The sequence below is a fragment of the Pollicipes pollicipes genome, unplaced genomic scaffold, assembly GCF_011947565.3.
Source record: "Pollicipes pollicipes isolate AB1234 unplaced genomic scaffold, Ppol_2.1 Scaffold_6052;HRSCAF=7182_pilon_pilon_pilon, whole genome shotgun sequence".
In the NCBI taxonomy this organism is placed as follows: Eukaryota; Metazoa; Arthropoda; class Thecostraca; order Pollicipedomorpha; family Pollicipedidae; genus Pollicipes; species Pollicipes pollicipes.
In genome coordinates, this window is record NW_023596805.1 from 182,288 (window position 1) to 254,376 (window position 72,089).

Below are 72,089 nucleotides of genomic sequence, written 5' to 3' on the forward strand. Positions count from 1 at the left end.
GCACGCCGTCGCTCTCCGGTTGCAGTGGCTGTGCGGATGTATCACTCGAGTGACGTCACGGGACTATATCACTGAGTGACGTCACGCGGTGAAGCGGACACTGCTCGCACTGCGTCTGTTCACATATTAATTGTAACGGTCGCCGGGAAAGCGATTGATGGCTGACAGCCAATCACGAGCGGAACTGGTCAGCGGCGTCTTTAATTGGCCGACCATCGGTGAGGATTCTGGACCGCGCACCAATCAGGGGAAGGTCTGTATTGGACGCCGATTCTGTAGTGTACTTGTTACCATAGAAGCGATACATCTGATTCTGCTAGCCGTTTGTATGGTCTTGCCGCTAGCCGCTTATTATGGCTTGTAGGGTCTTGTCATGTCTCCGACACTGGACAGCAGGGGCGAGGCCAAGATTTCATCGAGGTTACAGCTACAGCTAGCTGCTCGTCGTAGGGTCTCGTCATGGCTCCGACACTGGACAGCAGGGGCGAGGCCAAGATTTCATCGAGGCTACAGTCACAATCAGCCGCTCGTCGTAGGGTCTCGTCATGTCTCCGACACTGGACAGCAGGGGCGAGGCCAAGATTTCATCGAGGTTACATTTACAATTACAGTCACAGTTCAATTATTCACGGAAAGCTTTAACTTTTTGTCAAGAGCTGTCTACGCTACAAGGTAAAAGTGCGTTGCCCAGCGTTACACAGCGCCACGTAAAAAAAAAGAGTGGACCGGACTGAAGACGGATCGTCACTCCTTCACTCACCCCGGCACGCTCACACTCATCATCACAACATCACAGATAAATCGAACATAAAATCAGAACATCACAGACAAGCCGAAGAAGCATGAGCTGCCGTAGTGCTGCACAATGATCCGCCCCAATCAGATCCAAAGACCGATCCGTATCGCACACACAGAAACCAAACGGGAAGCAGAAGAAGTGGACGGCGGGGAGGGCCGCGATGTGACTGGCATACATGTAAAATGATTTCGAATACAACTGCGACTAAGACGCCGTGGACATAAAACACAAAACGAGACGCTGTCTCGCACTATGACGAAAACCGGGAGACAACGCCATGTAAATTGCGCGGTCTTGAAAGCCGGGCCTCGGGCCTGAGCAATTGCCATATAAAGGACGCGATTTTGAGCGACTTGGCGATTTTGAGGGATTTGGCGGAATTCCAGAAAATCACTTGAAATACGGCGAGAAAGATGAGAGGCAAGTAAAGAATCTGACCGATGCTTCCAACAGAAAACTAGGCAGAGAGAACCAAGCGCAACAACATCAAATTCGGGGACAACGGGAGTCCTTCCGAATTAAGTGGGGAGGCCATAGCCATTTTGGGATTAATTTCGACACAGTATCCATCGAGTCAATGCTGAACTTTCAGAACATTGGGGCTCAGCCCCGTCCCTTTTTTCGGATCCTGAGTCCCTGACCACAGCCGAGGGAAAATCCGACTGTTTCTACGGCAGCAGCACGGCTTACAAAGCGAGACTCAAAACACAAGCACCCCGCAAAAAAGACAACAGACCCAACCCTGGTTACGGCAAGGCGGTCTTGGAGTCAGCGGTGAGTCAGCCCTGGACGCGGGCTAGCCGGTTAGCCGACTTTGCAGCTGGCTTATGGCTAACAACTAATGCAGGGCCCCGAATGGGCGTCACTTTCGGGTGAGGGCTGGAAAATACATGCGAGACCGTTGTAAATTTAGTCTGATCCAGCTGACTATACCCCAATATTTCAAGAAAAACTCGATTTCGTAAGATCTTGGCACTTCACACCCGCTGTTGTGCCATCAAGGAAATGTAGTCGGGCAGGGGTTTATTCCCACGGAGGCGATGAGGGCGACTGTGCGCTTACAGTTGGATACAAATGCAGCATAACCTCGCTCACCGCTCGCTAGCCAATAGCATAGTTTGAGCGCCCCGTGGAATCCCTGGCTCGTTCGGCCGACCGACGCCTCAGGGAACGCGGCATCTGGCGGCCGCCGGCGGGCCCCGGCAGGTCGGTCGACCTGGCGGCTGAAGGCGGGCCCCGGCAGGTCGACCTGGCGGCTGAAGGCGGGCCCCGGCAGGTCGACCTGGCGGCTGTCGGAGGGCCCCGGCAGGTCGACCTGACGGCTGCCGGCGCGTTCCGGTGGGTCAACCTGGCAGTAACAAGTCATCCCGGACCTTGGAAAATTACCCAAGGTCCTAAAGGTCAAGGTCAAGGGTCAAACTGTCGTTTTCAAAAACTAAAAACTTAATTAGTTCCCCTCCCCAAAGACTGCCTAAATTTTGTGTTAGTCTAGCCTACTTTTAGCAAAATTCAAAAAATATGGGGTTATATGGGTTAAAGTAGGTCCACACCTGTATGGGGTTTTGAATTCAAAAGGCCATTTTGAAAATCATTCCCTGCAGTTCACAGCCCTGTCTTTCTTATTATTTAAAAACCCTCTGAGCTATACGGCCGCGAAGATGTGCGAGCTTCTCCGCGCCGACTTCCAATGCCATTCAGGTCCCAATCACATTCAAATCCTGCCACCCCATTGGTCATGCGACGTCAAAGCCGAGAAGAATCTTATGGACGAGCCGTTCAGAGCTGGCGGCCGTGAACACGATTCCTAAGCATAGTGGACCTTAGTTGGCTCTCAATGAATGTTGAGCAAACACAGGTATGCATCTTAAATTCGCGGTTAAATATGCAAGCACACCACGATGAAGGGCCAAAACACTAGCACATAACGATATTCAGCTCAGAAAACACCTCCAGAACCTCCACCGCCACCTCCCGGCGATTTTTTTTTTTTGCTTTGTTTCAACTTCGTTATTCGCCATGAAAGGAAAGCGGGCTAACAAATCTCGCATAAGCTAATTCCTGAGTAATCTTGCACAAAAACGGCTCATCCTATGTAAGTCCAGGGGCTACTTTAGAGAGAAAGCACAGGAAAACCACACAAATGCAATTTTGCTTTGATAGGATGGGCAATACGGAAAATATGGTCAGCAAGGACCATCATTCAAGATCACAATTTATCGCATATATGTGGGGTAAAGCCCGCGAGTGAAAGCTGGGCTACGTTGCGTGCCGGTCCGTCACCTTCTTCCGACATTATTCATGCGCACCACGGGGCTAGGTGGTGAATCAGATTCCGTTAGATCTTCGTGCCCCATAGCGATTTAATCACGAAGTCCAGGTCAACATCGGATCGGGATCGGACAGAATCGCTGTCGCCTAGCAGCGTTCGGAGGGTGTGGGGGAGGCGGTGTGTTAACGAGTGACTCGTGACATAGCGACGTTCCCGAGTAAGAGCAGCGTCTCCAATCAATACGTGTCAAAATTCAATACAAATCAATAATCAATCCAATCAATACGTAAGTCAGACATGACAAGCCTTGCAGGCCGGTGGCGCAAAGCGACTGAATATGTAACTATGGATGAGACGAATGTTTCCGTGACATTTCCCGCAACGTCTCAAACACACCAAAATCACTTCTCTTTGCCTGTTCTGATGACACGTTGCCCGTGGTTGGAGTAAAGGTTTGATTCGATACATGTGTCTAGCATGCAAGAGATCCTACTGGTTCTGCAAATACGAAGCAAAACGGATTTAAATGAAATGAACATCACCTAGTGCCAGAAACAGTGCTAGAGGCGTTGGTAGACAGACACCTTCGTTCTCAAGGGTGTCGGCGAGGACATTTCCGCAATGCTATAATGCCACGATATCCACAGAAAGGTCACATGTTGGTCGGTAGGTAGCGAAAGTATTATATTATGGATGTCATGCACTCCCGGGTGGTTTAAGCACTACGAGCGATTACTAGAGTGGCAATTCAGCGCGGCTAGTTTTGCAGCACGTCGACGTCATACAAAAGTTGCACGACGCAATCAAACAATGACGTGTTAGGGAGCACATTTACCAAACCGAAAAAATGTGTGGTCTAGAGCATTCTCTTTTACATAACACGCGCCTGGGTGGCCGGCTAGATACTCTTTGCTCAGGCGGGGGGTCAGTTCGACCCCCTGAGATCTCAGGAACTGAGAAAGCTAGGGACACCAAATTCAGGCGGTGTATTAACCTGTACGTGAAATCATTTAGATCAAAGTGTGAGGTTTCTACGTCATGACATTCGGGTCAAATAAGGTCAAAAAAGGTCAAGTTCCAGGTTGGTCTCCAAAGGGCCCCTAGAACCTAGATAGCTGTTCAAAGCAAAAGTTCACGTGCACATTTAAGGTCAGTGACCTTGCTTAATTTCTTTAAAGCCATGGTTACCAAAATAATACAAGGCTGCTTTGAGTTTTTCACTTAAATAAGTGATACAAATTAAGCTAGAAAGCATGGTCCTAAAACAAAAATGTTGACCTGGCTCATTTTAAGTAAGTGGCCTATTTTGTCCTTCAAGAAGTACACGGAAGGTGTATAATGCAGTTCCTGTTAGTAATAAATTTAAAATGAGCACCAAAGGGCACCCATACAACAAGTCCTAGAGTAATAAAACAAATTGATTTTGACCTCGGTCTGACCTTTATACCTGGCCCTGAGTCAATGCAATTTGCTCTTTTAGTTGGTATGTTGCATAAAAAAGTATCCCAGAGATGTATGCCTTGGTCTAACACTCAGCTGTCAGATCAGATTGAACGATTCCCTAGAAATTGCCTTCGCCGAAACCAAGGCCTCAATTTGACCTCCCATAGGTCAGCGACCTTACAAAGTACACTTAATTTTGTGATGTCATACGACCCGCCATTCAATTTTTCTACAGCTATGCCAAATTCGGCGCGGCTACGCCCCGCTCGGAAACCATTCTGGAAAAACCTTCGGGATCAATTTGACCCCCACCCGAGCGCGTGTTAAAGGGAGTGTTCCGCATCTGAATGGAAACTTGAAGTGAAACAGTCATCTTGAAGATCATTCAGTGCAGTTCACAGCCCTGTCCTTCCGAAGACATGAACCCTTCTATTTTCACAAAGTCAGAGCCAGTCACCCGGCTTTGTGGCTAGCTTATGGCTAATAACTAATGCACGGTCTCGAATTAGTGTTTCTTTCGGGTGTGGATGGGAAGATGCATTCAACACGTCTGTAATTTCAACCTGATAAAGCTAAGCTTATCCCATGACTTTAAGAAAAGTCGATTTCGCAACATTTTAGTACCTTTCGTTTCATCCACTGTTGTGTCATCAAGGGAAAACCGTTGAACAGATGTTTATTCCCACGGAGGCGATGAGGGCAGTTGTGCCCTTACAAGTCGACACAAACGCAACATGACCTCGCTCACCGCTCGCTAGCCAATAGCAGCATTTGGGCGCCCTGTGGTATCCCTGGCTCGTTCGGTCGATTGACGCCTCAGGCAGGCTAATATGCGTAGTTTATCAGTTGGTTGGAATCTGTCTGCAGCCGGCCTCCGCCCGTACGGCACCAAATGTGGCCAGCACCTGCCAAATGGCCCCAGTACCGACGTGTCCTCCACCGCTAACCCCACAACGCGGCTGCGCTCATGCTTCAGCACAGTCGCATGTAATTCTGCGTTCCAAGTCCTCCGCGGCATGTAATTCCATGTTCCGAGTCCTCTGCGGCACTCGCGGGTCACTCTGCATAGTTAAAGTATATATATATATATATATATATATATATATATATAACTGCATAGTTAAGTATGTAAGTTGTTAAGTGCATCCGTAAGGCACATTTGTAGATAGATAAGGCAGTAGTAATAGCCTTATTCCTCGGAGAAAAACCACTAGAACGGAAAAATAGATGCGTTAATGTTTGGCAACATGCCTTTATCGGAACGAAAAGCAGTAGTGAAATATTGCCTTCCGATGATCCCACTAGATTTGTGAGCTTTTTTTAACAGTGAGCTACAGTTTTTGCAGGACACTGACATTCAGGGGATTATACAAGGGGCAATTCCCAGCCATTGCTACGATGCAGTGCACATCTAACCAGGAATTAGAACATGTCAAATATACGTGTGCATGCAAACGAATTCAAGTAAGCAGACACCAGGCATCACGATTCATTCAAATGTGCAATTAAGTTCGAATAAACAGGCACCACACATCACACATGTGGTGTTCACATGCGATGCGTGATGCCTGCTTACTTAAATTCGTTTGCAACTACACGTATTTTTCGCGTACCTTTTCTTATTCAGATGTGCACTGTATCGTAGAAATGGTTGGGAATTGCTCTTTGTATAATGCCCTGAATGTTGGCGTTCTGTAAAAACTGTGGTTTGCTGTTAAAAAACAACTAAAAATCGAGAAGAATCATCGGCAGACAATTTTAAATTCACTTATTTTGTTCTTCGCGATAAAGGCGTATTACCGAAATATCAACGCACCTATGTCTGCATTCTCCTGGTTTTCCTCCGCGGAATAAGGCTATTACCCCTGTCTTATCTTTCTAACCGCATAGTATCACGTTGTTTCATTGCTTTGGGGGACGATTTCCACTGCCGCACAGCGCAACTATGCAAGCTGAAACCACTTTGCTGATTGACGTCGTGTTACTCGGTTGGAAAACCGCACGTAAAACACGACCGGAACTGCTGGTTCCTTCCCTACGGGATTCATTTATCGGCCTACACAATGTACGCGCCCGAAGGGCGAATCACATAAGGCACCGTTGCGAGCGAGGACGGAGCGTTGAGTGGAAGCTTATTTGTACTCCACCCCGTTTGACCCGGCGTTGTGGGTCCAATACAGGCTCGTCGCCGCTGCACTCAGCTCGAAGGGCGCCTGGCGTGCCGCTCAGTTCTTCGGCGTGATGTCAGGAAGCTCGCGCAAATTGGTGGAAACACATACAAACATATCGGCAATGTCCCATTATATAAATCATACCATTATATCATATATATATATATATATATATATATATATATATATATACCACTATATCGTCATATCAATATAATCATTTGAAAGAAGGAAAGGCACAGAAAGCTTACTTTACACGATTGGCATGCTACTAAAGAGTACGCTGCACTTTTGTATGAGGTTTTGAACTGAACTGGGCATTTTGAATCGGAGCTGCCACTCTTAAAGTGAATTTCCCACCCTCAAAGCATATTTCAGAAGGTAATCACGCGGACTCACAACGTGTCATTGACATAAATAACAATGGGGTGCGGAATGGCAACGCCAAAAGAACGTCACGCGTTCCTTTATTTTATTTATTTGGAGTCCAAAGTATGCGGTCGACATTCTAGACCATCGCTGGATTTTCTTTTAATCCCCATGTCATACCGTGCATGAACGGTGTGTATTTCCAATGCCTTGGACTATTCTGGCGCACACGAAACGACTACGATTGAGACGTCTATTGTCCTTTTAGATAGCAGTCTATTTTGCATATCGTATGTGAATTGCGAATGAAGAATATTAATGTGTTATAACAGCCCTCTTCAACATGCAATGTTTTTTTCCAAAAAAGTTGCATGGTATTGATGTCGGAACGACATTGTAGCTCGCTTCAGAAGCACCAAAATCTGAAGCTGTGATTGTTTATCCACAAACCCCATTGGTGACATGTAAAAAGTGTCGGTGCAAAATGAGCTGTCTTGTACCCGTCATGTCTCATCGGTATCATTGAAATGCAAAATGGGTTCTTCTACGCTGTGTTTCCCTAGAACAGGAAGCAAAAAGCTGGAGAGGTGTAGTTAAGGCGTCAAACAGCCAAGATTGCAAATCATAGATAAAGGAATTGAAAAATTATTGTGCTATGCTCTTGGCATCATAGCAAACTAAAAAAGGGTTTTCTAGATTGAGCTCTATGGACTTCTGTTGCTATTTCATCTATTTTTGTTGCAAGCGCAGGTGGAAATGGCTAAATGCTAAATGCAATGTACTGTATGCTGCTAAGAGTATTTCCTAGGAACAGAATACCCATACAGAAGACAAAAGTATTGGCCGTGTTCCAAGTATATTAGCCAAGAGAATGAAGAGATAGGTGTATTAATAGCTCTGTATATATATATATATATATATATATATATATATATATGTTTCATATATGTACGTGCATTTTTTATCCATATATGCATTGAAGTTTTATTCTATTTATTTTGACTTCATCAAGGTGAAGACATGCAGTTGCTCACTCCATTCTCCAGCCGTGCTCCTGACATGGCTTGTACCAAAAATCATGCGCAGTAAAAATTAGTGGACTTGCGCTAAACGTGTGGGGGCTGGAAATAGGGTAGCATGTTTACAAGACGTTCACAGAGTTCTACTTTCCTCTCCAGCTCTACTCAAGATGCCATGGCTGGTTCTAAAAAAACGCGGAACATTTGCAAAGCAATATCCACAGCCCGTGTTGAAACAGCTGGTCAAAAGCAATAATCATAGATGGCCATTTGACATAAACGTCAACCAGTGGTGGCGTCCAATTGGTAAATATAATTCCTCGTTTTCTGTGCATTATGCATATCCTTTGCCAGTAAAATGTTCCATCCTCCTTTGATTTGTGTGTACCTCTGCGAAAAAAACTGTAGAGCTTCAGCTGAGACCGTTAAGCACAGCATGCATCTCGCACAACGTCCTTTAACATTCCAAACACCATTGTGCTGCGCTTTTGCCAGTACGGCAAATCTAGCGATGGCTGTCTGAAACTACTGCTTGGATGCTTTGATGGGTTGATATTTGTGTTGAATATCATCCTCTGATATATACATTGGCACAATGGTAACACCTGATATAAGCACTGCCATGGTGACAACCTCTGATATAACGTTGTCATGGCAAACTGATTGCTATTTTTGACGAGCTGTTTCAACATAGGGTGCAGATGTTCCTATGTCATTGCTATACATTATTCTGAGAAAACCAGCAGTGACATCTTGAACAGAATACTGTGTGCGCCGTGGAAAACATCCTACACAATTTCGAAATTCCACACTTGTGGCTCACAAGTACTGATAACCACTCAGGGCAACTATTGGTAGCACAAACCACACCACATTCCTCGTGGAAAACGGGGAGCGTGGGGAGAGCGGCTGCATGCCTTCACCTCGATAATGTCAAAATAGATGGTATAAAAAGTCAGTACATAAATAAATATATGACATGTATTTATATATATATATATATATATATATATATATATATATATATATAATTTGGCCATATCACATATCATATTTATGTATAATTATTATCACATAATTATACTATATATATATATATATATATATATATATATATATATATATATATATATATATATATATTAATTCACCTATCTCTCCATTCTCTCGGTTATTCTACGCGGAATACGGCTAATAGTACTGTCTTCTTTATATGCATAATGTTCTTAGGCAATGCTCTTACCAACTTACAGCACAATCTTTGGTGCATTTAGCCATTTCCATGTGTGTTTGCAACACAAATAGATGGAATAGCAACATACGTCGAAAGAGCTTAATCTAGGAAAACATTTTTTAGTTTTTTGATAGTTTATAAACTAGTAATATAAACTTAGCAATATTTTTTCAATTACTTTATCCATGAGTTATAATCTTAGCTGTTTGACGCCTTAACTATACGTCTCCAGCTTTTTGCTTCCTGCTTTAGAGAAACAAAGCGTAGAAGCAAGCATTGTGCACTTCATTGATACCGATGAGACATAACGGTTGCAAAACAGCTTATTCTACATCTTTGCTTTTTACATGCCACCAATGGCTTACGTTTATAAACAATCACAACTTCAGATTTTGGTGCTTCTGAAACGACCTCCAATGTCGTTCCGCCATCAAAGTTATGCAACTTTTTGGGAAAGAAGGCATCCTATGTTGAACAGGGGTGCCTCAACATATTTCAATCCTTTATCTGCAATGCACATACGGTGCGCAAAATACGATTATCATCTTAAAAGACTACGAACTTCGCCATCGTGAACGCCGTTTTGCCAGCGCTAGAATAGTTCAACGCCTTAGAAATACGCCTCGCTCATGTACGACACGACGTATGGAGAGTATAAAAGGTGCAGCGATTGTCTAAAACGTTCACCTCATAACTTGGACTCGAAATAATTGAAATGAAGTAGCACATAATACCATTTTAGTGATACCGTTCCGCTGTCCATTGCTATTAACATTAATAACGGGTCCTGAGAGTTCACCTAATCACTGTTTGTAAGCTGTTTTAAAGGTGGAAAACTGCTTTTGAGGAGGGCTGTTCCGAATAATCTTCAAAATGACCATTTAGTTTAAGACTCATACTAATATGAAACACACACTGTAGTACCATATGTAACAAAGTTATTTTCCTCGGCAGTAAATGTCTCCAGAAAATATAAACCTCCAGATGTTAAAGGACATTGGTCATCTAGAATCCTCAAAAGTATCTAGAACTAGAAAAGCACTAGAGGGCGTCCAAACCTCCTGGGAAAGAGGTCGCTGACCGCATTCCATCTGTTCCATCGCAACCTAAAGTATGCGTGGCTTCCGAAATATTATCCCATACTTCCTTTAAAAAGTCGCCTTCGGCGTCTCACCATCTGTCAGTTGCATCAGACAGCTCTGGGATCGCAAGGTGATCCCTACTTTTTGAATGCTTTAGACAACCATCAGACGCCGTCGCATTCGTCCGTCATTGGTTAACTATCACGTCATTTTTGGGCCCCACGACCATGAATCATTCCCTACGCGCACAGTACACTCGCCGTGCCATTGGTGACCACGTATGCTCTCACTTTTTCTGGGCTCTAAGACGCACGTCCGCTGTTGGTTTTGTGTGTGGACGTTTTGATGTGAGTGTTGGTACATGTAAGCGACCAGAAAATAGAAGCTGTGTGTGACAAGACCTCTTTTTGTTGGACTCGCAAGAAAAACTGGCACGTGCTAGGTCTGCACTAGTATTAACTATTAGGCAAGCAGTCAAAAATCTGCTACAAATTAGCGCCAAGTGACCCGGACCCACAAACATCCGTCTGCAAGTCGTCAGTCTTCAAGTTCTCTTCATGAGTGTTTGGAATCGTGATCCAAACCATCCTTGACCTATTCTTGGACGCTTGAGCCTGTATCAGTGTTTGACAGTGTTATTCGTATTTGTCGTGTTGCTTCGCACTGACGAATACGACTACACCTGCACACGCAATTGCTGAGAAACAGCTGATTGCACAAGCCAGGCAGGAAACCGTGCGCGAGGATAGAGTTAAAGGGCGTATACAACACGGCAGAACATTCAGGGGGGAGAATTTGCCGAAATTGCACGATTGGGCAAGGGATATGGCAACATCTTTTGCACAACGGACGACGAACGCATGCGACTTTTCGCACCCGCATTTTTGGTTGACATGCAGGGAAGTTTGTCTGTAGGCTTGTTAATAAAAATCCCCAACTCGGATGGGAAGATCTCCGTAGATCTACGTGAGCGATACAGTAAGCCGCAGGATCCGTATTGTGCTCAAATGAAGTGGTGTCAATTCAAACAGCATTCTGGGGAACTTGGGCAAATTTTTTTGGAGAGGCTTCAGGCGATAGCATCCGAGGCTTCTCCTGATGTGTCTTGTCCCGAGGTTCAGCGTTTTCTGATGGAAGTGTTCCAAAAAGAGTGATGGATGGTAGTAAAGCGCGCGGTATGATCCGTGAAAATTTGTGTACGGTTCAGTAAGCCGTTGATTTCGCGTGTGCCGACAACAAGCGGACCGCACATTTGAAATGTGCAGAAGAACAATAGGTCCCACCGAAGAACCCATGGATATTGACATAGTCTGTAACGTACCTGGTGCTGGAAAATTTGAAGACTTAGAGGAGTCACTTAAAGAGCTAAGTTCAAAGTTGGACGAAGCTTCGAAACGAGTATCAGTTTCAAAACAGAATACACCTCCCTTGCTACCAAAGGGTCAATATCATCTGCAAAGTCGAGGCTAAGTGCCTTGAAATGGGGAGTCGCGTAGAGAAACAGTAAAATTTGCTCAATCACGTTAGTTCCAGCCGTCTCAACGACCTGGAAGTAAAAGCTTCCGGCAAAGGAATTTCCAAAATTTCCGTCCACCTTCGTTTTACTCTCCTTGTCAACCTCCAAGCTTGCAGCAAAACAGGCAATATCATGCACGTTCACGTTATCAATGGACAAACGATGGTCGTCCCATATGCACTATTTGCCCGAAAATAGACCACGCTCAACGTAATTATCGTGTTCAAAACAATTCCCAAGGCTGTAACTCCCAAAACATCCGCCAGGGAGGCTATATCGGTCCGCTGTTCTTGGAGCCGAGCAAAAGGAAAGCCAATGTGAAAACGGTTCCCCAGGTAAAATTGCGCGAGCCCTTATAGATCCAGACACTCCGATGCGCTAGATATCCTCTGGCAATCGCAAAACGTATCCTTTTGTAAAGACAAGTGCCGACATTTCCCTCACTTCCCGCGAAGCTTTTGACAAAATCTCGCGCAAAAATGCAGATGAGTTTTCAACCAAGGAACAAACAAGCCGCTTTCAGACCCCTTTCAGCCCCTTTCCCTTTCGGGCCCCTTTCAGCAAGCCCCTTTCAACAAACCCCCTTTAATCCGTCTCTGGAGGTAGACTTAAAACTTTTGGAATTGCTTTTCCTCCGAGAGCGGTCTCCAAGTTTGATAAAACATTCAAGTTTCGGGCTGCTGTAGCTAAAAAGCCACCTTATTTTGTGAGTTGATTTTCTCAGTTGCTTCTGTGCAAAATCAGATTTTGGCAAGAATACTCTGACCATTCATAGCAACGTCATTCTTCTACACCCTCAACATCTGACATGTCAGTCAGTGACATATCTAGTGCGGTCCTCTCAGAAAGCTGCAATCCCCGCGCAGGCGTACTTGTCAGCTGACAGAATTGTCAGCTTTTATAAAACGTGCACAGCGTATAGCGCGAACATGTTTAATCGAACCGATGAGTACCGCTCTGTATCCTAGTGAACAAACAGATCTTTTTCGGGTGAGTACAGTAGGGTGTCCGAATAGAAATGGACGCAACCCAACCATCTTAGTTAATACCACAACCAGAGACCGTACTTTGCCAGCCCGACATGTCATAGGCATTGCTGAAATATTAGAAGAAGCCGAAATCCGAGGCGTAGAAATAGATGAGGACTCAGAAGATCAAAAGACAGCTCTGGATGCTACTTCTAAAATTCAAAAGGCTGAGTTTTCTCACATCCCTTCCTATCAAATGCAGCAAATTGAAAGTTTGTTGGATAAACATCCAGACATGTTTGTCACACGCCATCTGGATGCTTGTCGTACAGACCCAGAAACGTTGTAGGTGGGTATAAAGGAGCTTTCCCCTGTAAAGCAAAATCCTTACAGGCGTCCTTTCAGTCAGAGACAGGTGGCAGAAGGCCACATAACTGAACTGCTAAAAGCTGGAATCATTTAACCTAGTCAAAGCCCGTGGTCTAGCCCGCTGGTCACTATTGACAAGGAAGATGGATGAAAAAGATACTGTGTAGATTACAGTAAATTGAGCCAAGTGCCTGTGAAACACTGCCATGCGCCCCCACACATCGATGACATCTTCGCCTCACTTGGAGAATCAAATTCTTCCACCTGTTTGGATCTTAAAAGTGGTTAGTGGCAAGCTGCTATGAATCCTGATCCTACCTACAAAATTGCTTTCACTTGCGTTTTAGGTTCATATTTCTTTTTTGTCCTTTCATTTAGTCCGTGCAATGCCGTGAGACTATTATTTTTACTTATGAACAAAGTTTCGGCAGGCGTACAACATAAATTTCCAATTGTGTGCATTGGTGGTGTCATAATTTTCTCAGACACATTCGAAGAATACCTCCGTCACATCGAAACGCCCGCATAGCGCAGCTTTGAAGCTCAAAAAGTCAAGCTGCGAATTTCTGAAACGGGGAAATTAAATGCTTAGACCGCATGGCTTCACCAAGTCAGATCAAGCCAGGTCCTGGTAAAGCAGAAGTCATGAGAGACCTGACTCGTCCCTCTGATGTAAAAGGCGTTCGTTAATTCATTGGTATGTGCGCATAGTACCGCCGATGTTGTTGAAATTTTGCAAAAATATTCAAATATTGCAAAAATTTCAAAACCCCGCACGCAACTAACGAAGAAAAAACTGGCACTTGTATTGGAATGAAAAATATCAAAAAGCGTTTGAAAGTCTTCGTGAAGCGTCATTGAAGTCATTGTCATTGAACCCCTCGTGCTGGCTTTCGCAGATAACTCAAAGCCATAACAAATTTCAAGTGCATCAATTTCTTGACATAAAGTAACGAGTCCCGGCCAAGGACGTAGTCATCAAATCAATTTGCAGCCGTGCGATTTGTAATCACGAGCGTAAATCAGCATCCTTGAATAATTCACGCTCCTAATCGTCGCTAAAGACGAACAACTCGTTTTGACGATGGTGCATATTTTTCCGGACTCTGACCGGCGTCTGGTATCATTTGCTAGGTCTCGACATTGCCGACAATCTGCCTTATGGCGTCCGCATATGTAATCGCTGCATGTATTCTAAGTGGCACAAAGGTTCGAACAAGAAGATAGCTCCGCTGATAGTATCCAAGCATACGCCTTGATGGTGGTCGGTGGTCTACATGGCATTGGACAATAAGAGAGTGCATCATGGCGCGCTGCATCGGTAGTGAGACGACAAAGGGCATCTGATAAGAGTAGAAGCCTCGCCATGCAATGTGTGTTTTTTTAATTAGGAACATGCACGTCAACCCCCGCAAGGGCCGTGGCAACAGCCAACTGCACTCCTTAGCTTCCAGCACTGTAACGGCCACCGGCAAGTGACCGGTAGCCCATAAGATGCTAGAGTGACTCACACGTTACCGCACCCCAGGGAGCACCATGGGAGCTGCAGCGTGCACCCGAGGGAGCAACATCGTGACTCCAACGTGCACCTCAGGGAGCACCAACGGGGTGCTCCTTTTGCGTGATATGCACGTTGGACCACCAACGGTCCAGTGCGTAAACCGCCCAACTGTACCAATGAACGCTCTTGCGCCGCTCCAAAGGAAACATCACCACACGCGTGCGCATATATTTCGGCGGTGGTGAGCGACACGCCCTTGGATGTCAGGCAGTCTGTAGCGAAAAGCGGGGATCACCGAAAGTGCGACGAGAGAGAGAGGGCACGCTGTCGGCGATTAACCAAGCCGTCACTTCTCATGCAAACCTCGACACAGTAACCTTGCTCTGCCTGCGGCCGTTTTGCCCCAGGCAGCCCCGCTGTGTGGATGCACCATTTTCCACCAATTGTTCTACACGACCAATTAATAGCGGGGCCGCTACGCTCCTTCCTGTTTCGTGCTGCTGTGTTCATATCACGCAAAAGGAGACGGCGCCGGAAAAGCAGAGGCTGTCTGCGGCGTCATCAGGGAATGGTCGCGACGACAGGCACAGGACTGATCCCCTGACTAATCGCCGAGACATGCGGGACAGTATGCTGGGACAGTCGGGACAGTATGCTGGGACAGTTGGGACAGCACACCGGGACAGTCGGGACAGTCGGGACAATATGCTGGGCAGCCAGCGATTACGAAAATCGGTCACTGTCACCGACCAAGCACAAATGCGCTCCCGCAATGAGGAAACGGCGCAGCTGGGGGTGTGGCAGCCTAGACTTGCGCAGATGGTGCAGTCACTACTCTGACACGTGGGCGGTGCAGTCGCCACTCCAACACGCGAGCGGTGCAGTCACCACTCCTATACATTAGCAGTGCAGTCACCACTCTGGCACGTGGGTGGTGCAGTCACCACTCCTTTACATGAGCGGTGCAGTCACCATCCCGACACATGAGCGGTGCATTCACCACTCCTATACATGAGCGGTGCAGTCACCATTCCTATACATGAGCAGTGCAGTCACCACTCTGACACGTGGGTGGTGCAGTCACCGCTCTGACACGTGGGTGGTGCAGTCACCACTCTGACACGTGGGTGGTGCAGTCACCGCTCTGACACGTGGGTGGTGCAGTCACCACTCTGACACGTGGGTGGTGCAGTCACCGCTCTGACACGTGGGTGGTGCAGTCACCGCTCTGACACGTGGCCGGTGCAATGGCCACTCCGACTTTTGGGCGAATGTGCTGCCACTCCGCAGTTCCGGCAACCGGCACGTGGCCACAGTCCCTACGGGCTGCAAAATCCCGCGGCGAAGCGGCACGTGCATCTAAACGATGCGACTTTGTGCGGAGGCGAAGTATGGTTTCTTTCTGAAACATGCGTAGATTGGACGGCGTGCTTGCCATGGACGATACTCAACGCGTGCCATCGCTTCGAACATGGTGCTTCCGAATGCGAGCCAAAGGTGGCAATCTATCAACCATTAAGCTTACGCACGGATTTTTTCCACCCCCGAATTGACAGCAATAGGCCTCGGCGATGACCCCCCCCCCCCCCTCCCCCCTATTTGGAAGGATGGGCTGGAAGAGGGTGTAACGTGATTTTTCCGAGCTTCTTTGCATGCAGCACGTGCAGGTTCGTGTGCCATTGACTCAAAAACAGGCTAAAGATGGGCTGTCCCCGACCCCACCTTCGTCATCTGCAGGGTGTTGGCTCTTATGTTCCACTTGTCCAGTGCTTGGACCAATGATTCTATGAATGAACGGGTTCGGGCTATTTCGATACTTTGCCCTTCTACTGGTGGGCACTTCTATTTGAAATCGTGTCCACTGTTGTAGATTGCCATTGGCTGGGACTACAGCTCAGACAGTGTCCACTGTCGTTAATGGTCACTAGTCGGGCTGTCACTTTGTCAGTTTGTCAATGTCACTTTGCGTCAGCGGTCTACTGCCCCAATGCCGCTGCAACGCTGCTGCAGTACTGCTGCAGTGCCACCGTAATGCTGCTGCAGTGCTGCTGCAGTGCTGCTGCAACGCTGCTGCAGTGCTGCTGCAATGCCGCTGCAATGCTGCTGCAGTGCTGCTGCAATGCTGCTGCAGTGCTGTTGCAATGCCGCTACAGTGCTGCTGCAATTCCGCAGCCGTGCCGCTGCAGTGCTGCTGCAATGTCGCTGCAGTGCCGCTACAGTGCCACTGCAATGCCGCTGCAGTGCCGCTGCAATGCTGCTGCAGTGCTGCTGCAGTGCCGCTGCAATGCTGCTGCAGTGCAGCTGCAATGTTGCTCTCGTCACCATTATGCGAACTGCAAATCATTCTCTTATATAGTAACCTGCCCACCTAAGCGCCTTCTCGAAGTAGGGAGTGTTCTGCGTGTTGATGAGTGTCATAAAGAACAGCTGGGTCTGCCTGGCTTTCATAGACAGGAGGGCGGTATCGCCAGCAGGCGGGATCCAGGGCAGGCTGACCGAGGGATTGTCCCTGATGAAGTTGCCGATGTCCTCCTCAAAGACAAGGTCAGCTCCGATGGTATACACCTCGCTGGTGAGCGTCTGAGATGTGGGCAGAGAGCCGATGAATCCCCGCCAGTGTTTCGACCACGCTACACCAACAACGGCGACCCTGAAACGTGGACTGGCTCCAGACAAGCGCAGGACGTCAGCTCTTCGCAGAATCGAGTAGTCTTCGTTCGGGCTGTCGATATTCCGTTCAAAAATGTTCTCCCGGTTCCATCCCGAACTTCTGCAAGTCACAAAAAGATGTGAGATTGCGGTAGCCATGGCCACATGGAGTAACAAAAGGAGCACCTCATGCCACTCAAGACGCTCAAGCTCCGATAAAATCAAGGAATATTGATACTAAGGTGATCCATATTGCGCCCAACAAGTTGTAACTACTACCATGCATTTCAAAATGAGTGTTGCCCATTTCTGTGGGTTTTTGAAATGCCATCTCGCATAACCATCTTGAATAGCCATCTTGGAGACATTTTGGTGCAGTTCACAACCCTGCCCTTCATAATGCCAAGTCTCCCTAGCTTCTGATCTATACGCTTGCCAAAATGGGAACATTATCTTCCGAAGAGGATTTGGAAGTCATATTGGCATTCATGATGTCATAACAATGTTATCCAATCCCTGCCATTCTGGGAGCCATGCGGCGATCAATACCAAGACAAATATAACTACTGAAGCATTCGTATCTGGCGTTCGTGAGCACGATTTCCAGATACAACGGCGGCCAACTGGCTCTCAATCAATTTTGTGCGAAGCGTGAAGACGTAATTAAACCGTGACGCATTGAGAACCATATCTACTTTGCAGGGAATTATACTGTCTAGAGCAATCTTTTCGACTTCAAACGTATACTAGCAGTCATAAGTGAATTTGTTTCACCATAGCTGATGCTTGCTTTAATATCTTCAAATGTGAAACATTGCCTTTTAAACCAACTGCCTGTGTTGCCACATACTTCATGCCCTGCATACACCAGGCGTCTTACTGGCACAACTGCGCTCTGTGCCGATGACGTCACGACAAGCTATCTGCCAAACTCGACATGATGCGAGTACTATTCACTGAGAAAAGTGGACGCCTTACAACTGCTCTCGGTGGCGTCTTGGCTAGCACGCTACGGCCGTCGTGTTCAAACACAATAAAACACGAATGCTGGATGTTTGGAAGTGTTTACAAACCCCGACTTGAAGTTGCCGATCTTGGTCCAGCCGGTGATGTCGCTGATGGATCTGCAGAAGAACGTCATCAGCGCCCCGTCGATGGAGCCGTAGAAGGTGCCGTAGGAGGGTGCGCCGAGCGTGTCCACCAGGTCACGGCAGGTTACTGTGCGGTCAGTGGTGCAGACGCGCCCGAAGCATTGGTCGCCGTCCTGCTGGCAGTCGGAGTCGGTCCGGCAGAACTGCTGGTGGCCGGAGCGGCCCGGCATCACGTACAGCTCGACCGTGTCGTTCACTGTCAGCTGGCTGAAGCCGGGCACGGACCGGTATAACCGGCACACCATGTCTTCGGGAGAGAAGCTGAGACTGGCGCAGTCGCTGTGCTGGTGACAAAGGCCGCAGCAGGCGCAGCTGCTGGCTACGGACCGTATCTCGGGCACCACCAGCTGGGTGTCATCCATCGTGCCCCCCTGCAGCACAGTGTGCATGCAGGCCTCTGTCGCGCATCGCAGCAGCAGCAGTGACAGCAGCAGGCGTGGCAGCAGCGGTGTCAGCAGGACCAGCGACTTGCGCACAGTTGGTGGAGCGAACATGACGAGCCTGGCTGCCGGCAAAGCGATATAAAACTTTCCCACTTGGAATTTATTAATCACAAATATACGTCTTAGCATCTAGCATTTCTTCACGACAAATGTTGATGTTTGCGTAATATTCGCTCAGTGTTTCCGCGAAACATGAAAGAACAGGGAAATTATGTCTCATTTTCAAGCTCGCCATTTATGCCACGCATGGCCTTTCATATAAAACAGTCTATGGCATGCTGTAATCTGAAGAGAAGGCTGCCATGGCTTAATAACTGTGTCAGGTCCACCTTGGTGCAATGATCTAACTACACATTGAAAGGTAAAAATCACAGCAGAAGAGAAAAGCCATTCCGAAAAAAACCCAACTTGGGGTCCCATTGACCCAGGGAACTTACTCATTTCTCGCTGGTAAGCACACCTCAAGAAAACACAGACCATTTTGCGAAACTTTACTCCTGGATTTTGCATGTCGCCAAATAAACCATAGGTCACAGTGAACACAAATCATACCCAAATGCACGGTAGTTCGCAGACACATTTGGTGACTGCAACTACATGGGACATGCTCAAATAGCAAACACCACCCAATGCTGGGTTAAATTGGGAGCATGATCCCACATTGAAACTCCAAAACATGGCTGTGAAATCCATAACAGCATACCAATCCGACTTTTTGCCGCTCAGTCCTTATGTGCAAAGTATGCAACTTTTAATAGTAATGTTTTCTGCTGTGTACGTACATTCCTTTGTCATCTCACAAGGAGGGAAACCCAGGAAAACACTGATTACCGACCCATCCCAGCAAAGCTTCAAAGTAAACAAATAGAGGGACGAAGTCAGCGCACAGAAGTCGGTAAGAGGTGGTCAAAGGGAGCATTTCACACTTGTACAGTATTTTAAACTGAAATGGTCACCTTGACGACCTTTCGAGGCAGCTCACAGTTCTGCCCCAATTTCGCATTTCGCATTTATTTCGGCAGTTTGAATTTATTTGGCATTGCTGCTTGTTTCGTTATTTTTTAAAGACATTTCCATCCTTTCCTAATTTTCATATTTTTGAATATTTCGGGAGATCATTTCCAGGTAACCTTAGCGTTCATGTCGGCATAACAACGTTCATTTAAATCCTGCCATTCTACCAGCAATACGGCGATCAAGGCCGATAAAAATACAGTCGTTGAGTCGTTCACATCTTACGCTTGTGAGCACGACTTCCAGACATAACGGCCCTCAAATGGCTCTCAATCAATGTTGTGCAAAATGCTATGACGTAATGAAGCAAAGACGTATCGAGGAGCATATCTACTAAATAGAGAAACTACGTTGTTGTAATCAGTGTTTTCTACTTTAAAGAATACAAATAGTTAAACGTGATCTCGTTTCTTCATATCTGATGCCTGCTTCAGCATCCTCAAATGTGAAACATTTCCTTTGACCAATACGCGGTTAAGATATTGACAAACCAGGTGGCGCAGTGACAGTCTGAACCGTTCAGCTGTTAGCTAAGACTTACCCGAGTCGTGAGCTTAGCTTGAGCCATGCGTGTAAGAAACTAGGTAAGGAGTATGCGCATCAGACCTAGCACTAAGCACTGCCGGTCACTGCAGCGCAGCCCGCCGGAATGCTACGTAGCAATGACTGGCGCTGCCTGCATTGATTACGAAGCGCGGTTTTGTGGGCGTGGTAACTATGGGGTACTCCACACTCATTACAGTGCGATGGCAAAGATAAACAAAAGGCTTGGCGTGTAAGTCACGAGACTGAAATCTGGGCACCTCCTCCAAAAGAAGAAACGGGACAAAAGACAGCCTTTGACATGAAGCAATTTAGGGGAACATCCCACCTTGTGCAGCTTGCACACGTGGTTGGATCACACGGGTACAATTTGATCGGTCATTTCAATTGTCTGGAAATCTTTCGGAAAAGGCTAAAAAATTGACTTGCACTAACCGCTTCAACGGGGGGGAAATGGCATAGCACTCCCTTTTCACCTTAATGAAATCAAAAATTAATATTTGTTTGGCTTCTTCCAACGTATGTATTGTGTGATATCCTCAGTTATCCACTTAACCAAAGCCCTTGCGCAATAAATGGCATGCGAGCCTGAAAATCCTTAATGTAGAAAAATCAACTTATAGGCGGTCTCCACTCGCATTCGACGAATCGTTGCACAGTGGCTGTGATTTCTTCATTACGGCGTTTAGCATAGTGCCCTTTCGAATGGTACAGTGGCTGCGGGAAGCATTGTTTACATGAATGCTTGTTTCGTCCAAGATGGCGTTTATAAAGTAGGTATGCACTAGCGACAAATCTGCTGATTGTGGGACGCGTTTGTTTCATTAAGGCACTGCTCGCCAAATGCGTGCGTCGCTCGCTGAGATAATTACAAGCGTCCATGTTTACTAAAAACTTTGGTACCCTATCAAAGTATGTGCAAGGTATGCAATAATCAGGGTATGCACAAGGAATGTATCAATCAAGGTATGCACAAGGTGTGTAATCAAGGTATCAAGACGTGAAGGTAGCAGGTGTCCGCTACTGCGATCATGGTTGATAGAAGTATCATGCAGTTTGAATGAAGATGTTTGGCTCCACGTCAGCTCTGCCTCACATTACCTTACTCAGTACCCCCTCTCGCCGTTATCACCACATCATTAACTCCTTCTTGCACTCATAATGAGTCTAAAGCGGCTTACTGAACTGAGCAAATAGGTTTTACTGCTATCGTTCACTTGGCTTTGCTAGTGCACAATGTCAGCATGGCGTGTCGCATAAGAATCTGTGCATAAAAATTGTCTGGATGATTATCTGCACTTGATCCACATGTTTGTAGACTGGAAATTGTGTAAATGTTTGTGACGATGTTAGCAAAGTTCCGCTCAATATGCGACGGCTGATTTCCGCAAAAACACTGTGCAATAGTTACAAAACGTCGCCTGTAACTCACGTTGAAATTGCTCGTCAAAGACCGCAGTCAGAGGTTGCCATCCAACGTCAACAACAGTTAGTGAGGACCTGCAGGCGGTAAATGAACAGCCTCATTGTTTTTATCCCTTTGTGTTACTGGAGGCAATACATTGCTTAATGACATTTCTGCCCTGTTTTTTAACTCTGCAGGTGGAAGCGTGGAGAGGTTCAGCAAGACTTGTCAATAATAACGAACGTTCTGCAACACCAGCAAACATCATTTTGCCGTGCTCCTCCCACTATCACACGCCAAAATTGTTTTCTCAATTGGGTTCACTTACCCATTTTGCCTATTTTGTCAATATTTCTTCGCCAGTATATTATGTTGTACGCCCCCACACTTGTGGCTAAATAGCACTAATTTTTATTGTGCACAATTTTTGGTACAAGCCATGCAAGCCATGGCAGAAGTACAGCCAATTATCTGGTGTTGCAAAATGCTTGCTATCATTAATGAGCTCTGCTGAGGCTCTCCAGGTTTCCACCTCCAGAGTTCAACAACTACGCAGGGGAGAAATGCCTATGAACAATTTATGAACTCCAGTAACACAACAGCATAAAAAACAAAGCTTCTGTTTATTTACCGCTTGCAGGTCTTCACTGGTTGATGTTGAAGTTGGATGGTAACTTCTGCCTGTGGTCTTAGGCAAACAATTTCAACGCGACTTGCAGGTGACACTTTGTAACTATTACGCAATATTTTGCGGAAACCAGTCATCGCATGTTGAATGAAACTTTGCTACATCGTGGCAAACGTTTACACCAATTCCACTCTGTAAACATGTGGATCAACTGCAGATAGCCGTCGCAGATAGTTGCAGATATTCGTTAAGCACAGTTTTGTACGCAATGCGCCATGCATTGTGTACTGGCAAAGTCAAGTTGATCATAGCAACAAAAAACATATTTTCTCAATTCAGTAAACCATTTAGTGCTCACGATGAGTGCAAGAGTGGGTTAATGATGTGGCTATAATGGTGAGAGGAAGAAGTGAGTTAAGTAACATAAGGGAAACCTACAGTGGAACAAAACATCTTCATTCAAACTGCATGATACTTGTACCGATCATGATCGCAGTTGTGGACACCTGTTACCTTCGCGTATTGATACCTTGATTGCCTGTTTTGTACACACCTTGAATTTTACCTACCTTGACTAGGTATGAAATTTTTCAGTAAACATGGACACTTGTAACTATTGCAACGAGCGACGTACGCATTTAGTGAGCAGTGCCTTAGTAAAGCATGCTCGTCCCACAATCAGCAGATTTGTCGCTAGTGTACACCTGCTTTATAAACGCAATCTTGGACGCAACAAGCATACATGTAAACAATGATTCCCAAAGCCAAAGTACCATTCGAACAGTCACTATGCTAAACGCCGTAGGGAAGAAATCACAGCCAATGTGTGACGTCTCGTTGAATTGGCGTTAAAACCGCCTCTTATTTGAACATCTTTTTCTCTAAATCAAGGATTTTCAGGCTTTCCTGCCATTTATTACGCAAGGACTTTCGTTAGTAGTTATATTGAGAATATCACATATAAACATGTTGGAAAAACCTAACAAATGGAATGTTTAGCTTCACAAAGGTGAAAAGGGAGTGCATTGCACCTCCTTTTGTTGAAGCGGCTACTTCAAATCAAATTTCTGACATTTTCAGAAGAAATCTCGAGACAATCGGTACGGCCGATCAAACCGTACCCGTGTAGTCTAGCCATGCGTGCAAGCTGCAAAAGGTGGGATGCTCCCTTAGATCGCTTCATGTCAGCGGCTGTCTTTTGTCCGTTTCTTCTTTTGGAGGTGCTCGGATTTCAGTCTCATGACATACGCAATAACTTCTTTGTTTGTTTATCTCCTTTATCGTGCGGTTATGCACGTGAAAGAAACACATGGTGACCACGCCTACAAAACATCGCTTTGTAATCAATACAGACAGTGCAAGTCATTACTGCGTAGCATTCCGGCGGGCCGCGCTACAGCGACCGGCAGTGCTTAGTGCTAAGTCTGATTCGCATACTCCTTAACTAGTTTTTTACACGCGTGGTTCAAGCTAAGCTCACGACTCGGGTAAGTGTTAACTAAGAAATGAACTTTGCGGTTCAGACTGTCACTGCGCAACCTGGTTTGCCAAAATTTTAACCGCACATTGGTCAAAGGAAATGTTTCACATTTGAAGATGCTGAAGCAAGCATCAGATATGAAAAAACAAGCTCACGTTTAACTATTTGTATCCTTTAAGGTAGAAAAGGCTACTCCCAACAACGCAGTTTCTCTATTTAGTAGATATGCTCCTCGATACGTCCTTGTTTCATTACGCCATGGTATTTTGCATAATAGTGATTGAGAGCCATTTGAGGGCCGTTATGTCTGGAAGTCGTACTCTCGCACGTAAGATGTGAACGACTCAACGATTATATTTTGATTGGCCTTGATCGCCATATGGCTGATAGAATGACAATTTGAACGACGTTATTATGCCGACATGAGTGTCAAGGTTACCTGGAAATACTATCCCCGAAATGCTCGAAAATGCAAAAAGCACAAAGTTGTGCTGATATAATTAAAAATACGAAATAAACTCGAAATTCCGACATAAATACGAAACACAAAATAAGGGCAGAACTGTGAACTGCACCCAAAGGTCGTCAAGGTGGACATTTCAGTTTAAAACCCTGTACAAATGTAAAACGCTCCCTTTAACCAGCCTTTGCCAGCTTTGGTGAGCTGACTTCGCCCCTCCATTTGTTTGCTTTGAAGCTTTGCTGGGATGGGTCGGTAACCAACGCTTTTCTGGGCTTCCCTCCTGGCGAGATAACAAAGCAGTTTGCGTATACAGCAAAACGCATTGCTTTTAAAAGTTGCATAAGTTGCACATAAGGACTGAGCGGCAAAAAACTGCATTGGTGTGCTGTTGTGGATTTCACAGCCATGTTTTGGGAGTTTCAATGCCGAATCATGCTCCCAATTCGACCCAGCATTGGGTGGTGTTCGCTGCTTCAGCATGTCCTGTGTAGTTGCAGTCACCAAATGCGTCTGGGAACCACTGTGCGTTTGGATGTGATTTGTGATCACTGTGACCTGTTGTTTATTTGGTGACATGCAAATCCAGGGGTGATGTTTCGCAAAATGGGGGGTGTTTGCTTGGGATGTGCTAACTAGCGAGAAATGAATAAGTTCCCTGGGTTAATGGGACCCGAAGTTGGGGCTTTTTGGGATGCCTTTTCTCTTCTGCTGTGATTTTTTACCTCTCAATGTGTAGTTAGATCATTGCATCAAGCTGGGCCTGACACAGTTGTTAAGCCATGACAGCCTTCTCTTTAGATTACAGCATGCCATGGACTGTTTTGCATGAAAGGCCATGCGTGGCATACATGGTGAACTTGAAAATGACACATGATTTTCCCATTGCATCATGTTTCGCGGAAATACCAACCCGATAAAAGGCAAATATCGGGATTTGTCGTGAACAAATTCTAGGTACTAAGATGCATATTTGTGATTAAGAAATTCCAAGTGGGAAAGTTTTATATCGCTTTGCCGGCAGCCAGGCTCGTCATGTTCGCTCCACCAACTGTGCGCAAGTCGCTGGTCCTGCTGACACCGCTGCTGCCACGCCTGCTGCTGTCACTGCTGCTGCTGCGATGCGCGACAGAGGCCTGCATGCACACTGTGCTGCAGGGGGGCACGATGGATGACACCCAGCTGGTGGTGCCCGAGATACGGTCCGTAGCCAGCAGCTGCGCCTGCTGCGGCCTTTGTCACCAGCACAGCGACTGCGCCAGTCTCAGCTACTCTCCCGAAGACATGGTGTGCCGGTTATACCGGTCCGTGCCCGGCTTCGACCAGCTGACAGTGAACGACGCGGTCGAGCTGTACGTGATGCCGGGCCGCTCCGGCCACCAGCAGTTCTGCCGGACCGACTCCGACTGCCAGCAGGCCGGCGACCAATGCTTCGGGCGCGTCTGCACCACTGACCACACAGTAACCTGCCGTGACCTGGTGGACACGCTCGGCGCACCCTCCTACGGCACCTTCTACGGCTCCATCGACGGGGCGCTGATGACGTTCTTCTGCAGATCCATCAGCGACATCACCGGCTGGACCAAGATCGGCAACTTCAAGTTGGGGTTTGTAAACACTTCCAAGCATCCAGCATTCGTGTTCTGTTGTGTTTGAACACAACGGCCGTACCGTGTTGGCCAAGACGCCGCCGAGAGCAGTGGGAAGGCGTCCCGCTATTTTTAGTGAATAGTACTCGCATCATGTCGAGTTTGGCAGATACCCTGCCGTGACGTCATGAGCCCAGAGTGCAGTTCTGCCAGTAAGACGCCTGATGTATGCAGGGCATGAAGTACGTGACGACACAGGCAGTTGGTTTAAAAGGCAATGTTTCACATTTGAAGATATTAAAGCAAGTATCAGCTATGGTGAAACAAATTCACTTATGACTGCTAGTATACGTTTGAAGTCGAAAAGATTGCTCTAGACAGTATAATTCCCTGCAAAGTAGATATGGTTCTCAATGCGTCACGGTTTAATTACGTCTTCACGCTTCGCACAAAATTGATTGAGAGCCAGTTGGCCGCCGTTGTATCTGGAAAGCGTGCTCACGAACGCCAGATACGAATGCTTCAATAGTTATATTTGTCTTGGTATTGATCGCCGCATGGCTCCCAGAATGGCAGGGATTGGATAACATTATCATGACATCATGAATGCCAACATGACTTTCAAATCCTCTTCGGGAGATAATGTTCCCATTTTGGCAAGCGTGTAGCTCAGAAGCTAGGAAGACTTGGCATTATGAAGGGCAGGGTTGTGAACTGCACCAAAATGTCTCCAAGATGGCTATTCAAGATGGCTATGCAAGATAGCAGTTCAAAAACCCACAGAAATGAGCAACACTTCCTTTAAAATGCATGGTAGTAGGCACAAAGTGTTGGGCGCAATATGGATCACTTTTGTATCAATATTCCTTGATTTTATCGGAGCTTGAGCGTCTTAGTGACATGGAGTGCTCCTTTTGTTATCCCATGTGGCCATGGCTACCGCAATCCCACATCTTTTTGTGACTTGCAGAAGTTCGGGATGGAACCGGGAGAACATTTTTGAACGGAATATCGACACCCCGAACGGAGCCTACTCGATTCTGCGAAGAGCTGACGTCCTGCGCTTGTCTGGAGCCAGTCCACGCTTCAGGGTCGCCGTTGTTGGTGTAGCGTCGTCGAACCCCTGGCAGGGATTCATCGGCTCTTTGCCCACATCTCAGACGCTCACCAGCGAGGTGTATACCATCGGAGCTGACCTTGTCTTTGAGGAGGACATCGGCAACTTCATCAGAGACAATCCCTCGGTCAGCCTGCCCTGGATCCCGCCTGCTGGCGATACTGCACTGCTGTCTATGAAAGCCAGGCAGACCGAGCAGTACTTCATGACACTCATCAACACGCAGAACGCTCCCTACTTCGAGAATGCGCTTAGGTGGGCAGGTTACTATATAAGAGAATGATTTGCAGTTCGCATAATGGTGGCGAGAGCAACATTGCAGCAGCACTGCAGCAGCGTTGCAGCAGCATTGCAGCAGCACTGCAGCAGCGTTGCAGCGGCATTGGGGCAGTAGACCACTGACACAGGGTGACGACTAGTGACCATTAACGACAGTGGACACTGTCTGAGCTGTAGTCCCAGCCAATGGCAATCTACAACAGTGGACACGATTTAAGACAGAAGTGCCCACCAGTAGAAGGGCAAAGTATCGAAATAGCCCGAACCCGGTCATTCAAAGAATCACTGGTCAAAGCGCTGGACAAGTGGAACATAAGAGCCAACACACTGCAGATGACGAAGGTGGGGTCGGGGACAGCCCATCCTCAGCCTGTTTTTGAGACAATGGCACACGAACCTGCACGTGCTGCATACAGAGAAGCTCGGCAAAATCACGTTACACCCTCTTCCAGCCCATCCTTCCAAATAGACGGGGGGGGGGGGGGTCATCGCCTATTTGCCTATTAGCCTATTGCTGTCAATTCGGGGCTGGAAGAAAGTCGTGCGTAGCCGTAATGGTTGATAGATTGTCACTTTCGGCTCGCATTTGGAAACACCAGGCTCGAAGCAATAGCACGCGTGGATTATCGTCCATGGCAAGCACGCCGTGCAATCTATGCATGTTTCAGGAAGAAACCATACTCCGCATCCGCACAAAGTCGCAGCGTTTAAATGCACGTGCCACTTCGCTTCGGGATTTTACCGGCCGTACGGACTGCGGCCACTTGCGGGATGCCGGAGTGGCGAAGGGGCAGCACATTCGCCCAAAAGTCGGAGTGGCCATTTCACCAGCCACGTGTCAGAGTGGTGACTGCACCGCCTACGTGTCAGAGTGGTGACTGCACTGCTCATGTATAGGAGTGGTGACTGCATCGTCCATGTATCGGGATGGTGACTGCATCGCCCACGTGTCAGAGTAGCGACTGCACCATCTGCACAAGTCTAGGCTGCCACACCCCCAGCTGCGTCGTTTCCTCACTGCGGGAGTACATTTGTGCTTGGTCGGTGACAGTGACTGCTTCTCGTAAGGGTCCGCATCCCAGCATGCTGTCCCGACTGTCCTGACTGTCCCGCCATACTGTCTTGACTGTCCCAGCGTGCTGTCCAGGCATACTGTCCCGTCATGCTGACCCAACTGTCTCGGCATACTGTCCCGACCGTCCCGACTGTCCCGACTGTCCCGGCATGCTGTCCCGACTGTCCTGACTGTCCCGCCATACTGTCTTGACTGTCCTAGCGTACTGTCCAGGTATACTGTCCCGTCATACTGACCCGACTGTCCCGGCATTCTGTCACGACTGTCCCGGCATTCTGTCACGACTGTCCCGGCATACTGTCCCGACTGTCCCGGCATTCTGTCACGACTGTCCCGGCATTCTGTCACGACCGTCCCGGCATTCTGTCACGACTGTCCCGGCATTCTGTCACGACTGTCCCGGTATTCTGTCACGACTGTTCCGACATACTGTCCCGTGATCTTTCCCGACTGTCCCGGCATGCTGTCCCGACTGCCCCGATTGTCCCGGCACACTGTCCCGGAATACTGTCCCGACTTTCCCGACATACTGTCCCGCATTTCCCGGCGATTGGTCAGGTGATCAGTCCTGTGGCTGTCGTCGCGACCGTTGCCTGGCGGTGCCGCAGCCAGCCTTAACTGCTCCGGCGCCCTCTTCCTTTGGGCGATATGAACACCGCAGCCCGAAACAGGAAGAAGCGTAGCGGTCGCTGTTGATCGGTCATGTAGAACAATTGCTGGAAAATAGTGCAGCCACACAGCGGGACTGCCTGGGGCAAAACGGCTCGCAGGCAGAGCAAGGTTACTGTGGCGAGGTTTGCATGAGAAGTGACGGCTTGGTTAACCGCCGACAGCGTGCCCTCTCTCTCGTCCCACTTTCGGTGATCCCCGCTTTTCGCTACAGACGGCCTGACATCCACGGGCGTGTCGCTCACCACCGCCGAAATATATGCGCACGCGTGTGGTGATGTTTCCTTTGGAGCGGCGCGAGAGCGGTCATTGATACGGTTGGCCGGTTTACGCGATGTAACCCCGGTGGTGCTCCCCGAGGTGCACGCTGGAGCCACGATGGTGCTCCCTGGGGTGCACGCTGGAGCCACGATGGTTTTTCCTGAAGTACACACTGGAGCCACGATGGTGCTCCCTGGGGTGCACGCTGGAGGCACGGCGGTGCTCCCTAAGGTACACGTGGGAGCCTCGATGGTGCTCCCTGGGGTGCACGCGGGAGCCTCGATGGTGCTCCCTTGGGTGCACGCTGGAGCCTCGATGGTGCTCACTGAGGTGCACGCTGCAGCTCCCATGGTGCTCCCTGGGGTGCACTAACGGGTGACGTCACTCTAGCATCTTATGGGCTACCGGTCACTTGCCGGTGGCCGTTACAGTGCTGGAAGCTAAGGAGTGCAGTTGGCTGCTGCCACGGCCCTTGCGGGGGTTGACGTGGATGTTCCTAATTTAAAAAACACGCATTGCATGGCGAGGCTTCTACTCTTATCAGATGCCCTTTGTCGTCTCACTATCGATACAGCGCAACATGGCGCATTTAGTGATGCACTTTCTTATTCTTCAGTGCAATGCAGCTATATCCCTTGTTTCATTGCGCTTTTTCCCATCAGCGTCGTGGAATGAATGCATGACTACCGGCTACCATCAAGGCGCATGCTTCGATACCATCAGCGGAGCTGTCTTCTTGGTCGAACCATTGTGCCACTTGGAACACGTAAAGTGATTACATATGCGAACGCCATATGGCAGATTGTCGGCAATGCCAAGACCTAGCTAATAATACCAGGCTCCCGTGAGTTCCCGCAAAAATATGCCCCATCGTCGAAATGAAATGCGCGTTTTTAGCGACGATTAGGAGCATGACTTATTCAAGGATGCTGATTTACGCTCGTGATTACAAAGCGCACGGCTGCAAATTAATTGGATGACTGCGTGCTTGGCCAGGAGTGGCCGTTTTATATCAAGAGATCGATGCACTTGAAAAAATGGGCATTATAAAGATCTACTACCAGCTTTTGCTTAGAAGAGACATGTTTCGGAGGCTGCTGTTTGCCAGAGGCCGGGCGACACTCATGCATAACTGTCATGGACTCGAGCTGTTTGTTCAGACCACAATGTAGTGTCCGCAAAACCGGTTTTAAAACCAACGCCACTGACACGTTGTACCTTTTTCAGTCTAGTGCAGTGGTGCCCATTTTGTCCATTGTCAACGATCGTCAGGTAGTGTATGCTAATATATATATATATATATATATATATATATATATATATATATATATGCATATTATGTATCATGTGCACACAACCAAAATGTATGATGCATTCTATATATTACCTATATATTATACTATATATACATATATACAGATAAGAACAGTGTGATAGCGCAGATGTTGGTTTCGGATGGCGCTTCTGTCGGCACGCAGGGTCCTTCCCTTAACACGCCCCTTCCAGTCTGTCTCCAAGTCCAGCATCGCACCTCCTCGCCACTCCTCACTGTTGTTATGGCAAGCACTCTGTGCCCCCTCACCCGCCCGCGTGTTCAGAAGGCAGTTCTTTGTTGGCGACCTGCTTCCTCGAAGTTGTAGTTGGTCACGTCTCAGATGACTGCAGCGCACACAAACTGCTGTGTGCTAGTGTCGCACTAGTATGCACAGTGCACACGGCGTATTGTCGCACTAGTATGCACGGTGCATACGGCGTAGTGTCGCACTAGTATATATGCTGCACACGGCGTAGTGGCGCACTAGTATACATGCTGCACACGGCGTAGTGTCGTACTATAAGTTAGGGTTAGGCTGAGCAGTGACAATTGGCTAAATCTGCCTCCAAGTCACGCCCATACTGTTTTTACCCGGATTTTGCCCGATTTTGGCAAAACTGGGATAAGCCCCAATCCCTTACTGGATACCTGAAAAGGAATGATAACCCCTGAACAGATAACTGAACAGGAAACTACATCCCTAACTGGGACCCTACAGGGCTCGGCAGGGGCGTAGCTGCCTGTCCAGTGCGCATGCGCTGAGGCTGGGTGTCCTGGGAGCCGGGTGCGGCGCGTGCGGATTGGCGCGTGCGGAGCGGCGGGTGCGGCGCGTGCGGATTGGCGCGTGCGGCGCGGCGGGTGCGGCGCGTGCGGATTGGCGCGTGCGGCGCGGCGGGTGCGGCGCGTGCGGATTGGCGCGTGCGGCGCGGCGGGTGCGGCGCGTGAGGAGTCTGGGAACGGCGCTACTGAGCCACGGCCGGGAGATGAATTTAAAAAATTATTGATAACGTGACCCAGACGCTATAATGGCAAGCGCCTGGAATAATGGGCGATTGTCTTCCATTCATATCACGAATTGATGTAATAAATGTATAAATTGAATTCATATAATGAATTTATATAATGAATGGAAGACAGTCGGCCATTTAGGTTAATGCCTCTGAAGCGATACTCCTGACGTTCAGCCACAAAAAAACTTTATAACAGCCAATGCAAAAACCATAAGGCTGACGCACTCACACTGGCGCCAAATACACCAATGCATGCTGGTTATTCCATCTACAGGTCTGAACTATAGCACACACGTGGGGAAATATCGCATCAACGTCAGGAAACGCCTGTCATACCAAAATACTGACCGACGAGTTTACTACTGCCTTATCTTTTTCATCATTTCATCCTCTTTCCTCCAATTTTCGACACGTTAGACGCACTTTTTCCAGCATGCCTCGCAAATATTGGATCCCCGTTTCAATCAGTTTTCGCACACCGATTCCATGGTGCGGAACACACATCAACAACGAGGACGGGCGGGTGCTCCCGGCGTGCTTCCAGGACTGTATCATTGAAGCTCAGCACTACGACGTGAGGCGTTGGCGGCGGCAGCGGCGGCGGCGGCGGTGTGGCGGAAGCTCTTAAAAGAGACCCATGCCTGACGACTGTCTTCAGTCTTGTTTCTCCTTTTCGGAGAGGTACCCTGATTTAAGCCTTGTAGTTCTTGCATCAACTTTGTCTTTCTTTGCCATCGTGCTGTTTAAAGCATTGTGCAAAAAAAAAGCAAATTACAGTGTTACGCTTGCCACGATGTACCTAGAATAGAGCGTGTAGCTTGTCACGCCGCACCTGACACGCAGCTGTGAATTTGACACACCGCACCTGACACAGCTATTAATTTGGCACGGCGCACCTGACCCACAGCTGCAAGTTTGACACGCCGCACCTGACACACAGCTGTTAGTTTGAAACGCCGCACCTGACACACCGCTGTCAGTTTGACACGTCAACTGAACGCTGATCGGGCGCGACTGCCGCCAAAGCAAATGTTCCACCTTTGGAGCAAATTTTAAAAAAATACTCTAGTGAAGCCTCAGGGCCAGGTAGTCTGATAATAGGGCTGGGCATCGCCTCTGTACCACCATCATGACATGATAAATACATCAATCTTAATTACTTCTGAGTCCGAATAACGTTATCAACACTTTGTAACAGCATTAAACTTCTTACCCGCAGTCGCGACCACCGTCATCACTGTCAAGTCCTTGGTTCATTGGCACACACGATCGAACCAATCAAACGATGTATTCATCTCTGGACACGTGCACCCCGTGCCGACTTCGCGCATCCACACTCACAGACAAGGGTGCTGTAATCGGCATATGGAACGGCGGGATGGGCTGCCCACACGTGACGTCACTAAACCCGAGCACGAACACCACACCTCCCCCGGGTCGATCGGAAGGTCCTGACCTTCGGGTCGACCTCTAGCCTCTCCGGGCCCTCCACTGACGGTTGCCTCGACGCGGCGCCAACGTCCTGGGCTGGTCCGCAAATCGCACCTTCTTTGGAGCTGGTCTTGGTGCGACGTCACTGCGTTCGGGGGCCGGATCGCCCTGCGTGGCGTAAACGGGCCGGTACATACGAATGGGTCGCCGGTTCCGCCATATGGTGCGATCGCTGGGGAACTTTACCAGGTAATCCCTCATTTTCCCGATGACCACGACTGTCGGTTGTGCCACGGGCGTGTTGACGTCTTGCGCGATCAGATCGTCCAGCTAATGCTTGATGTCGTCTCGCCATGCATGCGGGATGTGTCTGGCGGCTTTCACAGCGTACGGACGAGCGTCTGGCCGTAGATCGGTCCGCATTGGACCACCTGACATCTCCCTCAACGGTGGCTGGGTGCTGAGCACTATCGGGAACGCCTTCTTCAGCGTGTCCAGGTGCTGGTCCTTCTGGGCTGGCGTCGGGTCCCCGTTGTCTGGTTCCCATCTTGGAAGGGACACGCTGACTTATGTCGGTTGACCGTCCTGAGTCGTCACGGTGTAGACGTCGTCTCTTCAGCAGCAGTCTGTTGCGTCGCTGTTCCTGTGACCCCGTAGATCTGTCTCGGGAAGTCAGGCGAGATTATGCCAACGGCGATGGAGTCATGCCATGACAGGAGGGCTGCGTCCAGGCCTGTCACAACTATCGCGGTGGTCAACGTCTGGCGTCATCCCATGGTCAACTTGCATTGGAACGTGCCGGTACACTCCAGCTGATGTCCTCCAGCGGCCAGGGGACTGTCGGCCGGTTGTGTCAGCTGCGAGGAGTCGATGCCGATCCGCTCGGCTTCTTTGGTGCCGATGACGGAGACTTCGGCACCAGTGTCTGGCGTCCACAGGGGTGATCCTTCACCTCTCTGATGGCTGACCAGGAGAGACACTTGCGGCGTCTTCTTCGCGGTCACGCCTTGAACGCGCACGTCGTTCACATGGAGGTCGTCGGACGTCTGTCGTTCTCCGTAGTCTGACCATGTGTTGCTCCGTCTGGCCCGCTTGCAGACTGATGTGTAGTGTTCTTTGATGCCACAGGCACTACACGTCGTGTTTCTGGCTGGGCAAGGTCAGCTGCTCCTTGGGGTGCCATGGTCTGGCACAGTGGCCGCATCGCCTCTCGCGGCTATGCGACCGGTCGTCTCGTCTGTAGCCGTCGTCTCGCCTGTAGTTGTCGTCTCGCCTGTAGCTGTCGTCTCGCCTGTAGCTGTCGTCTCGCCTGAAGTAGTCGCCTCGTCTGTGGCTGGCGTCCGGTCTTTCCATGCTGGATCGTCTACCACGATTGTCTGGGCTGTCCCGTCTTTGTCGGCTGTCTGGGCTGTCCCGTCTGCCTCTGCTGTCCCGTCTTTGTCGGCTGTCTGGGCTGTCCCGTCTGCCTTTGCTGTCCCGGCTCCGGCCACAGCGGTAGGCGGGGGATTATCGCAGCACCTAACGTTCGTAACCCCTAATGTATCCCAACGCCTAGTGTTCGAAACACCTAATGTATCACAAGGCCTAATGTTCATAACCTCTAATATATCATAACCCCTAATGTATCACAACCCCTAATGTTCGTAACTCCCAACGCCTAGTGTATCCCAACGCCTAGTGAGCAATAGTGCTGGCAGATTTCGGTTGGCTCGTCGTATTTCACGGCATTTCCCGCACACGGGCGACATATTGATAAACGCTTTTCTATAACCTTGGTTCGACTTCGGCATCACAACATTACTACGGGGCGTTGGGGATATCCGCTTTTTGTGTGGGTCATTCTTTGGTATTGTTTGTGCTGGTATTGACTTATCATTCCTGCCTGTGGCAAGCCTTGCAGCATGATCATGCTCACAGAGGTAAGTTTGCGTTTAGTTTGTTTGTTTGCGTTACATTTAGACTCCCATGCCTTTATGTATTCCTTTGGTGTCCGAGCACTGTGTGGCAAAAGCGAATCAGAAATTGGGAATGAGTTTGAAGATATTGCATCTTTTAAGATGCTTCAAAAAGGCCTGCGTTCCGCGGAATTTTCATTAGCGTGACCTGCTATTCGTTTACTATCCATGTCTTTACGGCAGAGTAAGGTTAAACGTGCGAGAAGGAGAAGGGAGCGGGACATAAGCTGGCGAGCTCAGCTGCGATTTGTCCGCGGCCCGAGAAGTCCAGACACACGAAGAAATGCGATCTTAAGCCCCTGGACCGCGTGTATAATAGTCGGGAATGTTTCGCTGCATTTCTGTAAACGGCCGCCACGTCGAAGGCACCGAGGTTTCAGGTGTACTTTGTCCACGACCGCCCATCGCCAGCACTGCGCCTCAACTCCAACCAGACTCGCGGCTGATCAAGACTCGACCTGCACTCCTCGTGGATGCTGATGGGAAAACAACGAAATCTCGGAAATAGGCAGACTAGACCTAGAACTAAACAGATTGAAAACCGACAGAACCGAGACTAAAATTAGCAATACAAAATTAATACGAAAATAGCATGGAATTGACTAACACTAAATTCGACCTCAAGATCACAGCAAACTAAGTGACTTACAAACGAGAAGCGAGCACTAAACCAAACTAGACATGCAAACGATACACCGACTACGTTTTCATCATTTGCACCCAATCTTTGCTCGACAATGTGGGTTTCAGTGGCCTCTGAGCTTTCCTGCTCCAAAGCACCGCGTCTCGTTGTTCTTGAAAGCTATTTGCTGGGCTACAGAAAATGTAAATGTGTTTGCAAAATGATATTTTCGATCTACTTCTCGTCGTCCCTGATATTTCGTAAGGTAAAACATTTCTGCCAGAACATCAATAGCTGGGCCAATTCAGGCAGCACTATTTCTAACAGCGCTGACAGCGCTTGCTAGGAAACACATGTACGAAAAAAAATGTATACGTGCGCTGCAGGCATGCGGCTGCGAGCTTTCTATAAGAGGTGGACAGGTGTGTGGGCACTTTCTATAAGAGGTGGACAAACGTGTGGGCACTTTCTATAAGAGGTGGACAAACGTGTGGGCGCTTCGGATGTCCAGCCGCTGCGGCGGCGACGGCCGGCGGCGGTGGTCCGGCTCTCCGCCTCGGGTGGGCGGGTGAGGGGCTTTTACCAATCGGTGCCCGAGCAGAGATGGCCGCCCGCCGAGGGCGGCCCGAGTGCGAAACGGACGAGTGGAGAGATTCGTCCTCGTTAACAGGCACTTGTGATTGTCAAGTGGTCAGATCAGCGCATCTGCTGATTGGATAATGCACAATGTGAACGAAGTTGAGCGTGTGCTCACAGCGCACCGCGAATGGGACATGTTTGTGACTGTGGTGACGATTTTTGCGCACACATCGGCACGTGATATTCTCGCTTGCAGGTACCATGAGTGCCCGTTAGAATGGGAGCACGGTTTCATTGCTGGTGGGCACCTTTTGATGACTGAACATGCTTAAAAAAGTCTGCGCGTCCGGCAGAGGTTCAACGCGACGTCGCGTAGAACAGCACACTCAGTGTGCGCTGCGAACACGCCCAGACTGCGTTGGCGCGGAACAAAAAAAAAGCGCTGCCTTTTCAGAAGGCGACAGCAGCAGCCGAAAGTCGAGTGGCCAATGGCGTGACAAGTTCAGCCTCCCCCCGATTGTTGGTCATCAAGCGGAATGGCGTATCAACGCGTGCTCAACGCTGAGACGTCATCTCAGCCATGGACAATATGACAACATGCACGGCGAACACGCCGTCGATCTGACTGCTCTGCGTGCAAAGATCACGCGTCAAATCACAGCGGCGACGCAACAGGCCGGCAGGTGAACAGACACAACGCTACGTTGGCACTCAACGAACGCTGAGCACTATGCGGCTTGTGCGTGGTGGGCGCCAGACGGCTGGAAGCGAGTCGTTGTCTTGCGCTTGGGTCACACACTGCTTGGTGCTGCGCAGGCCGTCGGTGAACGGCTCGCCGGTCGTAGTATGATTGTGTCCGGCATCTGCCGGCGCTGGGTGTGGACCGTTTCACGGCTGCACGTGCGGCACGGCTCTGCGAAAGGGCACGGCGGCACGAGGCCAGCCGGCGACCGCTCGACGGCGTCGACCGGACGTCGCGCACGGACGCGCGCCGAGTGCTTCCAGCGGCCGGTTCGGACACCGGCCGAGAGTAAATTGTCGCCGCCACCCAGCGCCATGGTGCGTGCTGTGATTGCCCAAGCCAGAGGCTGTCGGCGCGCGTTCGCAGATGAGCACTAGCCATATTTCTGGCGCGCTCACGGGGCGCCGTGACGTCACGGCCAGACGGTCGCGCGGTACGGTGCAGTGCCTGGCGTGTGCCCAGCACTCTGCGCGTGCAGCCGGCATTCTGTATTCCGCCATGACTGAGACGTCCGCCGCGCCAGCCGCCGCCCCGCCGCCAGGGCGGCCAAGGCCAAGGTGCCTCGGGCCAAACGCGCTCATCCGCCTACCAGCGAGATGGTGCGGGGCGCCATCAAGGGCCTCAAGGAACGCGGCGGGTCGTCGCTGATCGCCATCAAACAATACATCGCCGCCAACCACAAGGTGGACGCCGAGAACCTGGCACCTTTCATCAAGCGCGTTCTTAAGTCCGGCGTGACCAGCGGTGCGCTTGTGCAGACCGAGGGCAAGGGTGCCAGCGGCTCGTTCAAGCTGTCCGCCGCCACCAAGGACAAGCCCGCCAAGAAGTCGTCCAAGTCGCCCAAAAAGAAGGCCGCCGGCCCGGCTAAGGCCAAAAACCGGCTGATAAAAAGAATGCCACCAAGTCACCGGCCAAGGCCAAGAAGGCCAAGCCGCCAGCCAAAAAGCCCAAGGCGCCCAAGTAAAAAAAGTCGCCGGCCAAGAAGGATGCCAAAAAGACGGCTGCCAAGAAATAGGCTGGCGTGTCACCACCTCCATCCGTCGGGGTGCTGCAATGGCTCTTGTGAGAGCCACATGACTCGCTCTTATACTATCAGATCGCAGACTGTCCCGCATAATTGGGCTGACATGCCGTCATTGGGTGTATACTTTTGTCTGTTTCTGCCCGGACGGGAAAGAGGCCTTCAGTTTGACAGCGTCCGGCAGAGCGCGCTAGTTGCTCTTACATTTGAAACAGCTCCTCGTCGTCCGTTCGTGTCACACCCAAGCTCGTACTCCACGCCATTGTCTCTGGTCCTGATAAGGACCTGTTGATGATTTCGCTCTCGGCGTTTAAGCACGCTCGCCACGAATGCGACGCGCCAGCTGGATGTCCTTGGGCATGATGGAGAGACTTAATCTGTTTGCAAAAGCTCTCTAAGGTACCAGAAGAAAATCCGAAAACCGGCCAAATTTTTCAGTTTTGATCCCTAAAATATTTCCAAATCACAATTTCGAGATGTCCAATGCACGCAGAACAACGTTCCGCATAGAATTCACCCCTTTTCGTTAGCAAAGCATTAATGGTAAACTGAATACTGCGGTACAAAAATAGAATACCACTTGTTTTAGAATTTTGTCATGTCATGTTGGTGGGTTCCTTGCTTTCTGTTGGCGTCAAATCCTTGGACGGAGGTCCTTCAAAACATATTGGCAGTTTTTGGAGGTGGTCAAAATTTTTGAAATGCGATATTGAACGATTTTCATTTTTAGCAGTGGTTTAGCGGGTGGCAGCGTTTTAGCGGGGTGTGCTATGGGCTTCAAAATAAGTGCACTTTTAAGTTATGACGTAGCGCATTCCGATCAGTTGGCTAGCTCGGGGTGCGCTATGGTCCTTTTGTTCCCGATATTGTGCATGCTCTAGATTGACCTTGACCTGACCTAGATAAAATTTCCGAAAAGCGAAAATTAGCCTAATCCTTTGACTACTTGCGTCCAGAACCTTAAGTCCGTAGCCGTAATAGTCTCGGAGCTATTAGCTCTGCTGTAGATTCTTACGAGGTGCGCTACGCTGCAATAAATGGTTTGGGATGCGCTATGGTTCCTGTATGGTAACCTAACCTAACCTAACCTAACCTAACCTAACCTAACCTAACCCAACCTAACCTAACCTAGCCTCACCTCACCTCACCTCACCTCACCTCACCTCACCTCACCTCACCTCACCTAGCCTAACCTAACCTGGCAGATCTAGGGGCTAGAGGAAACCCTCCGCATCCACCATACCCCACCCGCAAACGCGTCGTGGGCGTTGTTATGCGTTGCTATGTAGATAACCACGAGCTACCGCACTTACTTCGCGTCTCGGCCAAGTAAGGAATGGGTTTGGGCCGTGACGTCATAGGTAAGTCGGTAGCTACGTCATCCATCGACTGGGCTTAGTCCAAGTAAGGAATGGGCTTCGATTTGGTCATGAAGAACGGGGCCCTGGCTGTAAAGCCCTAGTCATCACGCATTTAAGTTTGCATGCTGACTATGTTGAATGGAACCGTACCTTTCTATAATCTCATGAGCTGGTTATGACGTCGCAGATAATCTATTCTTCCTTTTATATCCGTCTTGTATGAATTTCACGGTGTCACTGGAATACTGAACAACCATGGTTTTTTTTGTTGAAAATATACACCATTGCAGTTTCTTTTTCAAATCTCATCAATTTGTATGACATTTCTAAGCGGGTAAACACAATGCAGACATGCGTGGCGCGGGCTTTTCATGCTTCCTGCATTCAGTTTCGGCTATTTTCAGCTCCCCAAGGTATTCAATAATCTGTTACTGACCTGGTAAATACCAGTCCCAACCAACAGATCAATCTCCGTATGGTAAGCCCATTGCGTTTCGGTCCAGTCCGGTCTCACTGTGCCTCGCGCTGTTGACATCTGTCGCTGGGGCATGTTCAAGGAGGCTTTTATATTTTTCTGTATTACCATACATAGGTCCTGATATATATATATATATATATATATATATATATATATATATATATATCAACCTATCCGTGAATGATCAATGAAACAATTCTCTCGGCGCACCAGCCGCGTGCGGCTCTGTATTCCCGACTGCCAAACAACCCACAGATCCGAAGTGAGTAACCGACCCGAGTTGAAATCAGGCACTCCGCCGCGTAAGTGGCGACACCTCTTGGTTGCGACTGCTAACAGTCAACCCATATTCATATCAGCTCCTCCCCCATGAGACTAACGAGTCCAAGAATAACACACAACTGACAGCGCGTCCGACCATCCGACATGGCGATATAACATTACTGATAGCGAAGACCACACGCTCACGACCCGACCGGCATAGGTCCGCAAAGGGAGAGCAAGGTCGCACGTCTCTGTCAGGAGAGCCGGGACTCGCCCGCTCCGCTGTGGCCGCCGCCGGCGACACAGGACACTCCGGAACGGGAACTGCCATCCCACTATCGACCAACGGGCTGTCCGGCGACCGAGCCAGGTGATCAACGTGTCGCCGGAAGCAGCGGCCGTCCGGCAGCCGGACGTCACGCTGACGGCCCGATGCCGCCACCACCACCGCTGGCTGCCAGGGCCGCTGGTCGACCGCAGACACATACACCGGGTCGCCAGTCTCGAACTTCCACACCGCGGTCGAGTGCCGGTTGTTCGTCAGTGTTTGACGTTCTTGTTTGGTGCGGACACGTTCGAGCAGGGCGGAGTCTGGCCGCAGCCGGGACAGGTGAGTGGTCAGCGGGTGGCCGTGGAGCAGCCCGGCGGGCGACACGTCAGTGGTCGAGTGATGAGTGGTCCGATACTGAAACAGGACCCGACTTAGGCGCGTCTGCAGCGACACAACACTCTGCTTATTCAGACCGGTTTTGATCACTTTGACTGCACTCTCGCCCTGACCATTAGACTTCGGGTGCAGAGGAGGGGAGAGCACCTGTTGCACGCCATTATCGGTGAGAAAGCGACGGAGCTTATCAATGGTGAACACTGCCGCGTTATCGCTCGCCACCACACGTGGGACACCATGCTCTGAGAAGGCTATCCGCAACCGTTCGATCGTAGCCTCTGCTGTAGACGCCGCCGTGGGATACGCCGATATCCACTTGGAGTAGGCGTCCCGCAGGATTCGCTGGTTCGGATTCAGCCGCAGACCAGTATCTAAGAAACCCTTCAGCACCGCTTCGACATTGTGGCCGTGCTCATCATCGTTCCGGCCCGTGATGCACACGTCATCCAGGAAGACGGCAACGTGCGACAGGTCGGCCGGCAGCTGCTCTATCATGCGCTGGAACGCCGCCGGAGCTGACGAGATGCCGTACACGAGCCGAGCAGCGGCCATGAGGCCCCGATGGGTGTTTATCACGGTGTAGCGCCGGCTTGTCTCATCTAGAGGCACCAGCAGATATGCCTCTTTTAGGTCCAGTCTGGTAAACTTCTGACCTCCGGCCAGCCTTGCGAGGAGCTCATCGACTCTCGGTAGTGGATATTGCTCCACTCGGGAGGCTTTGTTAACCGACAGGTCGTAGCTCACGCACATTCTTACTGATCTTTTATCGCTTTTCAGAATGCTGACCACGGGATGCGCCCAACCCGAGGTCTTCGCCGGTCGTAGAATGCCCCGCTCGATTTGCTTCTCCAGTTCCGCATTTACGAGCGGCAGCAGAGCCAGGGGCACGGGCCGAGGCTTGTAAAACTTCGGTGTGACTGATGGATCAGTGTCCAGAGTGACCGCTTGCATGCAGGCGCCTCTGTCGTCCTGGAACAGCGCACCGTATTGCTGCTGCAGGTCGGTCAGCGGCGATGCCATGCTGAAGATGCTTTCCCATGGCAGCCGCAGCTGTGCAAGCCAGTCCCGGCCGAGGAGTGGGGCCCGTCGCCGTGGACCACGAGCAGGGTCAGCGTGGTCTGCTTCGCGCCACACTTCACGCGCGCTGTCAGTCGGCCGCGCACCAGCACCGCACCTCCCGTGTATGTGGTCAGTGATTCCTGGCCCGACTCCAGCGGAACACTCTCCAACTCCGTCCGCCACGTGACCTCGCTGACGATCGTCCGGCTCGCCCCTGCGTCGACTTCAAACACCAGCGGCTTCCCGTTGACCTCCACTGTCGTCTTGTACGGAGAAACACGGTTCGGAGTCATTGTGCTGTTCACATGTAACATGCTGTTTTCTCCATCCGATTTCGCGCTGTCTGCCAGTGCGGCATGCACCGCTCTTCACACATTCCGAAGATGTCCTACTTTTCCACACCCATAGCAGATGGCCCGTCCGTGTGGACATTCCGGTGCTGAGTGACCGCGGCTACCACAGCGTACACATGCTGCTTCACAAGCTGACCCGCCTGGCAGGCTGTCAAAACTTGCCGGCCCAGCCGCCGCCGGCCTGGTCGCAGTTGCCGCCGCCGGCCGGGATGGGCGGGGTCGTCGCCTCAACCTTTCCGGCGGCGGCGCCGCCGGGCCGACTGCGTGCAGCGGCTCCGGACTGGGATTGCGTCCGATTTCGTGTCCATTGGGGGCGTTGATGAGGTCCAAGGACGGAACGTCCAGCGACGCAAAGTCCAGAGTCATAACGTCCAGTGTTCAAGACGTCCAGTATCCGTGGTAACCAAGCTAGTTTGGATTCCTGCCGCTAGATAACACTACAGAAGCAACTTTGAGTACTGCCGCCATTCCCCTCGCATGTCAACAGATGGCACAGTCAACCTGGCATTACACTGGTGATCACGTGATGCGTTAAGTAAAGCACGGTTACTCTAAATTACCTAGACACCTGGCGGCCGTGTCCGGACTGGGCGCGGCCAGGGGGATCGGAACCTAGTCGGGACTAGGCCTGGCAATCCCATGGTGACGTCACCCTGGGGACGCCCCAGGGCATTTACGTGTTGAAGGGCATTGCGATACGTGTTTTTTAATAACAGATTTGAAATACTTCTAAGCCGTTCTCCCTCATAACACAAGTCTCAGTATGTTTGCTTGCATGTCTCCTTGCCACACCCGGGGTTAAAACAGCTGTGGCTGATCAAATATTCCAACACCAGCCGGTATCCCCACATCATGCTTTACAGCCATCAAGGGCGACTTTAAAGAACGCTCGAGAGGAATCTTGCTCTTACTGTCACGGACCGTTTGGAACTGTGGTCTGGATGTGGGTTCTTCAAACCGGTGATGCGTATAAACGAGCGGTCAGCTGGATGGAAGGCAAATATTCAGGGGAGGGCACCGGCCAGTGACTGCCTGGCAACCCGTTATGCAAACGCCTCGGCGCTGTGCAGCATGCAAAGAGTGGGGACATTGCACCGTATTCTGTGACATTGGTACCATCTGTGAAGGAGCGTCACGCGATAGGTCGCTATGTTTTCTTTCACAAACGCCGTCCAGGACGCGTGAGAAAAGCTGATCTATCAGCTTTCGTTATATTTGGGTGACCTGGCTGGAAGAGTGGCTACTAATCTGTCAAAAGCTCCCTTGTTACGTATGTTGAGTTATTTTTTATTGGAGGCTCTTGAAACCAACATGCATGCATCGACAGATGGAAAGGTCTTCTGAACACAAGAACAGCCTGCAAATTTGAGAACATGCTGCAGTGATAATGGCATGCGACTGTGGCATAGCTGACCCGAGGTTCACATGGTTGTTGTTATGGTCGAGTCACTGTTCTGGAAAATTCACACAGAAAAATGCACATCGTTATGCGTAACAAGCTAACATTTGATTATTTCAAACATTTTAGTTTCTACAATGTGTTTAAGCAGTCGCCCTACTAACAAGGTGTTTGACCCCCCGGGCACGCGTGAATGTCATTGTCTTGTTTGCTCCATACCCTGGTACAAAAAGGCATGCGGTAGCTCGGACAGAAGAAACTATCTACATGCATGCTTTTCGCTGCGGATTGAGCGCATCGGCGTAACGTAATCAGCTCAGCGTGTAGAAATATCGACTGATGCCCAAAATGGCACGGGTGTGATTTCATGTAGTTATACCAGATGTAATAACATCACTTTTATTCTTAGTTGGCAGGGAAACATCTCACAAGGGGTACAAAAGACAGAGTGTACCACAGCGAGTATCACCGATGGATAACCAGAACGTATGGCATCTGGTACAAATGTACCGTCACGGCAGCACCACTGTGCCGCGACGGAGGGCGGGTGGAGCGGTCGCAGGGCCAGAGCGCGGCGAAGCTTGGGGTGTGCTGTCGGCTTCGGGCGGGTGGGAGCAGCATACGTGGAGCACGGACGTGGCACACATTCTTGGTGAGGCGACTGCACGACATGACAGGTGAGAGTCGTTGACAGGATGAGTCGCGTGACAACACTGAGTGCTCTGATTGTACCGCCGTCACAAAGAATTTCGGGAGCCGCATGTAGGCCGAGTAGAGCTATAGAAACCAGTTAGTTCAGAAGCACATGGTGCATGATTCAGCACTAAACTGCGAAGGAAATATGCCAAAATGAGCCGCCTGTTTGCGAATAAGCGGTTTGTGTTCGTTTTCACCTAGCATAGTGCAAATGAATAAAACGGTTAGGGAATGAGGTTCGAGAATGCCACCTCCATGCATGACGATAGATACGCGAGTACCGGTGGTGACGACTGTACGCAGGGAGTGCCATAGCCAGAGGTCAAAGGACTGTCTGCCGTGTTACCTACCACCAGCCAGAAACAATTTACTGTACAATATCGCTGATAAATAAATCGCTGATAAAAAATATCGCAAATACAATATCGCTGTCTTCCTACGAACATCGACGTCGGTTTTTCGCACCGCGCATCATGCGACTCCACTATGCAGCCATATTCGCCACCGCGGACGGTTACGGGATTATCGATAGAGCGTTAGGTCTCTACGCTTTTGTGTCCCCCTACCGGTGGTGGAAGTTTGGGTTTTCGGGCACGCCGACAGCAGGATCATGTGGTGCCTCCCCCTCCCCCTCCAACCAGCTGCGCCAACTGCACCCCACGTTAAAATCCAAGCGGTGGTGCCGAACTTCCTCTGCACCTCTGCAAAAATGCATCGTTTCCTTTCCTTTACATAAAGGGCTAAATACGTCAAGGTGCACAAGAAATACGTTGCTTATTCCTCAGCATAAGGAAGCCTTGGAGATAAAAGATCAGAAAGAAACATAAAAATGTACAATAGAGTTGCAACGTCATTCCGTTAAACATCGGCCATGTGAGCATACTGTAGATTTCGAGTGTAGGGCTGGACACTGAGCTGGAGAGATGCAGAGCATGTCACGTGTTCATTTAAAAATGAATCCTGCGGCTCGATCTATACAGAACATTACAGATGGACAGCACCCAAAATATGCCATACCATCTGAGCGCCATCATACGTGGTATGTATTGCAAAGCGTTATCAGCGGTAATACAGCTGGTCACACTGAGTACACCACGGTGGCACTCATAGCTATTGCTCAAATGAGCTCAGACATGCGCCCACGACGCTCACATGGCCTCAATCAGCGCAAAACACTGACACACTGCGGCATTTTTTGTTCGCCAGCCACTGCATGACTTTCCCTTCCAAGGGTATCGAGTTTCCCCTTAATGAAGAGGTGCACGTCAGAGAAAAAGAATCTAGCGTATCTGAAGACGAAATGAAGAACGGGGTGATATATGACCACCGAATGACCAAGCTGATAACGAAGAGACCGGGAGTAAGGATGAGGAACGTGCACTGGTAGTTCCGGGGCAAGCTTGGCAGGATGAAGAGCACCGGTGGAATGCAGGAGACATGGGAGGCCTGCAGAGACATGCTTGGTGACCTGCATGGCCTGCCGTTAATTTCAGAGAAGATTGCTTCATACATATTTTAGGCCGGCCTTTAAAAAAGAATTGGGAAAACCCAGGCACATTAAGGCAAAACATACTATGGACAGGCAAATGTGCGCGATAAGACGGAGCTATTCCTGTACTCAGGTGATTGGAAACATTCTAAAATCATCAACCACAATACAGAATATGCAATACTTTAAAAAATGACGATGCATCAATCTGCATGGCCTCACTGAAACCTCAACACTCCACATGCCCACAAATAATTCATTTCACCTGATCCGATGCATGCGTCAAAGCACCAACTGGAAGCTGAAATAACAATACCAATGCCAACTTTAATCATCCTATAGGTTTGCCTCATAAATTTCAGTACACTAAAGAAATTTTGTTCCATTTAAATGCAGTTAATCGTTAACATGAGTTTATAGGCTGTCATGCACAATATTGTGAACTTCACTTCACAGTGCAGCAAGAAATTGCAGTTTTGGTGTATGTTGTGACTCACATCCAGCAAATGATCCAACCAAACTTCTTCAAGACCAGTCACCCTTTAAGGTCAATATTTTTTTATTCTTTTAATGTCTATATCTAAGGTGAGTATTCTGATATTTGCAAGTTTAAATCAGCCAGTAACTTTTGAGTGATATGAAGTTTCTCGTCTTTGAGCCCGCGTTTCACCATGAAAAATGACCTTGGAAGTCAGGACTTTTTCACGGACGCTAGTTGTTTCTGTGGTGAATATTCTGACAGTTTCAAGTTTAAAATCGGCTGGCAATTTTTGGGTGATATGGATTTCCCGGCATTTGAACCTGCATCTGGCCTTGAAAGATGCCCTTGAGAAGCCAGGACTTTTTTGCGTACGCTAGTTCTTGCGCTCTTGAATATTTTGATTCCAATAGCGTTAAAATCGGCCGGTAAAATTTGGATGATATTGTGTTCCTTGTCCTTTGACTCAGCTTTTGGCCTTAAAGGTTACATTATTTTGCAGAATAATGGCCATTTTTGGTGTTCTCATGTCAAAGTTGACCTCGAGATCCTTTCTGAGAGAAATCGGAGCTCGTCGCTGAAACAATTGCTAAATAAATCGCTAACTTCACGCACGTATCTACACGTTGGCTCGGAACCGAACAGCTGACGCTGGCAGCTGCGGAGTGGTTGCTTCCGATGGAACGCAATCGCTGGTGCTTCCAGAACGCGCTGGAATCCCACAAGGAGATTGCTCTGTTGTGGTAAATGGTGGCAGTTCCTGAGAAGACAAACAAATGAGGTCATGTGGCTGATGGTAACATGGATGTGCTTTTCACGCCTTCATTTCTTTTCATACAGGATCTCTAAGACAAATGGGGAGGAGGGGGCACTGACCCCCAATGTTTTCTCATAATGTTTTCTGAACAGCTAACAGTGTTGCCCAAAACGCCTAACTTTGCAGAGCTGTGGGCAATTGAACGACAGATCTAGTAGTACTTATCTAAATAAATTGTGATCAAGGCTATGGCAACCTAAAACAGGTTAGTCAGAACATGGTTACAAGCAAACTGCATAAACACCTATGGGTTAGTCACCATGTGGCTGCATGCAAAATAGATATATACCTAACTTTCTTGTCCACCAACCAGAAATCAAACAACCCCGATGACCAACAGTTCGGTTATATATGTTGCATAAAACCATTAGTATGCATCTTAAGGTCTTGGCATGTATTTTCACAGTCAAGCGGCACATATGGTCAAATTCAGTCAAATATGACTATGGCTCTAGTTGACCCAAAGGCCAGGACCTGCATTAGAAAACAATTCCCAAACCTTTTTCACATGGCTTACTATCGAAATGATGTGCCTCTAGCACTTTTGTGAGATCTGGGGTCAAAGCAAAACATCCATCTGTAGGAGAGGGGACAAGTTGCAAAAAGAAACACAGCCAGGCTGGCAACCCAAGTAGCTGCACACTTCACTACAGCAACCTGTCACTTATATCTCTTGGTTGAAATGGTCTGGGCTCTGTTCCAAATGGATGAGAAGGGATAGCCTGTAAGTCAGATTAGGCAATTAAGTTCGGAGGTACATATTTTACAAAAAGTAACTTAGCATGGCAATAGTGCCATTAACAAGGTCTTCTTAGCTGAATTTTATTTTCTGTAAATTGTGTACACAAGCAGCAAAACAAATATCCAACAGCATGCCAAAATATTCCGTTACCTTAACAGGATGCAACTAGAATCATATTAACTTGATTGCCATGATTTTTTTCTCGGTTGTATCACATGATGGATACGTAATACATGCAACATTTAATACAACAGCACATGTCACATCTGTTTAACATGTTCTTGATAGTACACACCAACCGGCTAGCCCTATGCTACAAATATAATTGTATTTTCAATCAGCATGTTAGCACAATGATAGGCTAATGGCTAGTGCCCAAGCAATATTATCAATGCATCTGAAGGTGGCTTATATACTTCTTCTATCCATCTATCTATCTTCTTCTTCTCTACATTACTAAAGGACCAGTGTGTGTATGTGTGTGTGTGTGTGTGTGTGTGTTTGTGTGTGTGTGTGTGTGTTTGTGTGTGTGTGTGTGTGTGTGTGTGTTTGTGTGTGTGTGTGTGTGTGTGTGTGTGTTTATGTGTGTGTGTGTGTGTGTGTGTGTGTGTGTGTGTGTGTGTGTGCGTGTGTGTGTGTGTGTGTGTGTGTGTGTGTGTGTCCGCTATCTCACCTGCAGGCCAAACGGTCAGGATTTTTTGTCATGTTTTCAAAAGACCGAGACCCGCCGGCTGCGCTTTTCTGTGCCGCCTAAAAATTCCGCATTTTGCAAAAATGAGCGCGTGCCGAGCGAAAAGACGCAAAAATTTCATAGAGTTAACACGGGCGACGCCAATTTCACGACGAGTGGCCGACGACCCCACGCGCTTCGCTTCTCGAAGCTGTGTCTCGGTAACCAAAGGTCGTAGCAATATGAAACTTGCACAGTGCGATAGAGCACGGAATGCGCCATCGCAATCTGGTGCGTTTTTTTGCGCCACGCAATACATGGCCCATGCAGAAGTGTTGATAAGTTAAAATCGGCCGTTATTGACGGGTTTTTACGTTTACCGTTATATATCGGCACGCAAAACACCAATAGGCCTGAATGTTGTTTCTCAGCATTTGCAATGAAAGCAGCCACATTTTCAGTGTGCATTGCGACTTTGCGCAACGCACTGTTGCGCTGCAAATTGTAATACAATTTGAAGTGCTTGAAGTGCGGGGCGGTAGTGGGGATGGCGGTTGGAGGATCAGATTGTGTTCAAGCATTTTTCAGATGCGTGTAGGCTAATCAGATGTGTGTTGCCCTTTGCCACACCACATTATGTCTCAGTTTACATAAGATGGCTCATTTAAACCTGCTGCATCAAAACGGATCATGTAATGATTCAATTGCTGCACAGCGAGCCAGTCATGAATATTATGGCCTAGGCTACCGACTGTTGAGTGCTTGTGGAGTGCTGCATACGAAGTGATTGATCATGGTGTGCTCAGTTATGTTTATGTTGGAGCTAAGGATCTTGTTGTCTTTCAAAATATGAATACTGAGATTGTTGTCTCACTGGCATTTGAATATTCAACACATGCAATGATAACTGTTATCCAAAGAGGTGTTACCACCCATGAAATGGGCCAACCAGGAATGATGTCAGTTGAGTACAGCTGTGCGATTGCATTAGACGTATTTATTGGGCAATGAAAGGCACTATAATGTCATGGAACTGTTTAGAATAGGTCATCTGATGTCGAAAATTGGTTGAGTTTTCTGGCATAATTCAGCTTATGTGAAATTGTAAGTTATGTTTGTTTTTTCCAGATCAGAAGTATCTGTGCCTAATTTATTGATGCGCTGTGCTGGCGGCGACCGCACCTCACCTCTACCTAATGTGTGTTTCCAATTGTGTCTGCACACCTCATTTTGATCAAATGCTATTGTCATGTTATAGTTTTGTGTCTGTCATTCAAAAGTCCACACAATGTCATCAAATGATGCCCAAAGCAGGTGACCGTGGCGTTAGTCACTGTTACCTTAGTTTTTTATATTCTAACAACAATATGAGGAGGGCAAACCAACATTTGTCAGTGCATTTCATCATTGCTGGAGGAGGCCACCATTCAGTTGCTTCATGCAACTGCATGCAGCATAAACCTGACATTGAACAGTAACCTGTGCTTGGTAAATGTATCCAATGTAAGCAGCAAATGTTGTAGCTAATGTAGTTAGTGGGTGCAGTGGTTTGTGTTGTACCTGAAGTTTACAGTCGGTCAGCACGATAAATCGGCTTTATGGTTTATGCTAAGGCTCATGCTGAAATAATGAGATCATGTAGTATACAGGGCTATCAAACTCATTTCGACATTATACAATGACTCCCTATGCAAGGGAGAATTTTAGTTTTGTGACATTTATAGAATCTGATGTTTCATGTCAAATGTTGAAATATTCTGAATGCCACCTGTAACCCAATCCTCAGGTAATCCAGAGTAAACCCAACCCTACCTGTAACCCAAGCTGCCTATTGCACTCTAGCTGCTTTGGTGTACCGTTCCTACCCTGGAATCAATGGATAGAAGCTAAAGTTGTAAATTACAAAGCTTGGTGATGAAGGGAAAAAATTTTGACATCATATTAAAGTTCCAGATATTAACTTTCCAACTTTTGTAATGAGGAAGCGCTCCAGGTTCAGTTATTCAGTGTAGCCAGTGATAAACCAGTTTTTATTCTCCTTATGCCGAAGATCCCCTCATGCAAATGGTTTTAGGCAGCATGGTCACTTGGGTCATAGGTGTGTCAGGGGTCTGAGCTCTTCAGGATCAATCAAAGAAGTTTTATAAATTTTGTCATATCAGGCCCACCGTGGATTACAGCTCGCCGTCATGGCACTTATCGTTATAATGTTTACCACCTTGCTTTTAAGCACAACTCTTTCCCACTCAGAGGTGCTTGCCATGTTACTGTGTCATCGTTGCTGTGCTGGTCCTGAGGCGGCATTGCCGGCCCTGCACAGCAGTGGCCGTCAGCATCACAACTTAAGCATCTAACACAGTGCCCGGTCCTACCTCTGGCCGCGTTGGTGACGGCCAGCTTTGGACCTCTACCGTCGTGATAGGTGCCATGCGTCGGGCACGATAATGCTATGTACCCCAGCCATAGGCTGTTGCGTGTAGCCCGACGGCTGCAAAACACCTGTCAAGTTTGTTTTATAGATATAACAAGATCTCAGGTGTATTTCCTGTAATAACTCCCAGTACGTTTCAGAGCACAGCAGCTGCATCTTTAGGCTATACATAACACGCATGCATACATACACACATATATGCATATTATGTGATATATGTATATGTATATATGTATGTATATGTATGCATACATCTATAACTATGCATATTATGTTACATATATGCATATATATATATATATATATATATAGATATATGCAATCATATATATATATATATATATATATATATATATATATATATATATATATATATATATATATATAATGATATAGGTGACCAGAATATTGCTCCACTCAATAGTCCTATCGCCAGGCAGTGACCGTATTCACGACGTGTTCCATCTTAACTCTGCTAAAAAGTTGGCGGCAGCGGCATTCGATCCCACGCCTGGACATCACGGCGCGTGCATGGGTCTACGCTTTGCCTGATGGCTCGAAAAGGAGTGCCACGGCGCACACTTTTGATCCCGGAAATCGAAAGAACATTGTTCAAGTTTCATTTCTATGCACTGTTCATACATATATATATATATATATATATATATATATATATATATATATATATATATATATATATATACATGTTCAATATTTAGAAGCCGTCGGCTTAGAGAATAGCATTTTAACATGGGAACCCTATGGCTAGTTGTGAGATGTGCGCCGTTGCTGCCATATCTTATACTAGCCTTTGGATCCCCGTGCCTTCAGTCTGTCCGACTGTAGGCCGGCGGACGGGCGGTCGGCGAGCGCGGGCCATGCAAACCCGCACGGTGGTCGGTGGCGCGCTGTGCGTGATGGTCGCTGTGTTCGTCGTGCGCGTACAGTCGTGGATTTTGCTTCCCAAAACTCACAACTGACTCAGGTACACTTTCAGCCTTATCGCGAGTTTGCACAACGCACCGTTGCGCTGCAAATTGCGATAAAGTTTGCAAAGAGCCGAGTTTTAAAAACAGAAGCAGAATTCAAATTGTTACCGTCAAAACTATGCGTGATTTATCGTTGAAAACCACATCGGCGTATTTGCCGACTCATTGTCCCTCTACACCACACTTTTGCTGATCGCATTTTTACACATGTTGCTCGCAAATGAGCCCAGATCAGTGGGTTGCGCGGTGTTTTTTTGTTTTGCGCCGCCACGGAACGACGTCGTCCGGTGTCATGCCCGACGCCGAAGGTTGCTTTAAAGGGAATGTTTCGCATTTGCTTGGTGTTTTGAACTGAAAAAGGCGTATTGAGGACATTTTGATGCAGTTCACGGATATTCCCTTTTTAAGACCCAAAAGGCTCTGGTTCTTGAGTTACACTCCCGCAAATTACGAAAAGTCTTATTTAAAGCCAACTTCAAAATCGCCTTCTGACTAATGACGTCATAGAAACCTCGTTACATCCCCATGATATTACAAGGCTGATTTTTGCTTATGGTCAAAACAGCATGGCCGCTGATACATTCGCAAAGGCGATGATGCTGCACATGTGGTACAGTCCGCGGAAGATGCTTGGCTGTCAGTAATACTTAACTGCTGAATTCGTGACGCGAACACAAGGGTGAGCAATTTCAGGTTGTGCAACACTCGTCGTGACCCGGTCATTTTTCCTTATTTCTAAATTACAGGTCAATGTTATAAAAAACGCCACTGTATGCAAAAAAAGTGCGCCACCCAAAAAATGGGCACTCTCCCGAAGTTTTAAAAAAGAAGACGTGACGGCATGACGTGAATGTCTTTTTTCTTCCGCTGGCGCTTTTTCCTTCTTCTACTAACGTATACCTTACAGACAGCTCGGCCGGCGCCTTGTGTACCGGAGCACAGGACCGTGCACGGGTTTATGGGCTGATAAGACATTATGTAATTAGGGAAACATTACAGTAATTTTAGATATGTATTTATCGAAGTATTTCACACATATGGTACGACAAATTTAAATCTTGAACAAAACATTGCGTTTTGCAAGAAGCTCTTGAGCCGCAATACCATGAACCGCTGTTGGGATTTTGTTTCGAAGGGAGGTCACGGTGAACTCCGGTGTTGAGACTGAAGATCTGTGCGGAAATTGTGAGAAAACCTGCAATTTGATAGTCCCGAGAGCAGTGCAAATGTGAGATCACACTTATTTGAGAAAAGAGTGTGAATCGGCGGCTTAAAATGCGTGTGATCACTGGTGGTGTGTGCCAGTGGCTTGTATTGGTATTAATGTGATGGAGAGTGTGCGTGCGAGGTTTGTTCTTCTGAGAGAGAACAGTGTTTTCGTATTTTGCAGTCTACTGACTCAAAATAAAATGTGATATATTGATGCCTGATATATTGATGCCAATTGATATCGATGCCTGCCTCTATCTCTACTTTTGTGTTTAAACATGGCAAAGCAATGCTGGCAAACTGAGAGAAACACTAGCACTTATAATGCAGGGGTGTATAAAGGCAAGTACTGGTACTGGTGCTTCATTATGATCTTGCCAATATTGTGAACCTATTGGGGTATTATAGCATGCAATTAATCCATTGCATGCCATTATATCAGCAATTCATTTTGGCAGTAAGGGCTGGTGTGTGCAGCTTATGAATGGACATGCTCCGTATAGGCTCAAATTATATGGCCTTGCAAAATTATCTTTTCCGGAAGAATTCGGAAAATATAGCTTTATTGTTACTGTTGCGCAATGTACTGTCTTCACAAATGTTGCATGCAGGCGAGGATTGCTCCTCAGTAATCAATATCAAGGTTACAGCAACTTGCGTGGGATGCTTGGTGCTGAGAAAGGTGGAAAGGTATTGCTGTTGGTGTCTTGGACAGCACTTCATAATATGCTTACCATGAGCCTTGGTATGCACTGGCAGCTTTATCCCTTCCTTGCATTTTGCCCTTACAACCATATTTGCAACATTTGCCCAACTACATGCGCTTGTCATGTCCCCAGCCTTTTGCGAGGTCAGCACGTTTGCATTGTCATTTCACCACATGTAAAGTTGTCCTGCTATTTTTTAGTAAAGCAGCCTGATGGCTGCGGTATGTTGCATGACCATGGACGTGAAAGATGTGTTTGCGTCTTTCCCACCTGCGATTTATAAATTCCCGAAGCAGGCTGGGCAAGTGATGCCACTTGTTGGTTGTCTGCTTTGCTGAAAGCGATTTGTATATTGTATTATGTGTTTTAGGTTAGTCATATGTCAGATATGAAGTCCATACAAGAATGCATGCTTGACCCATCTTTTCATGCTGGAATTCATTATCAAAGCGGCATGGATTGGAGTCGAAAAACCGTATTGTTGTTCATTATGTCATGCCACAGAACAGCACCGAGATAGTTGACCGTATAATTGATAGTTTATTGACCAGTGTCATTACGCAATGTACCACATTGGTTGAGTACTCTTTGTCAAGTCTATGAGATAGCAGCTTATAACTTATGAATGACTAGTTAAAATTTATTTAACAATGCCAAAGGACGACGGAAAAATGTTGACGCACCACAATGGTTATCTCAGGGTTAACTATTAATTGCATGAACAATCCTAAGCAAAAAAAAAACACCCTTGGTAGCCCAACCTTACCATCTTTTCCATAGCAATAGCAATGCTTTGACAATCAATGCACGGCAACGTTACAAATTCATTAATTTTTGCATGACACCACATTTCCAGGTACAAACAATAAAGACAATGTAACACATTTATTAATTTTGGCACAACATCCTATTTTCAGTTACAAACAACAGGGACACTGACTACTGCACACATCACATCAATGCCAGGACTACAGCACTGCGCGCAACGATGGGTCAACGATAAAGTATTAACAAAATCATCAACAGCAAAGCAACAAAAGCAGCAGCACAGCACATCGTGCTTTGATATTAATAATGTGCCATAAAAGCTGGCAATCGCTACGTTGCACATGTCTAACAGTCAACGAAAGCCTTTCTTACGGCCAGCACCAAGACAAAAAAACTCAAATAACCCGCCAACCAATCCGCCCTCCGACACAGCCCCCGCGACGAGAATGACCGGTCGGCGTCAGCTTTCGTGTGTTTCGGGATATTCTTTAAGTCTGGCTGCCAAATGCTGCCAGGCTTTGCTGTCGTCACAAACCCTTTTCATGACGCCATCAAACAATGACGTAATGGGGCCCATTTTTATAAGCTTCGAAATTTTGCCACTTAGCGTCGTTTTTGAACTTTGAAAGCTAACTTATAGTTACAAGGATACATTTCCCATCATATCTGATGCCTAACACAATATCTTTAAATGTGGAACATTCCCTTCAAGGTTAGACGGCCGTCTAATCACGTGATTGGTTGCCGTAATCTATTACCTCCGAACGATTATGTCATCTAGCACCAAAATTTACACACCGGTGGGGGTTGGAGCGACACGGGAATGGCACGTAAATGTGTACCCTGCAAAATGGTACGGTCACACGTACCACGTGGCACGGGCTCACACAAGAATTGTTCTCTCTTCCACGGGTTTGCACGTTGTGTGCCACAACTCGGCACCTATGGTACGTACACACTCGGGATTGGCGCGCTTCGATGAAGAATGAAAGGAGCGAGATGATAATGCGTGATGAAAAGTGCCATATGTCGTGGAGTCCACGTGTTGAACTACGGATCTACACGTTTTTGCTCCTTTGAGGGGCTTACACGTTTTGTGATCTCCCAGAAACCAGGGAATAAAGTACGTCGAGACTGGCAGGCTTCGATAGACGTTCTTACGGGCAAGCACCCCAACATGCACAATGCCATGCTGCATGTGTCACGTGACACGTGCACATTACTTTTTAGATATACTTTGCCGATTTCGTCCATTTTTACGTTTTACGTGGGATTTCCGCTCTTATGGCACATAGTAACACGAGACTGGCATGCTGCAATATGCCACTGGACGGGAAATCTCTTCGTGTCCCAAATGCGGGGTGGTACGTTACATGTGTCGGCACACACGAGTCAGTAAAATGGCTTTTGCTCTCTTCCACGCGTTTACACGCTTTGCGCCACAGCTCGGCACTCAGGGCACGGAGGCACTGGGGACTGGCATGCATTGATAATATATGGAACAGACAAGGACGTCGTGTGGGTTGTCATGTGCTACGTGTAACGTGTGCACGTGCCAGCAAGACAGATTTGGCCGTTAACGGCCATTTTGCACATTTTGCGCCACATCTCGGCAACCAGGGCACCTAAAACCGTGAGTTAAACTGCAAAACGTACACAATTAAAAGTGCTATCTTTTTATTTAGCACAATGAAGCAAGCGTGCAAGCGCTTGTCTTCCACTAATACCAAACAGGGGAAAGAGTCTGCTTATATATGAGCATGTTCGAAGCCCAAATCATATTGCTGCTACGTGACATTTAACATGATTGCAACTTTTTGAAATGCCTATTGTCATTGAGATATTGTATGGACATGGGAGGGATTGAAACATGGGGCTGTTATGAGGTTTGGCTAGCCATGCCGTCCCTCGCCTGAGCACAGATGGGGTACCATTTCTTCTGATTTAGGGCTAGTTGTCAAGACTGAGGAGGAAGTCCGTTGATTTAGGACATTTGGGCTATCATATGCTGCACATGCAATGCATTGTCTGAATTAAAACTGGGAAAATAAGAGTCACATATGTTGCTAAATCATGCTTTGGAAATAAGACAGGTAGATTTGGCCAACTAAAGCTGTCCCATAGCATGTAGCTTACTGCCCTATTTAGAACATGATTCGGTCCCAAACTCACAACTGGCATCTTTCGTGCGGTTTTCTGACTGGTTGGCAAACAGTAAGCATGCAATGCATACCGAGTCCCTTAGCACCAGGATGCAAACTTTTCTCCTGAAGCAAATCCAGATCCGGCAAGCGTCTTGTCCGTTGCAGGGTTGAACTCTGGATGATTGCTTAAAATGGCGATTGAAGTTCACGCCATTGAAGGTACAGCCTGTTATACTCTTCTTCATGCTCGCAATCCCAGCTATCAGTCACGCAATCTATACAACTGGACAGCTTAGGTTATCGAGAGTAACTTCAATCACCAACTCTCCACGAATACAGTAACCACCCCACCTGACTGCATCTCAGATGTAGCGGTTTCACGCATGAGAGGGGCCGAGTACTTTGCAAGCAAGTACAAGTACTCACTCCCCCTCCCCCTCGCCTTCGGTCGGCGATGCGCCTCAAGGGTCATCTGCAGTAGAGCCATATGAGCCGATGTTACTCGGTAACGCGTCATCTGAAAAAGGGGCATGAAACCTAGCACAACGTACCTTTTGGGATACTTATCATAATGCCTGCAATCTCTTTAGCTTTAACTGACAACATTGTCACAAAAACTGTGACTGGACGACCGAAAAATATCAGATAACTCCATAGTTTCCACTATTTTTGTAAATGCATTTATTTTTTAACACAAAACTACCAGTACCATGTGGTTGGGCGAAACAGAGGTGGCGTGACACCATTTTGCCCATGATCATAGGCGGATGAAGACAGATGTGCATGGGACATGTGACGTCCAAACCTTGCCGATTGATGAGCAAGTTTACTTCACAACGAGCGACTGGATATAACGAAGCTAACTAGAGAGCGAACATTTGTGTTGCAGAAGGATGTCCCAGAAACAAGAGTTATACGCCCGACAAAACTGATCTTGCATTTGCCACTGAAATACCCATAGAGTTGTTCAATAGTAAAAGGATGATGTGTGGGCAGGACACCAAGTACACGTGCTCATAATATGTAATGTCTCACAATGGAAGAGCTGTGGTCACTCTCACAAGCTGTGCTCGATTGGATGGCATGACACCGCAATAAGCGATCGATTAAGATTGCCATTTTCCCGAACAATGGCTTGTTGACAGAGCTCCAACGTAAAACTGTTACCTGAGCACACTCACCCTGGACCAATATTGCTACCTACCATAGAAGCCCAGTAGCCAAGATTCTTGATCTGGCCATATCAAGTTGCTGAACATGCATCGCGCTTGGAAGTCCTGAGCCCTGTTTACAACGCGCAACTCGTTTAAGCCACCCCATATGACTCGGTAGGTGGCTTATTTGGGCCTTTTTCAGTTCTTACTGGAGTTTATACATCATTGGGCTAATAAGTTACAGTAAATACGTTTGCACATGAATTGAAACAATATATGGCTCTTTACCAACAATCACAAGTAATTTCCTTCCACAAGTCCCATCTTGAAAGGTTTCAATTCCGAAGTTGCCGGCTAGGATATAGGATAATAATCCAGGCAGCGGCCATGATTTGTTGCCAGGGTTAAAAGCGCCGTTTTGCTCGCGTCGAGTGGACCATGGAGATAAATACCTAATATATCGAACATTGTGTAACAACTGCTGTAATAACGCAACACAGCATCACGTTGTTCACATTAAATGCTCTCGCATGTTGTCGCGATGCGTTGCGGAGATGCTTCGGCGTCGCTGATGACACTGAATATATCGAGAGTCAAAGCGATGGCTTTGGCATAATTAAGAAAAGGGTCATGCACTTCTGTGTGCAGAAATGCATCCGGCAGGGAATTCAGAAATACCTTGTTTTTCACTTGCACAACAAAAATGCAGCATATTGCCGTGCACTTACCCGTCTGTGTTTCGACGGCAACCAGTCTAGTTCGGGCATTTCAGCTTGGGGTCAATTTCTGACAAATCATTACGTCTGGTGTCAAAGAAATTCTATGATAATGGATTTCATGTTAAATCACATTAAAAACCCTCAGGTTTCGGGGGTCTTTTCATTGCCCGCCAAACCTCACCTGAGTTGTTCCTCATCACGTGACGTCATACGTCGGTAACGCAGTGGTGGCGGCGACGCAGAGCGGCGACACAGTCTTGCTACGAGCGTTGCACGATAGCGGGGCAAGGATAGATGCCCGGCATTAGTTATAAAAGCCCGGCGCAAGAAATCTGCTGAACGCTGATTTTGTATGGTTCTCAAGAACCTGACGTCTGGTCCGAACGTCTGTGGCTTGAATTTCGCCATCTTACGGCTCAAAGCTAGCTGGTCATGCGTAGTTTCCTATTCAGTGAGGTCGAGGTCTTCAGTCCCCCTCCCCCTTTTTCCAATGCAGTGAACCTGAACCTCCCCAAACTTATTTTGCGAAGCTTCACCCCTCCCCCCTCCCCTCCCTCACCCCGGTAGGTAGTACAAAGCCACAAATATTTTAACGTCGATCATGCCGTGACTGGAAGTGATCCTCAACTTTTGGCCATGTGTCGGTGATGTATGACTTTAGGTCAATCAACTTGAGAAGCGTACTAAGAACGAGGGGTGACGAACTCGAGGGTAACGATGGTGATAGAACAAAACATGACGTTATGCAAACGGTAAGCATTACAAAACGATGCTTGCAATACAAGAATACAGTGGAAATGCAAGAAAACTCTGAATCAGCATCGCACATCGAGGTTGTTCAGGTTGCATAGACAAGTGAAAAAATGACAACCACTAATGGTGCATACATATCACCCCCGTACCACAACAGGCAGAGACCAGGACACGGCAGACTGTATTGGTATTCATCGATGTCTTTATTGATGTTTTGGTTAACACACAGTCTGGCAGGCGCTTCTTGCTAAAACCGTGGGCGGATCAGAGCAGTGATCAGACTTTTTGGGAGAGCCGGTCTGACGGCGGAGGTTACAATGGCGATGCACTGCTCATTCGGGACGAGATCTGTGTGGGAGCTGGGGGTTCAGCGTATCCGTCACCGCAGCTAGCCTCACCCCTGTTTGCAGGAAGAACTCACCGAAAGTAACGGCAGCACACCCGTAAGCCAGCGACTACAGCTGCTTTCTACTGGTTGGTACACGCCGCGTAAGGCCCTCTGACGCCGCCTGTAGCTCGTGCAGTGAACCCCACCCCCGCCATTCCAGACGCCTCGAGGCAGCTCAGGCTAATCCAGTGGAGGAGCGGGCTGCGCCTTTTAAAGGACGTGGCTCTTCTGCTGACGTTAGCCGTGCTAACCGTACTGCTGCTCAGCGGGCTGCACCAGCATGGCAGCAGCGCACACCACGCGCTGAAAACCAGCCTGAAACAACGCCTTGGTGAGCGCTGGTGCGGCGCGGCAGAAGCACAGCAGTAAGCCTTCCCATCGTACAGTGATCGGGTGCTGGTGATTGGTGAAGTTGGATACTTGGAAAAAGCCGCTTGCAAATGCATTTCATGTGCTCCTTTTCGACCTTGCCCGATGGCCTGGCTCGGCACAGTGTAACGGCTTGCGCAAGATGAGACCCGTTAACGGACTCCACCCCTTCCACTTCCTAAAGACTGCATCAGGGATGAGGTCGATAAAGCATTTATTTTCCACCGATAACGGCGTCTGTTGTAGCTATTATGTTATAGCTAAAATGTTATAGAACATAATCATATGAAACATGTTGATGTGCCATAAGCATATTTAGCTAAGTACGTTTATGGCACATAGTTACCTAGATATCACCCTTGTCTATGCGGTCTTGGTGGAATAAAGCCGCACGGATAGGATAAAGCTGCGGGCATGATAGGATAAATGAATGCATTTTTGAACTGTCCGCGCGCAATCAAGCTCTTGACAAGAGGCAGCCCAATCTCTTGTAAACTTATTCGAGCAAAAGCAGTCCAACAATTATTGGAATGCATGCTACCAAATGCTGTTGTGTGTCGGAAACTGGAAATAAGCATTAAGTCAGCCTACCATGCTTGGGCTACAGCAGGAAAAGATCGGAGAAGAATACTACGACAAGAAAATTTGAGAGTTGGTTTAGTCTAGTTATAATGGGACCTGCCATCTTCAACCGTCATCGTTATCAGCATCGAACTTCCGGAAATGCACCATTCTGTCTCAGACACATTTATTAGCACGTGCTTCTGTGAGTGGCTGCTATGTTTCCACAGAAACACCTACAGTTCAAAACAATCTCCACAAATTCCAGTTATATTTTCGTGCGAATTGCGTTGCGCGTATGGATTTGTAAAACACTTCCCGAAACATTTTGGCCGGTGAGCAAAAAATGATTTCCTCACGGTTACTGGATCTACGTTTTCTTGAATCAAACATTAAAATCAATGTTAACTATATGCACGTTTCAGTGCAAAAGGGCTATCCCAGCATTTAGTGATATATAATACCACGCGCACGAGCTAATACGGAATGGAAACTCTCGCATTTGTTAAGTGAATGTGTTGAAGTCCAATTATGAGCCAAACGATGCATGGCTTGTGCGCTGAGCGATATTTCGGTAATAGGTTCCGCTTAGGAGGCTCAAATTTATATCAGTGGCAGATTGATATAGAAAGACCAGGTTTGCTTGAGAATGGACTTGTTTCATGCGTATGGTGCACCGGTTGTATGCCAGATGGTATGCCTGGCCCTATACGACCCCCTGTGAACTAAAAAGTATACCAGAATATTAGTTGATTTTGGTAGTATAACGCTTGCTCAATTAGCTATGCTCTCCAGAACATGGTGACCTTGAGTGAGGCCAAACATCATCAGAAATGTCCAACCCGAAACAAATCAGTCTGGAAAAAACAACCTGCAGATATTTAGCGCTTACGGGTATCTCAGCTAGGGGAGTTATATTTACATGACAAGGTTAGAACATGACATAGTCATCTGTTTGCTTAAGTGCTATTATATTAAATTATATTTGATTTTGTACTTGTTTTTGGTATGTCCTGCTTTTTTAGGTACGTAGCCACTGTGCAGTCTGGTGCTGTCTTTTCCATTAACCGATGCTGAATGAGTAACGCAAAGAATAGTTATTCACTTTTTCTTCACCATCATTAGTTCTTCCGACCACGGGAACGACTAAACGGCTGACAGCACCTGTTAATATCCTGTTGCTCCGAGCCTATACGGCCGATAAACACCGAGCATACCATTCAATAACGCTTAGTTGATAACCTGTTCTTTCCAAAACATGATAACCTTGGTGCAGGCAAAATTTTACCGAAAACGTCCCCAACCGGCAGAATAATTTTGCGAACATCCCTATGCTCTGAGCTTACAGGAAAGAACACCAAAAAAATATTCACCAGTCAGTGTGCTAAGGTAGAAAATCTATCCTTACCGGAGGATGGTGACCTTGGGTCAGGTCAGCGGTCACAAAAAGCGCCCTAGACCACCAAAATTGGCTGCAGACGACCTCATACTCCGAGCTCATGAGATGGATCGAAACGAGACCTTCACCAATCTTTGCGCCGTAATCGAGAACCTATGCTTTCCAGAACATGATAACCCTTTTGTGACCCCTGATCTGACCCACGGTCACCGACTGGAGCCGGTTTTGCGGTGATAGGTTCTATAAACTTGGAGCACATGGTTGTCTGCAGAGTGATTTGTCGATTTGGAGATTTCGGTGACCTTTGTGCTGACTCAAGGTCATTATTTTGTGGACAGTACACGTTATCGACCATGATATATTGATTGGTAAATGTTTCATACCGATCGGTCCCATCGGCTTGGAGCATTGAATTGTCGTTCATCTTATTTGGGTCGGTCTCGGGTTTTTTTATCAACCTTGGCCTGAGCACAGATCACCATGTTCTTGAACAGCAAAGGTCATCGACCATGGCGCGTTGATTTGTAAGCGCGTGCTGATCGGTCCCATGGGCTAGGTGCTGAGACTGCCTGCAAAATAATTTCTGGTGGTTTCGATCGCACTGGATGTCTTTGGCCCGACCTAATGTCGCCATTTTCTGCAAGGACAGGATATCGACTATGCCGCATCGACTGGTGAAGGTCTTGTAGTGAGTGATTCGGCTTAAAGGTTGGGCTGTCAACAGGTTTGGTCAGTCGTTTACTCCCTCCGTCACACGACAAATGGTCAATCAACACAGCAAACACAGTGCACACGGCATCCATCACAAAAGCGCCATCAATGTGAAAAACATTCAAACCAATGATTAAAGTAAAGCATCGATTGCATACGCATTTGTTGTGCGTTTCATGCATTGAATGATTTTCTGGTTACCATTCGATGGTTGTAATCCGAAATAAAGTGGCTTTCGTTTGCTAAACTCAGTATGCTTTCGTTTTTGAGGTTCGGATCAATGGGCTTTCTATGCAAAAAGTGCTCATGAGTAGTTCTAGTCCAAAGGCAACGCGACGCGAATTCCTCGTTTCAACGCAACAGTAGCCAACGGCTAGTGGAACGGGGCACTCGACGTAATCTGCTGCCTCTGGAGGCGCCTCCAGAAACCTAGCGAGCGGAAACACACATCGGAAGGGAGTAAACGACTGATCATACCTGCTGACAGAAACAACAACATACTTGCTGACAGAAACAAAAACCGGACGAGCAGTGGCGATGGCTCGACTTAACGCTGACGTGCATCAAGCCACATCACCGACAGCGTGTCCCTGATGACGCCCTGTATCCTGCATTTCAGCTGAGCTCAGCGTAGACGTGGGATGCCCTGTAGAAGGCAAACGCTATGAGCTTGGAGAGGTTTTCTCCTGGGCTTCTGATCACGACGAACAGGGACGACCGCGACGATGCTCCGGTTGCACGTGCCACGTCAACTCGGTGGGTCCCCATCTGTTGGTTGGACGAAATCTTTGGAGTAGTTGGCATTCGGCAAAGGAAGGCATTTGGTGGGCTTGTATATCTGGGATACGTGGATTGGGTTGGCCTGACTCAAATATTTGGAACGCATCAAGTGAGACATGTTGGAAAGGTGAGCAAACGGTGGCGATACCTCTTTTGCTCAAAAGTTCTTTTCTGAACGCTGTAGCCATTCCGTTGACTTATCCAAAATGCTGTGGTAGAAAGTGTAGCCAACTATGAGAGTTCCACTGTATCTGCCGTCATATTTGGAAGGACTACGCTCTTCCCATCAGAAGTCACCGCGTTTAAGTCAGAACCGAACCGGTTTTTCACGGCGTAGAGAGAGAGAGAGAGAGAGAGAGAGAGAGAGAGAGAGAGAGAGAGAGAGAGAGAGAGGGGGGGGGAGAGAGAGAGGGAGAGAGAGAGGGAGAGAGAGGGAGAGGGAGAGAGAGAGAGAATGAGAGAATGAAAGAGAGAGAGAGACAGACAGACAGAGAGAGAGAGACAGAGACAGAGAAAGAGAGAGAGGGAGAGAGAGAGAGAGGGAGAGAGAGAGAGGGAGAGAGAGAGAGAGGAGAGAGAGGGAGAGAGAGAGAGAGTGAGAGAGAGATGAGAGAGACCAGAGGGAGAGAGGAGAGAGGGAGAGAGAGGAGGAGAGAGGGGAAGGGAGAGAGAGGAGAGAGGGGAGGAGGGAGAGAGAGAGGGAGAGATAGGAGGAGAGAGAGAGAGGGAGAGGAGAGTAGAGGGAGAGAGAAGGAGAGGGAGAGAGAGAGAGAGAAATGAGAGAGAGAGAGGGGGGGAGAGAGGGAGGAGGGAGAGAGAAAGAGGGAGTAGAGAGAGAGGGGAGAGAGCGAAATGAGATAGAGAGAGAGTAGAGAGAGAAAGGAGGGGAGATAAGAGAGAGAGGGAGAGAGAGAATGAGAGAGAGAGAGAGAGAGAGGGAGAGAGTGGAGAGAGGGAGAAGAGAGAATGAGAGAATGAAAGAGAGAGAGACAGACAGACAGAGATAGAAGACAGAAACAGAGAACGATAAAGAGAGAGAGAGAGAGAGAGAGAGAGGAGAGAGAGAGAAGGAGCAGAGAGAGAGAGAGAGAGAGAGAGAGAGGGAGAGAGACGCACCGCGATCTCTACCTGTGACGTTCTCTCAACTGCGATGCATGAATAGCATTGGCTTCTAGTAAGTGTTAAAGGTAAAGTAAGACTAGGTTAAGTACGTTTAGTAAAGTAAGTTTATGGTGAGGGTTGACAAGAAGTGCAAATTTGCAAAGCACGGTTCGGCAGATTTCAGTGAATTTTGATTTGGGGGTGGGGTAACCAGTTGTTCAGAATTCGAACGACATGCTCGATGTTCGTTCGCCTCCGACATCCCAGCCTGTTCCAACGAAACGTGAGCGCTTGGTAGCTGGCCATCAGTCAGGCAGCCGGTGCGTGCAGACATTCGACACTCGCCACGTATGGAACCATGAACAGCCTTTCCGTTATTGCTCAGACGGAGGCGGAGGCAACCATCGGCTGTTCGGTAAGCGAATGCCCTTTCTTGCCGTGCTTCGAGACGACCATGGAGCATCAGCCGGATCACGAGTGTTGCAAGGTGTGCTCTTCGGCGCTGGCAGGTGAGCACAGGTCAGACAGATACTGGTCAGGTGAGAGCAGGTCAGACAGATACAGGTCAGGCGAGCGCAGGTCAGACCGATGCTGGTCAGGTGAGCGCGGGCCAGACTGGTGCTGGTCAGGAGAGCGCAGGTCAGACCGATGCTGGTCAGGTAAGCACAGATCAGATAGATACTGGTCAGGTGATCACAGGTCAGGCCGATGCTGGACACCGGTCAGACCGATGCTGGTCTGGTGAGCGCAGGTCAGAACGGTGATGGGCACCGGCCAGACCGATGCTAGACAGGTGGTGTCTGGTACATCTGACGTGGGGGTGAATGACACTGGCGGCGGGAGAGCGAGAGGAGAGCGCCATTGGACGCATGGACGCACGGAATAGAGGTGAGAAGGGGATGTGAGAGGGAAAAATACCCCACAAAATGCCAGGCTCTAGCCTCTGACATTTCGTGCACAAATGTTGAGACTATAAGCACGCTAAATAAAAGCGACGGGGGACATATACCAGAGATGCAACTAAACAGTTTATCAAAGTGATATGGTACCGTCATACCGTAAAAAAATGAGGATTGTGGGAAGTTGAATAGACCAGCTTCGATCCAATAGACATCCGGCCAGCTTTAATCCGATGCACATCAGGCCAGCTTTGAACTGATGTACATCAGGCCAGGCTCTACTGATGTGCATCAGGCCAGCTTTAATCTAGATCAGCGCTTGCAGAAACGATCGATTGCGACGATGGATTCATTTCGGAAGATCCTCAGTCGACGTGGCTCTTCTGCTGACGTTAGCCGTGCTAACCGTTCTGCTGCTCAGAAGGCTGCACCAGTATGGCAGCAGCGCACACCACGCGCTGAAAACCAGCCTGAAACAACGCCTTGGTGAGCGCTGGTGCGGCGCGACAGACGCACAGCAGTGAGCTTTTCCCATCGTACAGTGATCGGGTACTAGTGATTGGTGAAGTTGGATACGTGGAAAAAGCCGCTTGCAAATGCATTTCATGTGCTCCTTTTCGACCTTGCCCGATGGCCTGGCTCGGCACAGCGTAATGGCTTGCGCAAGATGAGACCCGTTAACGGATTCTACCCCTTACCCTTCATCAAGACTGCACCAGGGATGAGGTCGATAAAGTGTTTATTTTATACCGACAACGGTGTCTGTTGTATCTATAATGTTATAGCTAAAATGTTTTGGCATGTAAGCATACTAAATATACTTATGTGCCATAAGCCTATTTAACCAAGTATGTTTATGGCACATCGTTACCTTGGCATCACCCTTGTCTATGCGGTCTTGATGGAATGAAGCTACGCGGAGAGAATAGAGCTGCGGGCATGATAGGATAAATGAATGCGTTTTTGTTTTGCTCGCGCGCAATCAAGCTCTTCACAAGATGCAACCCAATCTCCTGTAAAATGATTCGAGCAAAAGCAGTCCAACAATTATCGGAATGCGTGTTACCAAACTCCGTTGAGTGACGGAAACTGGAGATAAACCCAAAGTCATTCTACAATGCTTGGGCTACAGCAGGAGAAAATCGGGGAAGAACATTATCACTAATGCTGAACTCGATAAAAATCAGTCTGCAAACAACCTGCAGATGTTCAGCGCTTACGGATATCTCACCTAGGGCAGTTATATTTACATGACAATAACAGAACATGGCATAGCTATCTGTTTGCTTGAAGGCTATTACATTAAACGATATTTTTTTTTGTATTTGTTTGCGGTACGTCCTGTTATTTTGCGGTACGTAGCCACTACGCAGACTGGTGCGGTCTTTTCCATTAACTGATGCTGATTTCGCAGTTGTAGACCACGGACATCTTTAATGCTGAGTAGCGCCAAAAATAGTTATTCATTTTGTCTTCACCATCAATAGATCATCCGACTACGGGAACGACTAAACGGCCAACAGCGCCTGTAAATATCCTGTTGCTCCGAGCCCATACGGCCGGTAAACCCAGAGTTTGCCATTCAATGCCGTTTAGTGGATAACCCATCCTTTCCAAAACATGATAATCTTGGTTCAGGTAAAATTTGACCGAAAACGTCCCGAACCGGCAATATAATTTGACAGGCATCCCCATGCTCTGAGCCTACACGGCAGATCACCAAGAAAAACTTACCAGTCAATATGCCAAGATAGAAAACAAATCCTTTCCGGAAGATGGTGACCTTGGGCCAGGTCAGCGGTCACAAAAAGCGCCCCAGACCACCAAAATTGGCTGCAGACGACCTCATACTCCGAGCTCATGAGATGGATCGAAACGAGACCTTCACCAATCTTTGCGCCATGATCGAGAGCCTATCCTTTTCAGAACATGATTACCTTTTTGTGACCCCTGATCTGACCCACGGCCACTACCTGGTGGCAAGGATTGGATGTCGACTATGGTGCATCGACTGGAGTCAGTTTTGCAGTGGTATGTCCTGTAAGATTGGAGCGTAGGGTTGTCTGCGGAGAGATTTACCGGTTGGGGATTTTGATGACCTTTGAGCTGACCCAGGGTCATTATTTTCTGGACAGTGGAGGTTATCGGCCATAATATATTGATTGGTAAATGTTTCATGCTGATCGCTCTCATCGGCTCGGAGCAGTGAATTGTCGTTCATCTTATTTGCGTCGGTCTCGGGCTTTTTTGTCAACCTTGACCTGAGCACAGACCACCATCTTTTTGAACAGGAAAGGTCATCGACCATGGCGTGTTGATTGGTAAACGCGTGCTGATCGGTTCCATAGGCTGGGGGCTGAGATTGCCTGCAACATAATTTCTGGTGGTTTCGAGCGTTTTGGATGCCTTTGACCCTACCTAACTTTACCATGTTCTGGAAGGATAGGACATCGAATATGCCGCATTGACTAGTAAAGGTCTTGTAGTGATCGGTTCGGCTTGAAAGTTGGGGCTGTCAACAGGTTTGGTCACTCGTTTACTCCCTCCGTCACACGACAAATGGTCAATCAACACACAGCACACAAAGCACACACAGCACATGCAGCATACATCACAGCACGCACAATGCGCATCAGTGTGAAAAACATTTAAACCAATGCTTAAAATAAAACAACGATTTCATCCACATTTGCTGTGCGTTTCTTCAATAAAGCCATATCATCGACAGGCTGTCCCTGATGTGTATCCTGCATTTCAGCTGAGCTCAGACCAGACGTGGGGTGCCCTGTAGAAACCAAACGCTATGAGCTTGGAGAGGTTTTCTCCTGGGCTTCTGATCTCGACCGGCAGGCACGACCGCGACGGTGCTCCGTTTGCACGTGCCACGTCAACTCGGAGGGTCCTCCATCTGTTGGTTGGATGCGGCGTTTTGAGTAGTTAGCATTCGGCACAGCACGGTATTTGGTTGGCTTGTGTGTCTGGTATACGTGAATTAGGTTTGCCTGACTCCAAACACCAAGTACGACACGTTAAAAAGGCGAGCAACCGGCGGCGAGACCTCCATGCTGTACGGCGTCTGCACCGTGTGCGGTTCTGGTCAAGACCGTCTGAAGACCTGGTCAGCACCGTGCGAGGTTCTAGTCAAGAGCGTGTGAAGACCTGGCCAGCGTTGTGCAAGGTTCTGTCAGGTCTGTCTGTCTGTCTATCAGGACCGTGTGAAGACCTGAACAGCACCGCGTGAATTTTTGGCCAGGATCGTTTGAAGACCGGGCCAGCACCGTGTTAAGTTCTTCCTGGGCGGAGAGTCTGTTATCACGCTCTGTTATCTCGACATCGCAAAGGTCTGTCCCAAAAAAGCTGAGTTTTGCTGAACTGAGGAAAAAGGTCGATCGCTAAAATTTCATTTCAGCATTAAGAGACGCAAACAAAATGATAATTTTCCTATTCTCAACGCTGTAGCTAGTCCGTCGGCTTTTCCGTAATGCTGTGGTAGAAAGTGTAGCCAACTATGAGAGTTCCACTGTACCTGCTGTCATATTTGGAAGGACTACGCTCTTCCCATCAGAAGTCACCGCGTTTAAGTCAGAACCGAACCGGCTTTTCACGGCGTGGAGAGAGAGAGAGAGAGAGAAGAGAGAGAGAGAGAGAGAGAGAGAGAGAGAGAGAGAGAGAGAGAGAGAGAGAGAGAGAGAGAGAGAGAGAGAGAGAGAGAGAGAGAGAGAGAGAGAGAGAGAGAGAGAGAGAGAGCATGAGAGAGAGACGTACCACGGTCTCCACCTGTGGCGTTCTCTCCACTGCGATGCATGCCCAGGATTGGCTTCAAGTAAGTGGTAAACACCCACTTATTGGGTGGTCTACAATCCTCTCAAATCAAACAAAAATGATCCAACGCCATCCTAACATACCATGATTCCAAAATATCGGCAGCGGTCAAATGTGCACGATAAAGTCGAAAGTTTAGGCTAAAGGCAGACAAGAAGTAAAAATTAACAAAACACCCTTTGGCAGATTTTCAGTGATTTTTTATTTGGGGGTGGGGTAACCAAATGCTCAGATTCAGAATGACATGCTCGATATTCGTTGCGAATCGCGGCCTGTTCCAACGAAACGTGAGCGCTTGGTAGCTGGCCATCAGTCAGGCAGCCGGTGCGTGCAGACATCCGACACTCGCCACGTATGGAACCATGAACAGCCTTTCCGTTATTGCTCAGAAGGAGGCGGAGGCAACCATCGGTTGTTCGGTAAGCGAATGCCCTTTCTTGCCGTGCTTCGAGACGACCATGGAATATCAGCTGGACCACGAGTGTTGCAAGGTGTGCTCATCGGCGCTGGCAAGTGATCACAGGTGAGACAGATACTGGTCAGGTGAGCGCAGGTCAGACAGATACAGGTCAGGTGAGCGCAGGTCAGACCGATGCTGGCCAGGTGAGAACAGGTCAGGTAGATACAGGTCAGGTGATCACAGGTCAGACCGATGATGGACACCGGTCGGACCAATGCTGGTCAGATGACCACAGGTCAGGCCGATGCTGGACACCGGTCAGACCGATGCTGGTCTGGTGAGCGCAGGTCAGAACAATGATGGGCACCGCCCAGACCGATGCTGGTCTGGTGAGCGCAGGTTAGAACAATGATGGGCACCGGCCAGACCGATGCTAGACAGGTGGTGTCTGGTACATCTGACGTGGGGGTGACTGACGCTGGCGGCGCGAGAGCAAGGGGAGTGTGCCATTAGACGCATGGAATAGAGGTGACCAGGGGATGTGAGAGGGAAACATACCCCATCGGATGCCAGGCTGTTGCCTCTGACATTTCGTGTAGAAATGTTGAGATTATAAGCGCAATAAAGAATAATGACGATGGACATATACCAGAGATGTAACTACACAGTTTATCAAAATGCTAAAATGTCATTGGAAAAACTCAAAATCGTCTACAAACAACACTATACGAACCCACTTCCCTTCAGGCTGGTGCCTGAAACCAGTCTGTTCAAGTTAATACATTTGTATATATTTCATGCAGGTTAAAATCACGGTACATTTATTGTCAAAGGAGTTTCTTGCGTTGCAAGCCTATGTGCCGTCATGCCGTAAAAATTGAGGATGGTGATAAATGGATCAGGCCGGCTTTGAACTGATGTACATCAGGCCAGCTTTAATCTAGATCGGCGCTTGCAGAAACAAGCTATTGCAACGATGGACTAATTTGGGAAGGGCCTCAGCCGACATGGAACAATCGCGGAGTCGCCGACTTCTTACGCAATTGGTAAATATTTCCCAATCCTCCCCCCCCCCCCCCGCTCCTCTCAGTCAGTGAATAGCACCTACGTGGGCCGTGGAGTGAATAGTTCGTGACGCGTTTGTCACCCTGCCGCCAGCTACGTCGCCTGAGAGAGTCGCCGGCGCCACCCATTCTGAGCCGACCGAGCCGCCGACGATGGACCCGCGCGTGCCGCTGACGGGTGACGTCTACCGCTCCGAGTTCCTGCACCTGCCGTCCGGCCTGTGCGGGGCGCGCCGGCCGGTCGCGCTGGCCGTGCTGGCCGTGACGTCACAGCCGGCGGCGGGCCGGCGGCGGGCGCTCTTCCGGCGGCTGTACGGCGCCTCGGCCGCCGACTCCGGCCTCCGGCTCGTGTTCGTGCCGGGCCGGGACGCCGCCGTCGGCCGCGCGCTGAACGACTTCAGAGACGACGACTTCGAGCCGCCGGCGGCGCCGGCGCCGGGGGAGCGCGTCGAGACCGACGAAATCTTGGCCGCCCGCCAGCGTGACATCGACATTGAGGCCGAGCGCTTCAGCGACATTATCCAGTCGAACTTCACCGAGCACTACTTCCACCTGTCGCTTAAGACGGTCAGCATGCTGGACGCGCTGGCTTTGCTGTGCCCGCGCGCCCGCTTCGTCGTCAAGACAGACGACGACGTGCTTGTGAACGTGCGCCGACTGGCGGCCGAGGCCGCGGCGCTGCCGGCGGGCGACGTCATCTACGGCAGGTTAGGCATCTCGCTGCTGCCGGAGCGCGAGGACCGCTTGTGGTACAGCAGCGCGCGGGAGTGGCCATGGCCCGCCTACCCACCGTACGTCATCGGCAACGGCTACATGGTGTCGGGCGACGCGCTAGCCACGCTGCTGCGCGTGGCGCTGCGCACCCGCTATCACCACCTGGAGAACGTCTTCCTCACGGGCGTGGTAGCGGAGGCGGCCGGCGTGCGCCGCCGCCCCTGGTCGCGTCACTGCGCCAACAGTCGGCTCACCGCGGATGCGTGCCAGGCGGCGCGCTGTGCCTTGGTGCACCGCGTCGACTACGACACTCGGACGGAGCTGGTGGAGACGGTGCTGTACGCGCTCGAGAGGTT

General features: G+C 48.5%; 1 protein-coding gene and 1 pseudogene across 1 annotated transcript in view; both read left to right on the forward strand.

Annotated features, from left to right (window-relative positions):
- LOC119104666 (uncharacterized) overlaps positions 1 to 319 on the forward strand; it is a 47,326-nt gene extending 47,007 nt beyond the window's left edge. Inside the window, exon 8 of the mRNA XM_037228387.1 lies at positions 1 to 319. This exon is cut by the window's left edge and continues 1,055 nt beyond it. The gene's annotated coding sequence lies outside the window, so the exon portion shown is untranslated.
- A 25,229-nt stretch (positions 320 to 25,548) lies between these two features.
- LOC119104667 (uncharacterized) lies at positions 25,549 to 38,121 on the forward strand (annotated as a pseudogene).
- Positions 38,122 to 72,089: the final 33,968 nt, after the last annotated feature.